Below are 71,744 nucleotides of genomic sequence, written 5' to 3'. Positions count from 1 at the left end.
ACTGGACCACACAGAGGCCTTCAAACCGGACCAACAAGTTCACCGACTCCCCGACTCGTGGGTCTGAGGACGCCGCCGAGCCTCGGTCCAGCCGGCCTCCTGTCTGTGGGTGTTTGAGTGCTGAGAGGTTTGTGGATGCATGTGAACGTGTCTGTGTTGAAACAGCAGCTTTGGACTCAGTAACGCCGGGAAAAACCAAGAGCTCCTTTATTTGTGACTTCCACTAAAAAAACTGATGAAAATAAGTTTGCCAGGGTTCTGACTGATAACAGATTATTAAATAATGAAAAGTAATTGTTTAAATATTCCTTTAAACAATCCTTTTAGATCTACATTTCCTTTACACTGACTTCTTGGTATATGTACAAGTATTTTGGGTGGAATATACCATTAAGCCCGATGTTCAAGGGTTCTTCTGGGAATATACCATTAAACCAACCTTTTAGGTAAATGTTCCAGGATGTTGAGTAGAATATACCATCAGATCAACCTTTTAGGCCTACATTGGAAGAAGGATTTTAGAGTAGAATATTACTCCAAACCATCCTTTAGGTCTACATTTAAGGTGGAATATGCCTTTACACCAAGATTTTTTGGTCTACATTGAAGGATTTTAGGTGGAATATTCCTTTGAACGAACCTTTTAAGTTTATGTTCAAGGATGTTGGGTGGAATATACCATCAGACCAACCTCCAAGGTCTACAGTAGTGAATTTTAGGTGGAATATACCATTAAACTCACCTTTTAGGTCTACATTGGAGGATTATAGGTGGAATTTTCTTCCAAACCGTCTTTTAGTCTACATTTAAGGATGTTTAGGATGGTATATTCTTCCGAACCAAATTCTCAGGTCTACATTTCAGGTGGAATATTCCTCCATACTAACTTTTTTGGTCTACATTGAAGGATTTTTTCTAAACCACCCTTTCGGGTCTATATTTGAGGTTTTAGGTGGAATATTCCTTTTAACCAGCCCCTCAGGTCTCTGAGGATTTTGGATGGAATACTCGGTTAAACCAACATTTTAGGTGCATGTCCAAGGATGTTTGGTGGAATGTTCCTTTAAGGTGGATGCGTGAGGACCTTGTAGGTGGAATACTTCCTGAAACCAACCTTTTAGGTCAACATTCAAAGATTTAAGGTGGAATATTCTTTTAAACCAACCTAAATTTCATGTTTTGATCATTATCAAATGAGAAACCTAAATCCAGACTCCTCATAATGATGTTTGAGATTTATGCTGCTGTTATTTGTTTAGTCCAGACTAAATGACAGAAATCCACAAATGTAATTTTATTTCAGGCCTCAGTTATTAAATGTCAAAACAATCTATGTGACTCTAAAAACTCAACAGCTTTACAAACTCTAAGATTAAACTCTCCACAAGGATCCAAAATAAGTTGGACTTCTACATGAGGGCTTTAATTATTCTTCATCTACTTCCTGAAAAGTCTGATCAATAAAAAAGACAAAAACTAATATTTTCAGCTGAACTAAAGACAGACTTTGTGATTTTTCTGCTCACATGTGTTGTTGTAAACTTCCTCTTTCCAATAAATAGCTGCCTAACCCTCTGGAAACCAGCGTTTGTCCTGTTTTTGTGTTGCTCCTCGGCGACCCTAGACAGCCGGGTCCTAATGTTTTTTGAGCAACACACCATACTATGACGTTTTTACAATGATGGTTCTACTATGAAACCAGTTTGACATGTTCAGGCGTTCTTTGTGTGAAAACTCAGAGATTTCAGGTATCAGAAGGTGGTTTTCAACTTTCTTTGTTAACTTTCTGCTTCAACTTTAAACTAAATTTCCTTCACTAACCCAGCCCTCTGGACTTCCAGTAGGCTGTGTTCCTATTGGCTGTCCAGGTGGCTGCTTGGTGTTATCAGGAACACCTGAGCAGCTCAGTGTCTTCCTGCTTTATTTAGCTGCAGACAAACATTTCCTCTGTTTCTCTTCACCACTGAACCGGGTTTGGCTCTGTTGTCTTAGTTTGTTCTTTAGGCGTTGGCTTGCAGCTTCCAGCAGTAAAATAGTCTTTAATGTGTTTCTTGGTGTGTTTTAGGGCTTTGTACTGGATAGTTGTCTTGGTAAATGTGGTTCTTTAGCCACAGTTAGCACATGGTGCTAATGTGTGCAGTGATTAGTGGATTTGGTGCAGCTGAGTTGTGTCTTTATCTTGGCTGTAGTGAGTCTTCAGAGGTTTTTGGTCAGACACATTCTGTATTCTTGTTTGTGAACCAACGTTGGTTGTCCAGAAGGTAAGAGTTCCTGTCCTGATTCTCTGTTCTCAGAGGTTCTCTGGTAGGCTGCAGGAGACTTTAGCGTTTGGGTTGTGCTAGTTTGGTTTTTGTACGGTTTCATTTGGACAACTATCTTGAGGCCCCTCCATGTGGTTTAGTGAGGTTTTCTGGAACAGTTCTACAAAGCAACTTGCAGCAGAAGAGACTTTGAGAGTTTTTAGGAAGTTCTGGAGACCAGACTTTAGAGCAGCAGAAACATTTGTCAGCAGTTTGAGCAGGAGAAGGTGAGCTTCAGAGTAGAAATGAGATGGAAACCTTCTTAACCCATGTGGTGAGGTCCTGTACCAAGAGTTTGAGCAGGTTGTGAAGAGTCTGTAGTTCTTTGGTCTGAAAGCACAGGAAGAGTCGACTCATTAAAGGAGAAAACAGGAGATATTGTTGCTTCTTCTGTCGCTCTTCAGTTTCCTTAGACTGAATATCAAGTTTATGTTTTAAATGATTTACCATGTGAGCCCAAGAAGACTTCAATAAACTCCCTCCCTCCCCTGGACACAACATATTTTATTACGATGTTAAATTTTTTTTTTGTTTGTTTTTGAGTTTTAATCATAGTTTTAGCGTAGTTTTTTCTCTTTGCTTGTTTAGTTTTGTCATCTGTGTGAAAGGTGCTAAACAAATAAAGCTGAATTGATAAACTGAATAATTGACTAACTCATGATTGTGACAACAGAAGTATTTTCATTGTGATTTAAGGGTTTGTTTCATTTTTAAGGTTGGGGTTAAAATCTTGACAGAAAAAAAGATTAAAGAAATAAACTACAGTAAAAAAGCAATTAAATCAAAGGAAAAAAACATTTAATATAATAAAACTTTTAAAAAGAAAATTAAACATTAAATACAATTAAATTATATTAGACAAAATATTTAATTAGATAATTAAACAGAAGATACAAAGCATGTAATTACGAAATTAAAACGAAATTTTAAACAAAAATATTAAACATTAAAGATGAAATATTTTAGATAATTAAGCATTTAAAAAATACAATTAAAGAAGAATATTACACATTTAGAAAAATACAAAACATTTAATTAGATTATTAAACCTTTAAAAGTCAAAACATTCATTTAAAAAATTAAATGTTTAGTTAGAAAATTAAATCTTAAAGACAATAAAACTTTAAATAGGAATTAACCAAAATATAATGAAGCAGTAAAAAAGAAAATTAACCATTAAAAGGCGGTAAAACATTTAAAAAGAAAAACCTTAACAAAGATTTAATCGGAAAATTAAACATTGGGAAAGAAAACGAAATTTTTCAAACAAGCCGATAAAACATTTGAAAAAACAACAATTAAACATTAAAAAGGCAAAACATTTCGAAATCAGATCAGACATTAGAACAGAATAAAAGGTGAGAAAAGAGGAAAAACTAAACATTTAAGAAGAATCAAACTAAAGATAAAACCTTTGAAAGGGCACCAATTAAACTTTAGAAGATCAAATTAAACAGAAGAAACAATAAAAGGATCAAAAAGAGCAAAAACAGATAAAGGCCTTAAAGTGTTTTCTAGTCTGAAATGAAAAGATCAAGTTGTTTCTTCAAACATTTCCTCTTTCTATGTTCTTGGTTTGATCGTGGACAGATTTACTAAGAACTCATTTCAGAAAACTGATTTCCAGATAAAGTCTACTAGAGGTTGAAGGGATTGATCAAACTAATGTTACCTTCTGATCTCCACAAACTTTACTGTTCAGTGAAGAGAATCAAAGTTTGTTCAGGATTTCTAAAAAACCCACAGGTGAAAGTCTGAGAAGAACTCAGATGGATGGTCTAAATGTGAAATCAAGACTCATGGTCACAAGTTTTAAGGCTTCTGTTAACCATAAAGTTCAAACTAACAGAGAAGTACTGAGAAACTTCTAAGATTTCAGTCCTCAGACTGTCTGAAGGTTCAAACTAACAGAGAACTACTCAAGAACTTCTAGGTTTTCAGTCCTCAGACTGTGGAAAGGTTCAAACTAACAGAGAACTACTCAGGAACTTAGAAGATATCAGTCCTTGGACTGTCTGAAAGTTCAATCTAACAGAGAACTACTGTGGGACTTAGAAAATTTCAGCCCTCAGACTGTGTGAAAGCTCAGGTCCTGAGGACTCGGGAGGTCTGGAGGCTTGGAAAGTCTTGGAACTGAGGGTTCAACCCTCCAGCACAAAGGCTGAAGTCCAACCTCCTGAGAAAAATGGTCGAGTCGAGACCCGAATTAAAAAAAAAACTCGAAAACAAAAAAAAATAGATGATAAATGCGCAAAAAAAAGAAGAATTAGTATCTGAGCGTATAGCTCAGGGGATAAGAAGACAGACTACCAACTGGAAGGTAGCCGGTTCAAGACCCACCACCGGTATTTTCTTTCTTTGTCTTTGTCAGGATTTTGAGAAAAATTCAAGAAGGGTCTGGTCTTGAACCAGCGACCTGCAGCTCCACAGGCAAATCCTTAACTCACTGAGCTACAGATCAGATGAAAAGAAATAATTTCGTCGTCCCTTTGGCATCGTAGTGCCTGAAGTGACCACATGGGCAGAGCCAAGGCGGAGTCTGGGTGGAGTCAGGGTGGAGAGTAGGCGGGGAGGTGGGTGGCGGCCTCCCCCCTCTACTCCCCCACCTCCCACCACACCTTCCCCCGCCCGACGAGTTCTCCGAGTCTCAATGAGTGCCTCGAGTCTCGACAGGTTTTCCCAAGTTTCTTGAGTTTCCACGAGGTCGGAGGCAGAACAAGTTGTCATGAAGAGGTGTTGAAGTCGGCCGGGTCGAGTGACTTTTTACAGCGACTACAAGGAAGACAACAAGAAGAGCAGGTCTTTAACTACCATCCATAAAATCCATGGAGTCGGCTCCAGAGAAATGAAAGAAGGTCAACTTTTATCAACCTCCATCCAGATGTTCAACTTGCGAGATTTTTAGCACCACAAACCTTTAGTATCACACTTTATTATCCTTTATTCGGACTTTCATGGAATCCACCAGCAGATTTAGTTTTTGTTGAGACACTTTATTCTTGTCGTCGTGGGGCTGCAGTATTTAAAACTGTTCCTTCTATTTGACCTCATGTTTATTAGTTTTAGTGAAGAAAGTTTGAATTGTCAATTAGTCTCTTAAAAACTAAATAATAAATTGGATTAGTCAAGAGGTTTAAATTTCTTACTTTGTCATATTTTAAATATGACAAAAAAGTATAAAAATAAAGCATCTTGAGACAATTTGACCTGTAATTGGCGTTATATAAATAAAATTGAATTAAAATTGTATGTATTTTGTAACGTTGGAGTAATTCAGCCATATATGTTGGAAAACACATTTTCTTTGTCCATTAATCTGTCGTTTTCTCCAGTAATTCATTTCTTGTTTTGGTTTATAAAATGTCAAGCCCAAATATATTCAGTTTACTGTCATAAAAAACAAAAAGATTTACATTCATGATGCAGGTATCAGGCAGTTTTTCACTTTTTATCTTAGTTGAGTCAGAAAGATAGTTGATAATGTGTGAATTGTTGCAGCTTGTGAGCTGTAGAAGGTTTTAATCTTTGGGGCCGAGTGTCAAAAAACATTTAGAAACCAACATCAACAAAGCACTCAACAAAGGGAAATCCAACTTTTGCATGACAATGTCTAATTAAAGGACATTTATTTCCAACGTAAATGTGTCATATTCATCCTCTGGAGCTTTCTCTTCACATCATCTTCGACCTGGACTGGTTTGGTCGGGAGTATGTGCAAAAACTGCACTTTACCATCAATGAATGACGCTGAAGTTTAATCTCTACATAAATGAGACTGAGTCTGGATGTGCTGCTCTGTCATTAACTCCTAAGTTTAGGGAAAGTTCAAACAAAAGAGGACAGTTCAGACAAGACTTGAGAATGAGCTTATTTTGAACAAACATCTCAGACTTTCTGAGCTTCAGCACCTACAGCAAGATATTTTAACAAGCAACTCAAGAGATCCAGAAGTTGGAGAGAGTTAGCTTTCGCTGAGCCAAAGAACATGTGGGACGCTAACCTAGCAAACATTTCAGACTTTCCTCTGTGAATTCTGAGAAATAATTTCCTATTTAATGACAGAGCTACACATCTTAACTCAGTCTCATTAAAACAGACTCTAATTCAGTGTCATCCATCCATATTAAAGTGCAGTTACCCAAAATGTTTGTTGCATGAGCTCCAACAAAACCTGTCCAGGTAGAAGGCCACTTTGACAAACAGGAAGTGGAAGATTCCAAGCAGATTTATAGAAGGGGGAACCGGACTGTACTAAGTGTGGTTGAATATAGAGGTGTGTTCTGTGGGTTTTTGAGGCTGATAATGATTATTAGTGAGACATTTGGAGTAGATACTCATTTGCAGTAAATGAAAGTATTTAAAATCTTGGAGTTAAACTGAGAAGAACACAAACTTTAACAGAAAACTTTGTTGATACGTTTTAGTTTTGCTTAGAGATGTTAAGTTAAAGGAGTTTTATTCGTGACGTATAACCAATCAAATCACTCCAGAAGACAGAGCGACCACAGGTAGATAAAGGTTCAGAGCCAAAGTAGCGCCATTTTTAAATGTATTTATTACCGTAAATCAGTAAAAAATAAAATACTGATAATCAGTAAATCAGTCAGCCCACAATTACTACAATTCTCCAATGTATGTCTCTTTCCTTTGACTTGTTATTTGTACAATATACGATGTATATGATGGCGTTTTTTCATACCAAAGGCTATACTATGATGTTTTCTAAGAAACATACGATGCTACTCTGGTTGTTCTGGCCCTGGGTCGCTGCACTCCTCCTCTGTTGTTTTCTGGATTGTACTCAGCTGCATGCCTTCGTCCACCCGGCCTCCGTTGACTCGTCCCGCCTGCCGTCTCTGGAGCTGAAGCTGGATTGGAACAGACCAAAGTACAGTCCAATCACGATGCCAGCTGCCTCTCAAAAGGCTCCTTCATCTGGCGGAACTTCTTCTGAGGGGAAGCTGAGCTGGCCCGGCAGAACTTTGGAGATGTGTTCCAGTGGTTGGTGGATGTGTGGGGAGATAGAGAGGGACCTTTGAATTATTCAGAAAGGAAAACAGGAAACCCATTGGTAGTTTTAGTTTAGAGTGCTACTGCGGCGTGTTTTTGGGCTTGAAGAGGTGAACAGGAAGAGGTTTGTTTTCGTATTGATTATCTTTTACTTTGTTCCTGGTTGGAATGCCCATCAATGTCAACATGAAGTTCACTTTTAGTTATGTTTATTTATTTTTATTTTACTAAAACACATTTGCTTTTAACCCTCTCACATGTTGTGTTGTTGTAAACTTACTCTTTCAAATAAATACTTGTCTAACCCTCTGGAAACCAGCGTTTGGACTGTTTTGGTGTTGCTCCTCACCTATTTCAGACAGCCGGGACAAAATAATGTTTTGTGGACCAAAGGCAATACTGTGACGTTTTTAGAGCGACATGCTATACTATGATGTTTTTTGGACGACATGCCATACAATAACATTTTTTGGACGACATGCTATACTATGACGTTTTTTGGACGACATGCTAAACTGTGACGTTTTTGGACCAAAAGCTATACTCTGACGTTTTCAGAGCGACACGCTATAATACGACGTTTTTAGAGCGACATGCTATACTATGACGTTTTTTGAGCAACATGCTATACTATGATGTTTTAAGAGCGACATGTTATACTATGACGTTCTTTGGACGACATGCTAAACTATGACGTTTTTTGAGCGACATGCTATACTATGACGTTTTTAGAGCAACATGCTATAGTATGACGTTGTTAGAGCGACAGGCTATGCTATGACGTTTTTAGAGCGACATGCTATAGTATGACGTTGTTAGAGCGACAGGCTATGCTATGACGTTTTTAGAGCGACATGCTATACTGTGACGTTTCAAGAGCGACATGCTATGCGATAACGTTTTTAGAGCGACATGCTACACTATGACGTTTTTAGACCGAAGGCTATACTCTGACGTTTTTTGGACGACATGCTATACTATGACGTTTTTTGGACCAAAGGCTATACAATGACATTTTTAGAGCGACATGCTATACAATGACATTTTTAGAGCGACATGCTATACAATGACATTTTTTGAGCGACATGCTATACACTGACGTTTTTTGAGCGACATGCTATACTATAATGTTTTTAGAGTAACATGCTATACCATAATGTTTTTTGGATGACATACTATGCTATGACATTTTTTGGACCAAAGGATATACTATGTTTTTAGAGTGACATGCTATACCATGATGTTTTTTGGATGACATGCTATACTATGACATTTGTTGGGCGACACTCTATACTATAGACTTTTTAAATTGACATATTACTATGACTTTTTTTTGTTTTTGTTTTTTTTTGTTTTTTTAGCAACATATTAAGAATTTGAACAGTTTTAGGAATTACTATACTTTTGCTTGTGCAATGAAATATTATTCTATGGTATTTTTTAGATGACATATACTCTGATGTTTTCTTGAAAAACATACTATTTTGACAATATACTGCACTATGACATTTTTTGAACCACATATCATACATGACAATTTTAGGCAACATCCTATCATTTTGCACTTTTTGAACCACATAAAAATCAGTTGGGTTTTTTTGCCGACATGCTATACTATGAACTACAGGCCATACTGTGTTATTCTTGAAAAGTATACTATACTTTGACATTTTCTGAACTACATCCTATACTATGGCATTATACACAGAGTGCTTTGGTTACATGTTGATTTATAATCTAGATGTTTTTCTGTTTTGTTTTTTGACGGGATTACCACAGACCTGACCGTGAACACCGTTGACACCCACCTGAGGGAGATGCTGCCTAAGATCTCAAGGCTGCTTGGTCGTGGTCTTTCTGGTCCTGCTCCAGAACGCCTTCAACAACTACGTCTTCTTTTGAAGAGGCCCTCAGATGCTGCAATCTCTGACCTTAAGGAGGAACTGCTACTTTCACTCTGTAACGAGACGGCGGTTATTTTAAAGACCCAGCTCCTGGCGGCTTTGAGTGAAAGTTTAACACCCATCAAAACGGAACTACAGACAGTTAAATCTGAGCTGTCGGTCAGTATTTCAAACATCAAGTCCTAAAGCACGCTGTGGCTGAAACAGAAACTTCACTCTCCACATCACTGACGACATCGTCACACTCCAAAGCAGAGCACCTGTCTGCTGAACTTTTAAAAGTGGACTATAAATGTGAAGAATGTGAGCAGCAGCAGACTGTGAGCAGCGGAACAGATGTGATCAGAAAGAAGTCATTTTCTTTTTTCTTTTCTTTCTGGTTGACTTGATGCTGTCAGATGCAGATGTTGGAGCTGATTCTGATCTTTCAGGATAAAAAAGCTGCTTTTCCTTCACAGACTTTTCAGGAAATTATTCTCTCAGGTTTTCTCTGCTATTCATATTTTTATTATCTGTGATTATTTCATTATTTCTTCATTGTAAAAATAAAGTTTGAGGCATAAAGACTCATTTAGTTATTTTAATCCTGAAATTTTTGATGTAGCAGAACTAAACTTCCATTTTCCTTCTTGTACTTCTGATACTAGAACTAAACGTATCTTCAACATGGATCATCTGCTTTTAATGAATCAGCAGCAACATCACAACAAATGAGACAATTTTCAACAAATTAATGAAACTGATGTCATTTAAAACTATCAGAGTCTGTTTTAGTGTCAAATTAAAGCTGATTACTGACAATTAGAACATTAACGTTACTGTTTTAATCACATTTAAGTTTCCTGAACGTTACATTAATGTCAACCAGCCACAGTTTTATGAACTTAATGAACCACATTACAGGAACACAACACACTTCAGCTGTTTACATGAAACTCAACATATTAGCTTGATGCTACGTTAGCTTTAATCAGGCTACGACTGACCAGCTAGCTCGGTTAGCATCGCTAACATTAAAGCTAATATTTACTATGCTAACTTTCTTCTCTGGTCAACACACACTGAAACAAACTCCACCAACATCTGGAGTGCATGGCACACATTACATCTGACACTAAAGCTGCATATAAAGTGCATTAAAAGCGGCACCGATACGAAAGTAAACATTTACTTACCGAACTATCAGAGTCCTTTCAGTGTCTGCTGGTAGAATCAGCTGAAGGTAGAAAACTGGTTAAAACAAGCCAACGGGCAGGAAAAATGTCTGTGGAAAATGTTCTGCTGCTCCACCGATAAATAAACCAACAGTTATTATATCAGAATTGATCCAAACGAGGAGAGCAGAGTCTCTGCTGCTTCCTCCATAGGACCTGTCAATCATTCCAGACCGGACTGTCAATCAAGTAGTCCCGCCCCCTGGCTTCGCAAAACTTTAACGCTCTATAAAGAAATCAATATTGATTTATTTTAAGATTGGCCACCTGATCTCTCATTTTGACCATGAAAACTCACGAAAAAAAAAATCTATGTACAGTCTATGCACCGTACTCTGTTTGGCTCCACACTTGCTGATGACCACTTCCGGTCTCAGAAAATGAAAAAACGGACCTTTTTTCGTTTCTGTCTCTTACTGATTTTACTTTCTTGTTATTCTAAATATAAAACGAAAATCAAAGCATTTTTAGAAAAAATCGTATATCCCCTTTTCATCATGAAAAGGAAAAACGCCTTGTATTTCAATTTAAATTTTTGTATTTTAAAACGAAAATCAAATAACCACTCGTTTTTTGTTTTTTAATACCCGTTTCAGAACGGAAAATCCAATTACCAGATCCGTACACGGACCGTGGTGGATGTCTGGTGTGTGTGTGGGCTGTGTGTCTGAATGTTTTTGTAAGAAAAAAAAAAAGTGGGACTGAGTGACGAGTGAGAGCTCGTATATGTGCAGGCTACAGCCGAAAACTACAGTTGTAGTTGTCGGCTGAAAAACTACAACTCCCGGCAACAACGTCACTTCCTGTTGATGGGGACGGGAGCCTCTCGGGTATGGACACATAAGAATCATGTGACAGGTCATGGCCACAACGTGATCACGCTTATTTCAACGTAAGAAGTCCTCCAAATACCGGTGGTCTGGTTTGTAAAGAGTTTTGTTGTGTGCGCTTTATTGTGTATTTTTACAAACCCATCACTGCAACGAAAAAGCACCCTGAGATCTGGTGAATGTGTGAAATGTTAGTGTAACTCCCCAGATTTTATATGCAAAAAGAATCATCAAACTATCTTATCTGGTTTAAAATCTACAGCCAATCAAAAATCAATATGCAAAACGTAGCGCCGGCGCTACGCTGGGTTCTAAAGGGTTAACGCACTGGTCTGCCCAGGTACAAAAGAACTCCCTGATTATTGTGCTGTATTCTCTGTTTTATCTAGTTACTTATTTTATGTTGCTGTGAATTGTACCTTGGACCCACTATGACTGGATTATGTAAAGTAAAAAAAACAACAACAACAAAAGAATTAGCGCTGTCTTATGTTGAAGGCTCATCAGGTGAGTTCAAGCACATCCAAGAGACTAAACCTTTGGTAGGAAATATACAGTTTCACTTTCAGGAAAACCTTTAGGCTGTTTCAAGAAAGAGAAACTAATATTGTAAATTTTTATTGCTGCAAACACCACAAAAATACAATCCACCTCATTTTTATTGCTACCAATAAACTTTAATCTGCAATTGAAATGAAAAAAATGCACTTTCAGTATTATAGCGACTGCATACTAGAGTTTTTAACCCCTCATTCACATATATCCCTTTTGGCACAGGAGGAACAGGGAATCTAACAACCAACCCAGTGTTAGTTAATAAGTCACTCTACTACCTGAGCCACAGCCTCTTTCAAGTTTTCTTTTCCATACCAGTGTCAATATGATACCAAATTTTATATTAGCATCAAAGTTTCACTTAACATTTCTGCCAAACGATTGAATTTAAAACAATACAGAAGCAGCTGTATCATACTTTAAGTGGATACATACAGCAAAACTAGTATTTAAAGCAGCAGTACTGAACATACTAAACCCAATAAAAACACAAAAGCACAAAAGAAATGCCAAAAAAAAAAAAATGAAAATAAAACCAAAAGCTGAAAATTAACGGCATGCTGGAAAACAAACCTGAATGCTGAAATTATAAATAAAAGCAGAAAACAAAACCAAATGGTGAAAATGCAAATATTAAAAACACAAATGCTGAAAATACAGGTTATCCCTAAAGTCTGGACACATAGGAAAAGTCATTAACTATAATTTTTTTTTCTTTGCAGATTAAATATGGCTTTGTCAAAAGAAGAAAGAGTTGAACTGGTACTTCTCAGTGGACGTGATGGATGGACATATCGAAAGATAGCAGATGAGCTTCATTTCATTTCTTGAAAATATGTGATTTTGGCTGTGGGTCCACACTTTAGAGACACCCTGTAGAAAGAAAAGCTGAAAACACACCTTTCGTTAAGGGCAGACTAGAACGGACATATTTAAAGGGGACATCGGGAAGTGAAAACAGGCGGGACAGCTTTTTGTTGTCACCCACAGTAACTGAAATCGACCATTTAATGACGTTTTTTCTTAAAATTAGGCTCACATACACTACCAGTCAAAAGTTTGGACACACCTTCTCGTTTTATAGTTTTTCTTTATTTTCTGAACTATTTACATTGTAGATTCTTTCTGAAGGCATCACAACTATGAATGAACACATATGGAATTATGTAGTAAACAAAAAAGTGTGAAATAAGTCAAAACGTTTTATATTTTAGATTCTTCAAAGTAGCCACCCTTTGCTTTGATTACTCCTTAGCAAACCCTTGGCATTCTCTCGATGAGCTTCATGAGGTAGTCTTCTGAAATGGTTTTCACTTCACGGGTGTATTCTGTCAGGGTCAATTTATGGAATTTCTTGCCTTCTGAATGCGGTTGGGACCATCAGTTGTGTTGTGCAGAAGTCAGGGTACAACTGTTATTTGACAACTGTTAGAATCCATATTATGGCAAGAACCAATCAGTTGAGTAAAGAGAAACAACAGTCCATCATTACTTTAAGAACTGAAGGTGTAAATAGTAATGAAAATAAAGAAAAAAACATTAAATGAGAAGATGTGTCTCCAAACTTTTGACTGGTAGTGTATAAGTTAGTTTAGACACTTTGATCACACATTTCAAATATTCTCTTTAGTTGCAGCACACTAGGCAGTGAAAAGGAACAAATCTTCTTCTGTAATATATAATACAGCATCCACCAACCAGCAGTCCACTCTAGTGGGCTACATCTCTGGCAGCCCATCTGTCAAAATGACTATCTCTACCACACACGAGAAATCTGACCATCTGACTGCACATTCACCGCCACAACACATATTCTGAGGTTTCCACACTCGTGAACAGCCAGCAACCTCCAGTAAATTCTTCCTCCGGCTCGGCTCATTGGGATGACATGCAATGACAGCAAAATTGGATTTTTTTTCTCTAGAAAGCCATTAAACAATTTGATCTCTGAGCAGGAAGAGACCCGTAGCCACACACTTGTGCTTAACATGCCACAGAAAACTCCTAACCTCCCCACATGTGGAGTTCAGAGAGTGCAATGTTAGACTGAGCTGTAGATTAACTCAAATCTTGTTGAAATCGGGCGCTATATAGTCTATTAGTCCAATCCTGTTGCTGCAGTATCGCTGCTTCCTGGTACACGTGATCTGTAAACTGTGGTTAATGCAGCTAAAGCACAACTCGTCATGAATTTGGCCTTTGATGAAGTTCTACATTACGCTGTCAACCCCACTATAATTACTCATAGTTTATGGATTTATTTTGATTCCTGTCAGGTTCGAAGAATTTGGTTTCTGTAGTCTATTGGAAGGCAAACAGGGTGATTGTGTAATCAATCATCAGCACAGAGCATCAGTGTGTCCCCCTCTGGTTTCACAGCGCTGTTGCGTGTCTTGTTTGGTCTAATTGTCTCTGTCAGCAGGTTCCCAACCTTTGACTCATAAATTCATCACTCAGGCTTCGGTTTCAGGTCTGAGAGCGGTGGCACGCAACCAAAAGTCTGAGGAGAGAGTGAACCCGAACACATTCACACCTACCCTGTTGTCGTCCCTCCCTTTCTCCTGCCGCCTCGGGCTGTTCCTGTCTTCTCGTGCTCGCTGGCATGTCAGACAGTAGAAGTACAATGCAGATCTCTTAATCATTCAGGTGGCTTAGTCCCCTTAGGGACGACACGCCGGCTGTTTATCACTCAGATTGTGACTAAAGGTGTTTGGTATGTCTCATCTGAAGGAAAAACCCAAGTGAGATAACAACAACAACAACAATAACAAAGACACTGAAGCACAGCAGCTGTAGAAAACATGCACACCGGTATGACTAAATGCAACCATTCACAGAGGAGGTGGTAAGTTTAAAAAATAATAATGATAGGGGGGCAAAAATTGGTTTGGAAATAGTCTAATAAATTACTTTTACTTACACAAATTGCTACAGATAGCGACAGCATCATTTATGTTTTAAACAGTTAGTTAATTTAAACACTAGACACTTGTGCTCCAAACAAGAAAGATGCGTACTCAATGAAGGACCTAGGATCCCTGACCCGTCACTATACACACCAGTGAGCAGTGATTCCTGAAACATCTCTGGGGGTCATCAGGTGGCGTTTCGCCTGTTTAGTCCCACAACACCTCCAGGAGGCTAGGCGGTGAACTCTGGCATCCCAGATTCAACTCATCTAGTTCCAGTTCACACTGCTCCACCACAACCCAATCAGCACTGCCACGTTCAACTGACTCAGGCCCGTTTAGGAGACGTTCCAGGTAGTGACCAGTGCTGATGCTACCAGTTAGCTGGTGCAAGATGCTGAATACCTAGTGCCAACTGCTAAAAAGTGACAAAGAAACTATACATATAGACTCTCCAAACCTGCTAATGCTAATTCTAAATGCTAATACTAGCTGCAAGACGACTACACAGTCCAAAGCAAACTTACCACTGACAACGAAACCATACAAGTCAGCTCACCAAACTTGCTAGTAGTAGATTAGTTCTACTATCTGAGCCACAGCCACCTTCAATTTTTCTTTTCCATACCAGCATCAATATGATATCAAATTTTATATTAGCAGAAATACGTTATTTGATCCCTTGTGGCCAATTGATTGAACTTGAAATGATGCCTATACATATGCAGCTGTATGAGAAGCACGCCTAGTTAAATACACCAAAACAAGCATAAAAAGCTGCATTAAATAAGTCAGAAAAATACAACTAAACACCGATGATAAAACCAAATAACACAAAAGCACAACAGACATGTCAAAAATGCAAAGAACTACTGAAAATTTATGGTTTAAATATTCAAAAATAAAAGCCTCCAACATGATGTTAGCAATACTTTATAAGCACAAAGTCTCTGTGTTCAGGTTTCACAGACTTGCATTTTAAATTAGATGATAACAATGTAATTAAGTGACAACAAGTTATGCACTAGAGAAGTTTGGTTCTTCACTGAATTTTCAAACACAACTCTGTCTAATTAAATGGCAATAAGGGCTTTTTAAAGGACTGGGAGGGCTAATGGTGAACACAGACTACTCATCTACACCTGCACTGCAGTGCCATCTTCTGACTGTAAACTACCTACCTGGGCTTTTCTGATTTTCACAGGACCCTGAACATCACATTTCCTTCAGTACAGGCCATATGAGGAGCGTTATTTTGAACCAGCTGCAGATTAAGACTATGGCAGTCCAAATAAGTGACAACAAAGCCGTGAAAAACTTTTTCAGTATTTGGGAGAGACAGAGGCCTTCGCCTCAAAGGTCTTATTTTTAATAAGCTGGATTTTCAATGCTCAGCTCAACTACATAAGTATTTAAAGGAAAGCTATGGTTTAACACTGTCTCCATCCTCATGCATCTGTTCCTACATGCTGCATCTTAATGCAGTCCCTCTTTCAGTATTTCTTTCCTTGTCCGATCTCAAATTAATCTATTTCTATACTGAGACAAACCAGCACCAATACAGCAATTACTATTCACTCACTTCTTCCCCAAATTCACAGGATAAAGACTCGACAGTCATTGATGTTTTTGCACAACCTAAATGTACATGCTACCAAGAATGCATAACTGTACTTTAAAAAATAAATATTAGTTGTTTAGGGATTACCCTGGAACAAAACCAAAAATGCCTTTTGATATCTTGTATCAATGAAAAATAATCAGGTTAAGAAAGACTACCTTTAATTGGAACATCAAATAATTAGTGATAAGAGTGTTTGTTTGTAGCGGTTTTCACAAAGAGAAACACTTATTTTTGCAAGCACAGAAAAAAACTGCAGGTTGCACGAGAAGTGTCCTATAGGCCTCTCTGTGCTGCCGTTATGAATGTTACGTCTAAAGTCTTCTGTCAAGCTATGATGTTTAAGATGCAAATATCCAGATCTTATGGGAAGGCAACTAAGAAGGCACCTAAATAATTAATAAACAATAACATTTGTTCATTTATTGGAACAGAACTTGAATGCTCTTGCTTCAGGTCTCCATCAGCAACAAACCAAAGGAGTCACATGATCAAGGCAAGTTTTAAATTCAAAAGTTAGCAAAACTTATTGTAAGAGACAACAAATGTAATGTGAGCAGTAAAATTACAAACTGTCTGACAAACTCTACACTTCATCTTTCACCTACTATAGATTTACTGACATTATGGGTGCACGTGATCTTCTGTTCAATAGTGCTTGTTGCCCTATTAGATGTTCACATTCATTCCCAGAGCTCAGTAATGGTGAGTACAATGTCACTATAACTGATTTAAAAAATGACAAAAGGAGCTTAAAACTAGACTGATGAAGTAATTTTATTTACACAAACTGCTATAGATACCCTGGAATACAAAACTGACTGTTAAGTGGAGGCCTACAGCTACAGAGCACAATATCAACAGCATCATTTATGGCCTAAAAATTCAAAAACAAAAGGCTTGAATGTAACATTACAGCGTCTGTGCTCAGACACAGTTTTCACAGATGCAGGTTTGCACCATCTCTGCTTGGATGCTGCTTGAAAACATCAAGATAGCGGAATAGTATTGCCATTAAAGTGGGAAATATACAAACCAACATATAACACTCACGTGTTTACCATTACAGGCATTGGCCTGTCTGTTACACAGTCCCTTTTAATATTACTGGCTTCATTAGAAAAACAAATTCAGTGCTCTATGTATGATTTATGTTTTAATATCTTGAGGATATTTGCTTAAATCGCCCATCTGGAAACCATCCACAGAAACAGGTTTCGCTCGCTACAATCATCCCTCCAGTATGTATTTGTTGATAAAATATGCTGTTCCACTGCGCTTTCAGCATACATCATAGAGGATTAACCATGCAGTCTTCCCTCCTGTGCAGCAATGTATTCAGAAGCTGTCTCAGTGGGATAGTCGAAGTGTTTATCTTATAAAGTTACTGTGTAAAATTCTGACTTTTTGTCTCCAGGGTGGACTATAGGGGAAAGAGAGTAACTAAACAAGGGAATTAAATGGTAAAAAGATTAAAACTCACATAAAATCAAATTAATCTGTCAAATTCAGACAGCTGAAGCCATCTATTGAAAGAAGGACGGCTGTGGATTTTGTCCCCCACCACCTATGAAGGGTTGCTTTAGAACTACAGTAAGCAAAACCTGACTACTGTTTGAAAAAAAGGCCTCAAAAACTGAAAACTTAACTTTTAAAAAGGTTGTGGGTAATAAAGTAGAGCTCTTGTTTGAGCGGACATTCAGCAAACAACTTACAGATGTCAGCCACAAAGACACTGTTCAATGTTATGATGCTAATTCACGATGTCCTCACACCATCCTGAGGTCAGCACATCTGCAAATCTGAGCGCTGCAGGTGAGGCTCTTTAGCAACTTGTGCCGTTTGCCCTTAATGTCCTCCAGAGTATTTTGCAGACATCATGTCACCTCTTCAAAAGGCTGTTAATAGCTCTGACTTCATCAGTGGACAGTGGGGAAAGATTGTAGCCTCTCAGCTCTGGTTTTCCTGCAAATCAACAGAAAGACATACATCATGGTCACCCTTCATCAAAACTTCATGCATGATATTTGATTATCATGAAGCACTAAACAGACATTAATAAACTTAACTGCCTCAAAATTTACATTGGATGTTATTGTGACTGAAGTATTTCCTCAAAAATAACATTTCAACTTTTCAACTGCTTTACCGGATGTATGTATTGAGGCGTAACCCTTCCCTGTTAATTCTACAGCTTTATGACTGAATGCAGGCTGGACTCAGTTTCCATGATGGCTTCCAACAACCAAACCACTGGGAGACATTCAGTTTGACAACACATCAGCGGCAATTGGAGCACCATTAGAAACCGCTCGCTTCCTATACATGCATACATTACTGGAGACCAGCCATTCCTCCTATACGGACTGCATACACATTTGCAGATGTGATGTAAATATTTTTCCTCTGAGCTTTCATGAATCCAGCAAGCAGTGGTAAAAGTTCAAAAGATGAAAAAAACACAGGTCCAAATGGCAGAAACGTTAAGTTCAGAATGAATCCAAAGCACTTCAGCAGGGACTCTAAAGATACATGTCATTTATTAAAAATGCTTCTGCTAATTACACACTTCAGTTATGAGCATTTTCCAAACCTTATAAGAGTGGAGTCTGCACCACCAGCATCAATGGAAGTCTAGCGTACATACGAAAGATCAATTTAAATATTGCAAATTACCACTGAGGTTAAGAGCTGGATAAAGAACAAAAACCTAAATGTTTAAAATGATCACTGTACTTCCACACATACAATAATTCTAATGTAACAAATTCAACAATGTTGGGCAAATAGAACAATCCCAAAAATGCCAATAAACAAAAAAACGCCTTTTGCTGAAGTACTTTCAACACAGCACAGTGTCTTTTATGCAATTCTTGCAATATTTTGTTTATCTGTGGGAAAAAGAGGGATTTTCACCACATAACTACAAAAACTATTAGTAGAGAATTAGCTTATAGATAGACACCACAATTTATCAATGCTCCCTTAATATGTCACATACAGGTGAGAGTAGATACTAGTTGGGCAGCTGTGCACAGAGAAACTTCTAGTCTCCACTCAGTTACTGCAGTGAAGCGACTCAGATATGTGTACGACCAACAATTAGGTTGAAAAGACTTAAATGAGGTGTTATGATGTCAGATTTACTCAAGTTAGAATCTAATGATTTTATCTTTTCTGTTTCTGCCACAGTTTTCTTGAAGCAAAGCATTTTACATGTCAATAGTGTAATTAATCGCGCCACTTTAATCGTGGGAAACCAAAATGGTGATCAGGATTAATACTCCATTAACTGTGTAGCCTCACAACTGACATTGTATCACTATACTGAAACCAAATTCTACTTTTAAGTGTTTCTCTCCTTTTGCTGTGTGCATGTGGAGCCTGCATGTAAACAACTGTCACTTTGAAAAGTATGTGTGTATTCAAGAAATTTTCAAAGGGAAAAAATTGTTTGAAATGAAAAAAAAATCAAAACCTCCTGGACACTGCTGAACACTTTAATCTGTTTATGATGTCATGGCCCTGAGGCTTTCATTACTGTGCTGGGTTTTTTTTTTTTTTTTTACTTACATTGCAAGAAATGTGTAGTTAAAAGAATTTTGTGGAACTTTGTTTTAGGTACTAAATTAGGGTGTAAAAATACCAGATTTGTAGTTGGCACAAAAACACTGAAATTCTATGATTCTCAAGAGCACATGTCACAAAAAAATGTGAAATGAGTGTAATTCAATATAAACACCTACACAAAAACACAACATTATGTTTTGACAGAGTGAGCGGTATTGACAGTAGCCTTCTCACATTCTGACCAGCACCCAGCTCATAATATGAGCGACATCAGCCAAAACAACTTAGACTTTGTCAACATTGTGTGTGCAGCGTTGAGCCAGCAGATGTAGGTTTGCATTGCCAGACCTACATCCTTGAATAAAAGTTTCAACATACTTGCATAGACCTTATAAATCACGTCAGTCATGACTTTCTAATGATTCTTTTACCTCAGAATTTTCTATGATGGAATCACCGAGACCCATGCATCTTTGTCACAAAAAACAATCATGTATTTTGGTTCTGTCATAGATATACCAAAGGTCTTCTGGAAATATGACAAAATCCACATATGGTCTTTACTAGTGTATGGAAACTTTTGTTCATGGCTGTATCCTCCCAGCACTGAGGGATTGTCTGTCTGAACCACATAATTATTCTGCTATGGGAGGAAAAATGCTCAAGCATGTCTGTATTTTTTGTAAACCAATCAAAATCGTTTCAGGTGGTGCTGAGCCCTAAGCAGCAACTACGCCGGCAAAATAGTGTCACAGGAAACAACAAACAGATCATTCTTTGTACCTTGCATCTCATTGAGACGATTGACTTTTGCTTTCAGCCCTTGGCGAAGGTCATTTATCTCCTTGTCCAGCTGCTCTTGGTCTACAGATGAGAAACAAAGATCACAAGTGTTCAAATTGATTTGTAAAACAATTCTATTCTTATTCACAGCTAAAATGAAAATCTATTCTGTATATGCAGATTGTTTAATTTAGAAAACATTTACCTTTCTGAATCATCTCTTTTGTCTTGGATTTGGGAAATTTGATGAACATGCTCCCAAAGCAAACCTTCACTTTCTCTGCAAATGTCAGCAGTGTTAAATCAATCAGACATTATTTATATACTACTTTCCATACAAATGAAATGTAACACAAAGTGCTTTACAGATGAAAGTAATAAAAATGCAATAAAACAACACAAACAACCCCCAGCCCCATCATCATGTTATAAATTAAACACTGAAAATAAAAATATTTTAAAAAAAATAAAAATAAAACATGATATCTATTACTACCATACAGATAGATAGAAGGGCAAAACAGAAGACAAAATTCATAAAAACACAATAAGAAAATATTAAAAATGAAGTAATAAATGGCACATTGAAGAGATTACAATAAAAAAAGTGAATAAATGGAGAAATCAATCAATAAAATAAGTTCTAGAAGAGTAATAAATCAAATCTATGAAACCAATCAAAAGCATATCTAAAAAGGTAGATATTGAGTTTACTTTCATGTAATTACAATTACAGTGACATATACAACCAATATTCCAACTATACACCTAACTCATATCAGGATACTGAAGTATATTTCCACAGTGACATTTTGCAATTGTTTTTTGAAATTAGGCAATGAGTGTTCATAGTGAGTGTCTGAAGCAATGCTTTGCAGTGAGGGGTCACTTACCTGAATCTGACATTTCATGTTTCAGTGCGTTCAGTGCCTCCCTGTTCCTGTTTCTTTTTGTGTCCAGGTCCACAATCTAAAAAAAAATACAAGAGAACCTTAGTTCCTGACAATACTATGTAGGGAATGTTCAAAAAATAAATGACTAGCTCATTATGAAAGCTAAAAAGTGAACACATGTTTCCGTATTCCCTAAAATTACAACCAGTAGTCAGTTAAAAGCCAGTTCTTTAATAACAGCTAAGCAGCAAATACAGGTCAGTCCCTATATACAAGCCAGGAAAAAACATGGGTGGATAAACTCCTGCTGCTTGTAAAATAATCACAGACACAGAGAGAGTCTTCTTCCTGAAGTGGGTGTGTACAGCAGCAGCTTAGATCCATTTACACACAGTTTGGTACCTTTAAATATTGACAGAAAACCCACTAGAGTAGAATAGAATGACTTATTACCATTGCACAATGTACAACAAAATCATGCATTTACAAAATCAGACAAATATTTTTTAAGTACAGTATGAGATGTACAAATATCTATATAACATAAAAAACTGAAAAATCATATATGCAATTGTATCTATGAAAAGTTTGTTTCAAAAATAACTTGTTTATTAAGTGTACTAAGAACAATAAAAACAGTACTGTAACTGGATACTGCACAATGCTTAACATATAAGACAAAGTGTGGCTAATATTTAAGATTTTAAAAGTCCTGATTACAAAAAACTTTTTTGGAAATTATATACATTATCACTGGTGGAACACAGACTAGCACCAAGCCTCAAAATAAGCTAATGTTTATGGAAAACGTATCAAGTTCAGTAATTTACTAGCTTTCTTGGTGACAGATTTTTAAAATCTTAACCAGTTTAATGCCGTGGTACCAAACCATTTCCCGCGCGAGGATTGTTTATGCCACCAGAAAGACTATAAACCGAAAATACAGTTCAACTATAATAACTTGACTGAAAACGAAGAGCTCACAACCTCACTAGTTAGCTTAGCTGCTAACATTGGCCATTAGTTACAGTTCGGTTAGCAGTTAGCTCCATAGATCCTCCCAGTTGTCCGTGTTCTGCTTGTTACTAAACATGCATTGGTACCAAGTCAGTATTCAATCAAGACAGAACGATAATAAACTGAAAACATATTTAAGCTATAACAAGCTGACTGTTAGAAACGAGGACTACAACTACTAGTTAGCGTAGCTGCTAACATTAGCCGTTAATTACAGATCAGTTAGCAGCTAGCTACACGTGCTACGAACCGGTTATTGTTAGAGAGCCAGTAGTTAATTACCTGCTGTTTATTGGTGAGAACATCCTCTGCTGCCTCCTCAACTTCTGTCAAATATTCCAACACACGCTGGGATTCAGCGTCCATGCCGCTTGTGTAGCTACAAAAATACGTCCGGTGTGAAACAACGACTGGAAACCGGAAGTACCCACTGCAAAACCGCCGTCTTCTTCGTCTTCTTCTGGTAAGATATTTGTGGCAGACTACACTGCCCTCTATAGGTCATTAGTAGAGCTGCACAGATACTTGAAATCCTTGTATGGAACCCAGCCATGTGGACTCAGTCACAGATGTTCCACATTAATTATTGATTTCAGTGTTTTGTTAACCATCACATTGGGAAGTACCACAATTTCCTGATTGACTTGAGTCTGTATATATATGTCTGTATCACCTTTATCACCAAATCTCCTCAGGCTCAGTCTCTGTAAAGTAGCGCAGAGACTGCAAGTGAACAGCAATATTCAAGTACAATCACTAAATTTAAAGTGTAATTAGACTCATGCACTGAATTGGCAACTCAAGGACATTTATTCTGTTTGTTGTTTTTTGATTTGTTCTCGTGAAGATTCATTCTTGTAGTTCTTGTCTCATAGTTGCGTTGGCTTACAGGATGCAGCAGGTTTTTCCTTCAGGGATTTCTGTTTCTAACTTCATTGAACTGGACTGAAGTGAGCTTCCTGTCATGTCCTGCTGCAGAGTAACTCCAACAGTAGTTGTTGTCATGATCTTGGCAGTGAATAACTCCTTTCCTTGAGTTTTACTTGCTAAAAATGAAATTTAAAAAAAAGCAGCCTATGCCTTATGAGGTTAATCTGAAGAATTACACCTGTCAGTTACAACAGTTTGGTATCCTTTAATAACTGTTTTGATGATTTTTTGACAGACCCAGTAGTGTGAGCTACTGTTTACATCACTAGTAAACCTGCAGTGGTGGAAAATCTTTCATACAAATATATACATAGTGTGTTGTGCTGACAAAGGCTTACTGGGTTTATATAACTGAAAAACAAATAGAAGTCTTCATATATAATTATCCACAGGCTCTTTCACTTATGATCGATCCTGTAAACATCCACCGGAGCTTATGAGTGCAATCACAGCATTGGAGTAAACATCGAATAAATTAGGCAAACAATGTTTTATATAATATTAATACATTGACAATCTTGTTATACTTGTTGTCAACCCGTACCAGAAAGAAAGAATTACTGAAAACATACATTCATGTTCAGATTTTAAAAGTGGTGACTGTAGCTGTGGCCTTCAGATTACATACAGTTTCTAAATTTGGTGTTATGTAACAAACTCAACCTGTTTCGTCCTGCTTGGCCTCCGTATAGGAGAATATTTGGACCCAGGTAAATTGTCCATTATTGCTGTGACAGCGTCTGGTTTTATTTCCCGTCCTTTAAACTCAGCTGCCCGTCTACGCTCAGCTCTGGCTTTTCTGCTCTCAGAGCCGCTTCGTCTTTTCTCTGATCCGTTCTGGTGCCTTTCTACTCCACCTCTCCTCTGCTCTGAGCCACTCCTCCTCCTGAACCCACCCGTCCAGTAGTCCAACGCGTCTCCCTTAACCTCGCCAGAGTCCCTGGCGGTGGAGTGAGGCCTGCTGGAAGCACCTAGGACGGGGTTGCGGATGTTTCCTGAAGCTTGCATCCTCCTCAGATGGCTGTTGGTCCTCACGGGGCTGCTGAACCTCTGAGCTCTGAGGTCTCTCTCTGAAGACTGAACCCGACTCTCGCTGTAGCTCCTCTTGGGCAGCGACACCGGTAACCTGGTCCGCTCCAGCATCGGGCTCAGTCTGGTCTGACAGGCGTGGCTGTGGGCTGAGCGGCTGCACGGCGTGATGCAGGTGGAGAGGCGGATCCGGCAGAGAGTGCAGGCGCAGCCGGATAGCAGGGCGGAGTGATTGGCCATCGAGGAGAGGAAGGTGAGGGGGAAGGCACGCTGACACTGGAGGATGCACTTTGGAGAGCTGAGGCGTGATGAGGCGGCAGCCGGTGACCTCCGACAGGTGGATAGAACTTCTGACACCGCCAGCTTCCCTCTCTCCTCCTGGACAGTCTGGATCTGACACCACTCCAGCTGCAGCAGCCTCTCCAGATACCTTTCTAAAGGGCCCACAGGCCTCGGCCGGGGAGCCCCTCGGCCCTCCATGTTATAGAAAACAGCCAGCTGACTGAGGCTCCACGAATTAAAAGGTGGAGGGAGGAAGTCTGGGAAGTCAAACCCACCTGAGCTCCGTTCTCTGGCTCTGTGGCTGCGAGATGAGCAGAGTTCGGCCTCGATGACCTCCGGCCTGAGATCAAGCTGTGGAGGAACCCGGCTGCAGGGCGACACCGGGAGTCTTTCTGACTCCGACAGGTCGCTGTCACTGTCCTCATCTCCGTGGCCCCTCAGACCTCCCACCTCCAGCTCTGGTGAGCATCTCTCCAGCAGATCAGAGCTTGAATCGTACAGACGTTGGCAGGAAGAGGCTGCAGTCTGTCTGCTGCCTCTGAATCCGGTGTGTTTGTGTTCTCTGTGGCTGCGGCGCTGAGCAGGAAGCTGCACCTTTGACTCCATCCTGTCGTCCGCAGGAGACACTGGATGAGACTTGGACTCTGAGGTTCCCTGAGCGCTGCAAGGAAAAGTAAATGTCGTTAAATTAGGACAAATGCAGCACAGAATAACAACAAATCTGCTCAGTGACGTCACCTGTTTTGAGGAGTATTGCGTCTGATCGAGGAGATGTTTGATTTGTGCTTTCTTCTTGGCAGCAGCCTCTGCGATGACAAACGGATACAACATTAAATGACACGTTTTTCTCCTCACTAACAGATATTCAAGCTGTGAACACACTTGAAACTAATGCTAAACCTACTGATTGTTTTCACTAGTAAACAATGCAACTTAATGACATTTCATCTCTCGTATAAACATTGAGATGCCATAGAAATGTGTGGTATTTGTAAAAAAGCAAAAAAATAAATAAAAGCAGTGACTCCACACTGGATAGTTAGAGCTGGCTGAGTTAGCCTCAGCTAAAGCTAATTACCCAACTTTTTCTTCTTTTTTGTTTAAAAAAAAAAAAAAAAAGCCTTGATGTTCCTACATGTTAGCATGTTTCTCCCTGAGCGCTTCTGCTTAAAAAACAGTCTTTGAATCATCTTTTAGATTTAGTACTAATACCAATTCCAAAAAGATTCTTCAAACATCTAATGCTTTTTCTCTCTACTTCACTGTTTCTCTAGTTAGTTACTGCTACTGCCATGAATTAAGTTAGAAATTAGATATTGAACGGACATTCTGTTAAAAATAATTATGAGAAAATGGCATTAATACAAAAATATCCAATATAAATGGAAAGCATGGAAGCTACTGAAACAAAATGAATATTTATGAAGAAAAGTGTAATATACTATTAGTCATGTATTGACAGATGACTGATTTTTGACTTATTATTTATGTAAATTAACAAGATGATAAACTCAGAATTTAATGAATTTGCAATATTGTTTTATGCAAATGGACAAAACACAAGCTAATAAAAAGAATCTTCAAAATTTTGGCCTCACAAGTGCAGCTTTTAGATATAAAACAAATGTTGTAATCGCAAGGAGTTACCAAAAACGCATCCAAACCAAATGCAGCTTGTTTATTTTTTGTGTGTGTTTGGTTGTGGTCTCGGTATTTGCAGCATTTTTCTTATTACTTATAGAATTACTGAGGATTTGTTCTCTTCTGGTTATTGCAGTGTTTTTTCCAAGTTGCAGTGGATTCATCTCTAAAGACCACCACAGAATTCTCATGCAAATCACTCTACAGATTAAAAAAAAAACAATGTCTGTTAGATGGCATCTGAAGTTAGTTATGTACTCATGCTGATAAACCTATCTCCACTGTCCTGTTAAATATCCTACTACAAACTGTTTTCACGGCTCTCTGCGTTTGTAGATGTCTGAAAATAGTGACGATAGCTGTGTTTTGTCTGATGAAAACTAAAAATAGAAAATAGAATAGAAATACTTCACTGATGTCTTACAATAGCAAGCAGAAAGAGTGAAGTGATGACCACCAGAGATACAAATAAATAAGCAGGAATATCTGGTAAGTAAGGTATAAAAAAATAAGAAAAATGTACCAAAGTAGAAAACTATTTAGTTTGCAGTGATATTAAAGGGCTATTGCACGTTTTGGTGCCATATTAACACATTTAAATCAGTGAACTGTGAATATTTCGAACATGTAAAAACTCAATGTCAACATAAATATCTTTACATATACAAGAATCTGTGCAAATGAGTGTCTTCCTACTTAAGGACGAATCTGTGCAATATTAATACTTCTCCATCCACTCATGAAACAATCTGTGTAACGCCATTGAAATGTGTAATATTTTTATTTCCACATCCAGAGGACTTTGGACAACCTGAACTATGTATATTTTTGGTTTATTTTTATTTTTGTACTGATATTTCTTAAATGTTTGCACTATCCCATTTGCTGTTGTAACAATGTAATTTTCCCGACTGTAAGAATAATAAATAAATTATCGTATGTTATTATTTTTTAAAAAAATTTTGTCAGTTACATCAAATTGAGAAAAGCAACAAATCCCCACATTTGAAAAACAGCATATTATTTTGAAATATTTTATTTTATTTTTTGAAACTAATTTGCAATCGTTATTTTTCTGTCTGACAGAAATGCCAGTTAATCAACACTTACTTTCTCATGATTATTTTCCTGGCTGGGCAGCGGGTATTGCGGCTGCGGGGTTCTCCTTTGTGACTGCCGCCTTCCCATCTTGTTGCTTGAGGAAAAATGCAGAAAGAAAACAGCAGTTAATGCAGGCAGCAGCGCGTAAAAATGCATAGATGTAAATGGCAACAAAAACATAAAGCGGTGCTCTGCGGGGCGAACATGGCGGAGCTCTTTGTAATGTTTTCACATCTCACAGCCACAACCGCAGTCTCCCCGCCGAGGCGACAGCAGCTGAGAACACCGACAAACACCGTCCTGTCTGCACCGTTTATTACCGTGTCGGAATAATAACGTGATGGTGAGGCTACCTGGCCACATTGGGCCTATTGTTGCTCCACGCAGCCTTCTTCTTCCACTCCCTCTCCCTGCTGGAGACCCTCTCCACGCACCGCGGTGCCACCCTCTCCTGCAGAATGCTGCCCATCCCAGCCGAAAGCAGCACCAATGAAATGGGCGAGTGGGCTGTTCACGGGAGACACGGAGCTGTGATCATAATGAGTGGAGACCCCAAATCCACCAGATGCATCCTCTTCATCTGTGCTCACGGATTTGTTTTTTTTTTTTTTTGCGTGATGAACAATTCAGCCGACGTCCAGCAGAGCGCAGTAGCACCTGTTCACCTCATAGGGATGGTTTATAGGAATATATACATATATACCTGTTCAACTGCATGTCAACGCAAATCCCTGATCAGTCAATCACATGGCAGCAACTCAATGAATTTTGACATGTAGAAATGGTCAAGACAACCTGCTGAAATTTGAACTGAGCATCAGAATGGAGAAAAAAGGTGATTTAAGTGACTGAATGTGGCAGGGATGTTGGTGTCTGCTGTTCTACTGGGATTTTCACCTATAATCATCTTTAGGGTTTACAGAGAATGGTCCAAAAAAGAGAAAATATCCTGTGAGCAGCAATTCTCTGGGTGAAAATGTCTTGATGCCAGAGGGCAGAGGAGAACGGTCACACTGGTTTGAGATGATACAAGGGCAACAGTAACTCAACCAAAGCATGCAGACGACCATCTCTGAACACACGTCAAACCTTGAAGCACATGAACTACAGCACCAGAGGACCACACTGAGTGCCTCTCCTGTCAGCAAAGAATGGGAGCTGAAGCTGAAGCTATAGTTTCTCTAAAAATGGAAAATAGGCGCAGTAGCTCAACTGGTTGAGCAGGTGACCCACAAACCCCCACACAGCGGTTATGGGTTCCAGTCCAACCATAGCCATTTGCTACATGTCCTTCCTCCACTCTTGTCCCCACGTTTCCTGTCTCTCTCTCGCTCTCTCTCCAATGTCCTGTAGAATAAAGGCCAAAAAAAGGACAATAGAAGATTGGAAAAACATTGTCTGGTCTGATGAGTTTCGATTTCAGCTGTGACATTAAGATGGTCAGAATTTGGAGTAAACGACATGAAAACATGGATCCATCCTTCCTCGTATCAACTATTCAGGTTGCTGGTGGTGTAATGGTGTAGGGGATATTTTCTTGGTGCACTTTGGGCTCCTTAGTACCAACTGAGCATCATTTCAACTCCACAGCCTACCTGAGTATTGTTGCTAACCATGTCCATCCCTTTATGACATTGTACCATCTTCTGATGGCTACTCCCAGCAGGACAACGCTCCATGTCACTTAGCTCAAATAACCTCAAACTGATTTCTTGAACATAACATTGAGTTCACTGTACTCCAATGGCCTCCACAGTCACTAGATCTCAATCCTGTAGAGCACATTTGGGACATAGTGGAATGGGAGATTGGCAACATGGATGTGAAGCTGACAAATCTGTATCAACTGAGTGAAGTAAATATGTCAATGTGGACCAAAATCTGTGAGGAATGTGTCCAGAACCATGTTGAATATATGTCAGGAAGAATCAAGACAGTTCTGAAAGCATTAGGAGGTCCAACTCAGTACAAGTAAAGTGTACCTAGTAAAGTGAAGGTGAGTGTATTTATGAAATAGTTTTGTCTTTGTTTAGGGTCTAGTGAGAGTTAGGGAATCAAAGGGATAAATGACACCCTTAGTCCTTTTTGTATATCCAAGGAATTATTATGTTCCTATATTAATGAACATAACACATCATTTTTGTCTCATATCGAATAAACTTATAAAAAGGCAGTGCCCCTTAAAGCAGTTTTACACTGCTTTAAGGGGCACTGCCTTTTTATAAGTTTATAAGTTTTTATAAGTTTTTATAAGTAAGGCAATTTTTGAAAATAATCCCAAACCTGCACATCTGTCAACCAATCTTGGGCCAATGATCCAACATTTACAATCACTTCACACCTTAACTGTCCATCTGTTTGAAAGTTTGAGGAGCATAGAGTCACTTCTCTTACTCACCTAATTGTGTCACTTTTCATGTGAACAACCCAAAACAACACTATCAACCTTGAAGAGATTATGAGAAAATGTGTACCACAACCCTTTTTATTAATTGATAATAGACTTTTTTGGGGACAATTTCCAAGTCATGTACACTGAAAATGCACCACTTTAAAGAATATTGTTGCAAATATAAGAACCAAAGCTAAGCTGCTGTGCTATGCAAATCACTATAATGGGAAGCAAAGTAATTCTACTGATTAAAATCTCCACTTTCATATCAGCATCCTGTTGGCATTGCCATCTGTTCAACCAGTGCTGTTGCAACATGAAGACAAAGATGGAAATTTATCTTTCTTTGGTGGTGTTCTCTAGCCTCTAATATCTGCATTATGTTTAATATCATTCAACAGTTATAATGCTTGTTGTAAACTCCACTCACATTAGAATAAGTTTACCTATTAGAGTATTCCAGTCTCTTAGTGTTGCTTGTTAAAAAACTCCACATTCATGCTCAGTCTTGTTGACATGCTTGAAAAGAAATGTGTTCTGTAGACAATCATGTTGATAATCATTCAAACAGGATGATGAAATAGTAGTGACACAACTACATTATGTCATGTTTTGGAATCTAGAGGTTATATGAATAGTTTTTTAAATGCATGATAAAAAAGACGTCGAACACAACAGGAATAAAGAGGTCTGCAGCCATGGGGTTGCTCAGCAGTTTTCATTGATTACCACAAACTGATACTGAAAATGTTACATTTCTCAAGACTTTTCTGACCTAATGTAAGTCATATTAGAAATTTTAAAATCCTGTCTTGTAACTAAATCACAGTTGAGTCACTTGGCTGCCTGGAAACATTTCTTATTTGCATAGTTTATGATGATATTTACTTACAACATGGCTCATGGCTCTGTTACTGAGGAATAAACAGGGACGTGTTGGACAAATTTAAAATGCTAATGTGATCGGTTAGCATGTTAAGGCACATACACTATCACGATAGTCAGGATGGCTTCGTCTGAATGCAGTGCATCCGAACACATCAGTGCCTTCTGTCTCATAGCTTTAATACTCGATGGTCACTGCCTTTGTCTTCAGGTATTCATTGAGAGCCTCTTGTCCTGTTAGAATGACACAGACACCGACAGTTAATGTGAAGTCATCAGAGGCCTGTTGAACATTCTCTTAATGCTGTTAACCTTTCTTCTGGTACCACAGCTGGGTTTGTTACTGGGTATGTGATAGCCTGATGTTTAAAAGTCAGAACAACTGTTAACGGACGTAATATGTGAACGACAGTTGGGAATTTGAAATGGTATAACAGCTAGACCTGTTTTATTTTCATTATTGACTGCTCTGCTTTTAATTTTATCAATTAACCGCTTGATTGTTTGGTGTATAAAATGCAAGAAGAGAGAATAATATCCATCACTGGATAACATGATGCAGTTTTTCTTACCCAGGTCTTTGCCAAATCCAGACTGTTTGAAGCCTCCAAAAGGTGAGGCCACATCAGTCTTGTTGTAGGTGTTGACAAAAACAGTGCCAGCATTGAGCCTTTCGCTGACGTACAGGGCTTTGCTGATGTCTCGTGTGAAAACACCCGACGCCAGGCCGTACTCTGTAGCGTTTGCCCTCCTCAGTACATCATCCACTTCACTGTGGGCCAAGAAATGGAGAGCATGCAGAACCAGCACAACAGTGAAGAAGAGACACAATGTTAGTGTTGTGGTTTGGTGATGTGAGCATTTTGAAGCTTAAAGCAATCTTGCATTATTACTTACCCGCTCTTGAACTTGGAAATGATCATTACGGGGCCGAATGATTCCTCTATGGCGATGTGCATGTGGTCCTGCACATCAGTAAACACCGTAGGTTCAAAGAAGAAACCTGGAAGCAGATGTACAAGACCACACATTATTAGACCTACATGAAACATTCATATGGACTACTGATTTGTGTCTTCAACCATCTGCTGCCTCACCTGGTCTCTGAACCTGTTTACCACCACAAATCAGGGTGGCTCCCTCCTTGACACCAGTCTGACAATACTCCACCAGTTTGTCCAGGTGGGCTTTGTGGTTCTGAGGTCCATGGTCTGTGGAGCGGTCCAGAGGATCGCCAATCTTCATCTTCTTGATTTCCTCAACCTGACATAAAGGATAGTCCAGAAGGTATTTAGAGAAGTCCGGTAATTTGTAGGTTCACATTTCCAATTTTTTTATTCCTTCCATGGGTCGGAGTTGATCAGTGGCCACAGCATCGGAGAATTTCAGCCCCTATTCATGGGTCACCTGCTCAAACGGTTGGGCTACAGGGGTTTACCATTCTTTACCTTATGAGGCTCAGTCTTTGTCTGATATGGGCTGTTTTAGGTCTTGTCCATTGGCCAACAAAACTCTGAAACAGCACCGGGTTTCTACTACAACTTCTAACACTGGCCCAAAAAGCATTTTTCTGTTGGACAATGAGCTGATGTAAAAAGGTGAATACAATTACATACAATACAACCAGAATTTGAGTGATTGGGCTCAAAAACAAATGGATATCCAAGAAGAGTTGTGCGATTTAAAAAAAAAAACTGTATCCCATTCATGTGTGTAGGAAGCCAACAGGAAGTCAGCTGACTTAGTGTCATCATGGATGCATTTAGAGAGCTAGATACTGTTTACATAGTTAGAGAAAATCCAAATCAGGAGACAGCTTTTTGCTGTTTGGAGGTCTGATATTGACAGTCATAAACAGTGTGTTATAAAAAAGACACGTACCACTTTTTTCACAAACTGGTCATGAATGGAGTCTTCCACAAACAGTCTACCAGCTGCAATGCAGTTCTCGCCTTTGTTGAAGAACACTGAGCTCATGCCCTGAAAAACACAGACGAGACACAGCGGTTTCACATCTACAACTATTTAGATGTATGAAAAATGACAAAAACAAATCCCTTTAACGTACACACCATGCGCACAGCCTTGTCCATGTCGCAGTCGCTGAAGATGATGAGCGGGGATTTTCCTCCGAGCTCCAGAGAGACTTTCTTCACGTTACTGACCGCACAGCTGTAGATGAAGGAGAACACACACGCACAAAGGTGAGCAATAATTTGTCTTTTGCATAGATGACATTTTGTAATGGTGCTTTATGTCTCACCTCTTCATGATGTGTTTTCCGATTTCTGTGGAACCCGTGAAACCCAGTTTACGAACGTCAGGATGGTCGGACAGACGCTGACCCACGAGAGCACCTAGAGGAAGAGAAAGACTTTCATAGCAACTCAAAGCGCTTCATTAGTCAACATCTGGCTTATACTATGAATTCACTGTTGGACCGGGTTGGATGTGTGTTCCTACCTGAACCAGGCAGAATGTTAACCACTCCTTTGGGCAGTCCTGCTCTTGCTGCCAATTCTGCAAACTTCAGTGCTGTCAGTGGAGTCACCTGGAAACAAATAGAAAGAATGACGTATATATGACTTAATGATTTCAGTCTTTTATGACTAATGTCTGTCAAATGTGAGTCTCACCTGTGCTGGTTTGAGGACGACTGTGTTTCCTGCTGCCAGGCAAGCTGCAGTCTTCCAGGCCAGCATCATCAGAGGATAGTTCCAAGGAATCACAATAGCACACACTCTGACGAGAAGGAAAAGGAGACAGTTTTGGGTGCCAGTGACACAACTGTCTGTTTGCAACTGTCATATAACATTGAACAAAAGTCCACAATCCACAGACATGCTAATGGCATTGTGTGGCTGTACTTTGGCAATGCATGGCTGTGAGCTAAATGCTAACATCAGCATCCTAACATGCTCACAATGAAAACGCTGACATGCTGAGTAATTACGGGAAAGATTCTTAAGTGTTCACATTATTGGACAACTTAAGATAACCGCTGTCAGTGTGTGAAAAAAAGTGATTGAAGGTCATTATACAGGAGCCCCACTTAAAAAGTGCAATCACAATGATTACCTCAACTAGGCACTTTTAGTAGCCATCCACAAGCTTCTGGCAAGCATAGTGGTGCAGGTTAGCTAAACTTGTTAGCTCTCTGACACAAACTTGTTTCTTCAGCACAGTCCACAGGCTCTTGATGGGGTTTAAGTCAGGATTTTGGGGAGGCCATTCTAAAACCTTAATTCTAATTTCTTTACCATTTCTGTCTTGTGGAACTGTGTCCAAGACCTTCTGGCTGATGATTTTAGGTTTTCCTGATGAATGTGGGATAATCCTCCTTCTACATTATTCCATTTCCTTTGTGTAAAGCAACAGTTCTACTGGCATCAGCACAACCCCAGAGCATGATACTACCACCACCATGCTTGTCTGTAGGTACTTTCTTCTAGAGTTAAAGGCCTCACCTTCTTTCCTCCAAACATATTTTTGCTTATTGTGGCCAAATAGCTCAACAAAAAGCATACAGTCACTGGAAAAGGAGTGGTTGTAAAACAGTGACTACATTTTTCTGAAGCATCACAAACATCTGAAATTATCAGAAATTGATCCATTCTATCCAATTACATTTCAAAACTCTAGACAAGTCGTGTGATTATATTATTTGAGTCCAATAATGTGTACAGGAAGGCAACACTAACCTAGTCCTACCTGCTCTCAATGGGCTTGACATAAATAAGGACATAAATAAGCATGCTTTGAGGGGACAAGATTGTTAAAGCGCATAGAACATGCAGATACCTTATGAAAGATGCTTGGAATCTTTTTTCAGCTTATGTGCCACTGAGCAACTTTCATTTGAATGAATGAGGCACCATCTTGTAATCTTGTACCCAGTGCTCCATATTACATCAGTGGTCCTGCAGGTATGTGATCATGAACCAAAGCAGTATTCTATCCAGTTCTTGCTGAAATACTGAATTTCAAAATATCCAAAAACTGGCCATTGTCTTGTCCTAGATGTGCTGTCATGCTCATAACGTGTCAGACTCGTTTAAAATCCACCCCTTCATTACTTACCCGATTGGTTCCTTCTTGGTGAAAGTCAGGTTACGATTGGGCCTGGCCTGGTTGATGGGGATGGTGCTGCCCTGTAAAAGAAGGTTATCATATTATTTATGTGTTTTTACATATCTGTAACTGTGATGTGTCAAACTCTCATCCAACTGCACAAGCGACTTCTTTAAAATCAACTGTCTTACCTGAATCTTGTCACACCAGCCAGCAAAGTATCGAAAGGTCTGGATGGACATGCCCACATGAGTTTTGAGGGCTAGAGTGTAAACAGCTCCAGAGTCAATAGATTCAATGGTGGCTAGCTCCTCTTGGTGCTGCTCCATCAGATCAGCCAGCCTGGCGGCAGATGAGACACAAGGTCAGTTATGTCATGAAACATGCTTGATAATGCAATAATGTATTGGGTAGAATTTATAACATATGCAATACTTTTGCTTTATTGGAGTATATTTCTGATTGAAGCACAACAGGAGGTGCCTAGTGAAGTGTCCTTGTAAACAGTCAAAGTTATGTTTGCATTCATTGGGTCACACCAAAATTGTGCATCCTTAAAGAGTCAACAGTCTTGTTAAATGCATTTGCTTCTTCCTTGTGAACTAATAATGTTATTTGTAACACAGGGAGTCTGAAGCAGGTGCTTCTGTACATACATAAGAGTTTCTGCTAAAGTTTTGTATTGATACTTGCACCATTTTCAGGAGATTCAATTCAATTTAGTTCAGTTCAATTTAATTCAACACAAAGCTCCTGAAAGCTCCTGGTTATTTCATGCTAGCTGGGCCATATACCGCAGCAGGCAGGCAGCTAAAAGCTAAATCTGACAGCATTTTCTTGGCCACAACCACAAAGAAATGTAGTTTGTGTCTAATGTTCTTATGGCACATGCTTTTTTTCCTGGTACACCTCCATGCAGATAGGATTTGCACAATCTCCTCCTGATTGTAGATGCAGTACTTTAACACCAACAAGTTTTAGGGTTCCTGGATACTTCTGTTTGCATCAGATGTTCTGCTTTTGGGGAAATTTGCTGGCACGGTCAGTCCTGGATAATTTGGCAGCTGTTTTAAATCTGAGCTACTTGTACACTATTTTCCTCATAGTTCAATGATCAATTCCTATTATTTTGAAATCCCTTGTTAGACTCATGAACATCAAAGACCTTTTTTTCTGAGAGCCTTAACGAGCTCTTTAGACCTTGGCATGATGACACCACACACTTCAACTGCACAGAGAATGTTACGTCATCTTATCACACACTGTTTCATTGCAGTACTACTGGAAAACATCTCTATGAAGAATGGATAAGCAAAATATCTCAGGTCTCAAAGGTGGATTTTATGCAGGGCGCACGTAAATTATGTATGAAAAACTGACATATAGAACGTGGGGATGGCAGGCCCCCTGGGAGAGTTAGCTGTATTGACCGGTGGGCAAGACACTCTGGGTCAGGGACCTAAATCAGAGCATCTTTTTATCTCTGGTGAGCAGCTGTGGTATCCTTTGCTATAGTATTTCCTGAAGATGCCAAATAAGCCACATTCCGAGTCACACTGCTGCATTCTAAAGCATCCTGTTAACTGACACTAAAAGCACAGATGTTGTGTGTTGTGTGCTGCCGCTGTGTTTGTGCACTGACTTGTAGATGAGTCTGCCTCTGTCTCTTGGGTTCATCTTGCCCCACTCTCCCTCCTCAAAAGCCTCCTTAGCAGCAGCCACCGCCTTGTTCACATCACTTATCTGGGCCAGAGAGACGTCACAGATGGCCTGCAGGACAGATGCAGGACAAATAAATCCTATGAGTTTAGCTATGCAGTGTTACACTGGCATACTGCATTAGGAAGGCAGACCTCAACCATAGAGGACATGTGACCTCCACAGCTCAAATAATTGGCTTCAAGAGTGAAACTTCCCGCTGGTTTTGTGGCCAAAACTTAAACAGACAAATGATTAAGTTCTTCTCTATTTAAAATGCCAACCAACAGTCTTTATTCCCTTTTAATTTCTGCATAGGACATTCAGAACCAATGGATGTTGACACCAGCATTTCCAACCAACACAGACGGGCGAGTTGTATGCTGCTATTATAATGCTATATTTATATCTTAAATCTTGCATATTGCACGTTTAACATTATTTTATTACAGCTATTGAAACAGTCATTATTATCCAACACTGTGCATTTCAGTCATTTTAACACAATTATATCTATGTAGAGTTTCACCTCTCCATTTATTCATGAAGATAACAGAGTGTGAATTTTACAAATTTAAAATTATAGTGTATTGAAATGGCCAGTTAATGATTTTTTCTTCTGTAGCTCATCAAGGTCAACCTTTGACTAAAAAAAAACCCAGTAACCTATGAAATAAAATTAGAAAGCAGTTGAATGTTTGCATGAAATAATTTTTAAAAAATATGACAGTAGATGAAATTCCTTTCACTTCTTCCTGCACAATGATCCTGTAGTGAATATTAAATATAAAATGTTCCTGTCATTGAATATCTTAAATCTGCTTTAGTTCAACCATTGCTCAAAAAGCCAAATCTTGACCTGTCCATTTGAAATACCTTCAGCCCAATATGTAAGCACCTCTATTTGGACAAAGGTCTTGGAAAGTTCTGTTTCCTTTTTGAATACCTGTGAAGAGATGTGCTTTTGAACAATTTTATTGTTTAACTGGTTTGATTTAGTACACATATGTTCAAATTTGAAAGTTTTTTTTCTTTACTATGTCTATTATGCCTCTACTGTTATCCCTTATGTCTATTTTATTTAATGTTATGGTGGTTTATTTTGCTTGATTCTTGAAATGTATTTTTGAAAGATGCCACATAAATATATTATTATTGTAAGGAGTAGCAACATTAAATATAAAGATTGTATATAATGAAGGACAGAATTCATGGTATAGGCACGAAGCCTACAGAAGAGTGTGTTTAGTCTTTTTTGTGATTGTCTTTGCATGTCTCACCGTTCCATCAGTGGGGTTGATGGTCTTGTAGGTTTTCCCTCCTTCTGCATCCACAAACTCTCCGTTGATGAACAGCTGATGAGGCATCTTTATGGTCATGTTGTTGACATTCTTCTCCACCTGAGGAGTTAAACAGTGCATGAGAAAAACAGTCCACATGTTGTCGTCTTAACTACGCTTGATCAGAAACACTCCGCTGCTTACATAGTCGACCACCAGCTCCTCTTCATCGTCCTCCCCTCTGAGCTTCCTGACGCACATCTGGATGAAATCCTGGAAGGTGGTGTTCATGTAGACGTCCTCGTTCTGCAGCTGGCAGCTGCTGGCTCGAAGCTTCACCTCCTCCACCAACCTGAAGGCAGCGATGGGGAGAAGAAGGAGGAGTATTTTAAATGATTACATTCTGAATCCTCCTGCAGTAATCTAAGCAGCTCTTTACTGTTGTACCTGGTTGAAGTGGATTTATGCAGGTTTGCAAGTTACATTTTTATGAAGAATTCATCTCCTGATTCTTTTTTCTCAATGAACTGACTGCATAGTTTACAAATATGCAGAAAATAATGAAAAATATATGTAACCTTAAAATTATTACAAATAAATTCAAATTAATAAAGAAATCAAGAAAAATATCATCACATTTGACATGCTGGTACCATAAAATAGTTTTTTTTTGCATGAAAAATAACTTAAACATTGATAAAATTGTCTGTCAACAATTTTTTTTAATTTGATTAATTGTCTAATGGCGTCAGCTGTTGTTGTATTTCCTGTTAGGCCATCATAATTAACATTCATATCTTATCTAACTTGTCATATGTTTTGTATGCAAAATGCTCACGTGGAAGTCATCCAGTGACTAACAGCTGTCAAATAAATGTGGCTGTGTAAATGTATAAAGTACAATACTCCCCCTCTTAATTGTAGCCAAGTAAAAACATAAAGTACCTCAAATGTGTACTTGCACTACAGTTGCACGTTGTTGTTGATGCAGTGTTCCAAACCATATTTTGGCCAAAAAATTACAAAAATTAATAGTGTTTGAAGATAAATATAGTGGATATGGAGATGTGGAATATGCTGTAGAGGATGTTCTCAGGGAGTTTTAAAGTCATTTTCTGTTGTTACTTGGAACTAAATGGTACATAAAAAAGGACATGGAAGTAGTTCTGGAGTTGTTTTATTACCTGACCACATCCATGGAAGCAGCACCGGACTTGAAGAAATCCGTGGAATCGTCAATCTGACTGACATTAGTCAGGATGCTCTGCCACACCGCCTGGAGGACGCGTCATCAAAGATAAGCGGAGCTACAAAAGCTAGACATTAAGACTTTCTGCTTCATAATTTGTTTATTATTTGTCCTGAATTAGTATCTACCCTCATCTGCTCAGCGAAGGTCTTCTCCTCCTCATTCAGCTCCACGGCAGCACTGCTCCCAGCTTTAAAGTACTGTGCTGCAGCGATCATCTTCCCATCCTCAAACTGCAGATTCTTCACCATCAGCTGCAGAGAAATGTAAAACCATCGTCACACACAAATAAGATGAAGAACAATATAGTTTTGTAGTTTCAGTTGCAGTGGGCATACACCATGTCTACTGCAGGAAAAATGTCTCAAATGAACAGAAGAAAATAGATCCAGTTGTTGAACACTACACTACATAGAGAATTTCTTCTTGTTGCAACCAGCGATCCTAAAAAACCTTAAGTCACTCCAGTGTTCTGTGCTGGCTAAACCATTGCTCCAGTCTCTCGTCTCTGTATTGTGGTGCAAGTTTTTTTCATACTACTCTGTATATTTGTCTGCATTCATCTGTTCCTCAGTTGTGATCAGTCTCCCTGTCCCTGCTGGTGAGAAACAGTATGGCATGATGCTGCCACCTCCATGCTTCACTGTAGAGATGGAATTAACGGGTTGCATGATGTTCAACAGACAAGACGAGCATAACTTTTAGTACTCTTAATCCTGGATGCACCTTCAGTTTTTGGCTCATGAAATCAGAGAATTCGATCCCTGAATTGGGAGATCTTACTTGTTCATTGTTAATCTTTGTCCAGTCTTTTCAGTTTGCCGCACGAGGACACCAAGCAAGTTCTAGACACGTTGTATGGATGAAACAGACCACAATGAATGGTCTAAAAGAATTTATTTTTTCATTCAGAATAAATTTTCACTGCAAAATATGCCTCCAAAAATGCCATAACAGCTGCTGGTGTTTTAAAATATATATGTCATTCATTGCTATGAGCCTTACCGTTGATAATAACCTATCAAATCAGAACTGTTTCAGTATTTCAGATTTAATTCTAACAGTGACATGGGATGTAATGCTAAAATTACTAAACTATTCCTATTTTCATTTGTAGTTTTATTGCGATTATAAAACTCCATTGAGACATTAATATGAAACTGATTTGTTGCATGTCTGCTGCTCCTTCAGTGCTCCTTCTTTTGACATAGAAAGAGTGCAAAAAGCTTGAAAAGGTGGAATAAAAAATTTTAAAGTTAGTTAGGAGGACTGTTTGGATAAAATAAACCTTTCAAATTATAAGTGCATGGACATGTAGTAATACTTTGTCCTGATTATGAATCCATAACTTTTTAGAAAGTTGTTGCGTGCATGTGTGTGCATGTGTGCGTGTGCGTGTAATACTTCTTGAGTGAACCCTGTAAATTGTAACAGTATTTAAGGTGGAATCAGCCTTTAAAAAAACATAAGTGGTTTACATTGGCGATCAGTTATTGCAGTAGGTGGCGCTGTCTCGAAATAAAAAACGTGCATACCAAGAATTGCGGTCCTGAAAGTGCTGCAGATACATCAAAATAAACAAAATCCAAGATATCGAGCAGGAAGAAGTGAAACTTCCTGCAGCTTCACTTTCTGCACAAACCAACGCGTGACGTCACGGCGGCTCCGTCCATCTTCCCCATACATACATCCAGTCTATTTACTACCATAGCAACACACGTAGAGGCTGTGATCTGGAGGTAACCGGGCAGCGGCAGGATGGCTACAGCTACACTGCAGTCATTCAACGTGTTCCTGACGGAGAGACTGACCGCGGCCGCCGTGGACATCTACGGCTTCGTGGAGCGGACGGTGGTGGAGTACCAGGAGGATCTGTACCGAGCCCAGCTGGAGAACCAGAGGCTGCAGAGGCTGCTGGACCTGGTCTACAAGCCGCACATCAGGCTGCACAGGGCAGGTAGGCTGCTCAGGGAGCCCCCCCGCTCAATGCACGGTTCATTTCACTGACGAAACAGGTTTGGATTTCGCTCCATCCATCCAGCTGCGTTAGCAAAACACGTTAGCTGGTGATGGCAGCGGATGCACAAGCTTAATTTTTTTTTTTTTTTTTTTTGCACTAATAAATGCAGTTTGTGCAAATCAGATCAGGTGTTGCAAAAAAGCTGATTCTCTTCTACACATCTGCAGCTGCTGTCATCAGTCTTAACATGCAAACACACTTTAGAGGACTTTAGCTCTATCTATGTGAAACTTTTCTTATGATTTAATATTATATATAATATATGTCTAATATGAATTGAATATTTGTGACCTAAGAAATGTGCAGTTTACATTTCAGATTATACCAGAGCTGCAATGATTAACTGATCAGTTTTCAGCTTTTAAATGAACTGCGAACTATTCTGATAATTAATTAGTTTGAGTCATTTTTATGGAGAAAAGTCTCAATTTTCTGACTGATTCCTTAGTTTATTTTAATAAATAGATTTTTAACTTGATAAACTTTTCTCTCTGTGCTGTGTTGGACACATGAAAAACCAGTGGGCTGTACTGCACTGCAAGATTAGTACGTTTTTTTCTTTTTTCTTTTTTTTTTTTTTAGGTACGTTGAGTCTAAAGTCAGTTTTAAATGTCAAGAAGATGCCTCTTTTTTTAACCTGCTAGATCACCATAGTAACTGATGCTGCACAGTTAACCAGAGTTGCGTGCAGAGTTTGGGATTTAAATCAGCTGTAAGAAGCGTCTCCCTTTCACCCATCTTTTCCTGATGATTCTTGATGAGCGATACAGATTCTCAGCTAACATTATATCTGCAAACCTGCTGAGCTGTATGTTACTAAAACCAATGCATGAAGCCGTAATGTTACAGCATCACACACTGTATGAGTTGCATTGCCATGGCAACATGCATGCATTTGGTTGGTGATGCAGGAAATGGATAAATATATTTTTATGGTTGGTCCACATCAGATTACAGAGAATTATTAACATTAATATCACTTTCATTTGGTGAAAAATGAAAGAGATAGCCTTAATTATGGGACAGTGTCAGACCTAAATGTACTGTAAATAAAAACTATGAATGCCTAAATGCAATATTACATTTAAGTGAATGAGGAAAATAAGCTTAAGGCGTTTAGGTGTTGTTGAGCAGCTCACAATTAAAGCATGGCTATGTCAAAATTGCTATGTAGTACAAGCCTCTAGAGGCCTTAAGTTTATTACTATTATTGTTGTTTAAAAGACTAATGATAAGAATGAGGACTTACGGGAGCATTTCAGAGGACTGATTGCAACAAGATCCTAATATTGATACAAACGATTCTGCCTTCAAACACGAACCACTGCCAATATCTTTTTAACGTATTTTCCACCTTTTCAAAAAGTCATTTTATTGTATTCATTATTGAGGAAGTCCTTGTGAAACAATAACAAAGAACTCGCATTTGTGTGCCATGCAGAAAATCACCTGTGTCCAAAATCATCTGTTACACAGTTAGCGCAGGTCTTAATACATGTACCTCTGGACATACTGTATGTCTGGACAAAAAGTGCCGCCATAGCAGTTTCCTTAATATGGATATCTATGGCATTGACAGGACTTCTCACAGCCAAGTATGTCAGCATTTTTATGTTATATAGTTAGAAAAGTTACTGAAAATGTGTCTTTTTGGAAAAAATGAGAGTTGGCAACCCTACTTGGAAGTGGACTAGCCTCAAATTTAACGGATATATTTCAGTCTGACCAGTAGTTGCTAATGAAGGTTTGTCTTACCTGAACAACACATTGCTAATATACCAAATAAAGGTGTGTTCAAACTGGAGACGCAGCAGATTTTAGATGCAGTGTAAATGCTGTCTGAGCAGATTTTTTCTGTTTCTGTCCTTACAGATGCCAAACAGTCGACTGTTGCGCCGACGTCCACGGAGGACGTTCCCCCTAAGCAGCAGGACTGGAGCCCGAGTGTGATCCAGGACGAGCCAGGACCGTCGCTGGTTAAAGAGGAGGACAGGGAGGAACTGTGGATCAACGGGGAAGACCGGCAGTCGGCGGAGGACAGCGACGACGGCGACGCCTTGACCAAAGAACTCATCAAAACAGTGCAGCAATTAGAGGACTGTAGAGCAGCCGAGGAGAGCAGAGAGTCAAAGCAAACTGCCGCCGACGATCCGATGCTCTCCGAAGAGAAGACGAGCACCACCTTGTACCGCTGCCATATATGCAACTACATCTTCACCAAAAAGACGGTGCTGACGTGGCACCTCAAGACACACGAAAGCAAGTCGCAGGACAGCAAAAGCAACTTTGACTGTCACGTCTGCGGGAAACACATCCCCTGCCAGAGCAACCTGCAGAACCACATGAGAGTTCACACAGGAGAGAGACCATACAGCTGCCATTTCTGCGGCAAGTGTTTCAAGCTGAAAGGACACATGACAGAACACATAAGGACTCACACAGGAGAGAAGCCTTTCAGCTGCCACATCTGTGACAAATCCTTCAACAGGGGCTCCACGCTGAGGAAACATGTTTTAGCCAAACATAAAGAGGAGCGGCCTTATAAATGCAGTAACTGTGATGAGTTGTTTACTGAGAGGCTGCTGATGAAGAGGCACATGAGGAAAGTTCATGGTGTCAAACTGTCCACAAGTCAAAGTCCAGTCTGAGAGCACTTTAGAACAGATGTCATGAATCATGAATGAAGCATATGGTCTAAAATCTTTGAGGTTTTTATGTAAAAAATTTAATTGACTATAAAATCCTATTCATGTGAAACAAACTGCCAAATATTGTTTAAAAGCAAGTAAGCATAGAATAACTTAAAAAATGTATTAGAATTGATAGACTTATCCTTTAAATGTTTGACATTATGGGAAATACGCTTAATTTTGAGTGATATAAGTGTAAAATTGGGGATTAGCCTAGCTTAGCTCCATTCAGTAATGCAGGGTGGGCCAAAAGTAGGCTTACGCTTGGTAGATATGCACCTTACATTTGCGATAAATTGCCTGGCTTGAAGGTGGAGGACTGTTAAAGACTCCTTGCCATGATGTGTGCACCTATTCTGCATTTTCACATTTCCAGTACTGCTTTAGTATCCACTTTCTTTGCTCTTGATTTAATTTGTTTGCCACTGCTCACAATCTCTGTAAAAAATGTTTTAAAAATAAAAAATTTAAAAAGGTCACATAAAAATTTAAACCAAAATTGGAAGAAATAGCTTAATGACATTTTCGAAATGTGAAGAAAGGATATGGAATACTGGTTTGGAAGTATGGTTTGGATAAATTAGATCTAAACCGTGAAACAACTGTAAGCCTACTTTTGGCCCACCCTGTATACCTCTTCAGATCAATAATTAACATTTTGTACCATATTTGCAGTGACTTCCAGCAGTGATGTGAAAACAAAAATTGTTGTTCATCAAGTTCTATTATTGGTAAACAGATAATTGCGTTACAGTAATTAGCTATTTAATTGGTTTTAGGAGTGTCAAACAAGGTTTTGATCTGAGTCAATTAATATTTAGCATCTGCCAATACCCGTCACCATTTTCCAAGATAAAACACACCTGTGCTGTAGATTAGCTGTTGTACCTGGGTGCACCACCAGGTGGAGCCATTGCATGGGTTTAGCTTGCAACGGGTCACCATGACAAAGACTTCTGTGACCCTTAAAGACTTCATGTTTCGGAGCTGTTTGAGACTAATCAGGATCAACTTATGCAGTGCTTTAATAACTTAGTAACACATGTAACACAGCTTCTTTACAACCCAATCCTAAACTTTGAGATCAGCTTGGGACATCCATGCTTTTATGGGACTTCAGACAGAATTATCTTAGCTGTTTTCTCTGCTTTCAGGGAAGCTAAGCTAATCACCTCTAGACTATTTCAAAAGACATGAAAATGATTCATATTTTTGTATAAATTGCATATAAGCATATTTCCCACAATGCCATACTGTTTCTTCTTGCTCTGCGAGGCCAAAAGCCTACGGCTCTAAAGCTTTTAACAAGAAACTGACGAAACGAAACAAATTTCCCAAAATTTGAATTGAGTTGACCAGAGATTCTGTATCAACTTTTAGCACTTAACTGTTTTTTTGTTTTTTTTTTTTTTTTTACACTTTGTGAATTAAACGCTACAGACATATTATGATCACTTACTTATGGTCAAAGCCAGCTCTTGTAGAGACGAGACACAAACATGGCAAGCATACAAAAATACTATCAGTACTCTACAAATGCACAATACTGTACTGTAATTCTTATGACTGTCTCTCTGAAATTGTGGACCACTTAGTCAACTCCACATGCAATCTGGTATGAAATACCAGATTATTTCTGTGCAGCATAAAACGCACTACTTTAAAGAGATTACATAGATATCTACAGTATGTTTATTTATTCACTATGAATTCAATATGTTGAACTTTTTAAAAATCTCAATAATTTGAAATATAAGATACACAGCTGTGTCTGTAAATTAATGATACATATATTTCTCTGTAAGATAGTTTTATATATTTAGATATATTATACATAACTTGTATAAATTGGTTGTAATTATTTACCTTTGCCAAAGTTCAGTCATATGATGAACCTGTTATGTGAACATGAAAATATAAAGCTTGAAAATTCCCACACATTTAAGTGTGAAAATATGGGAAGAAAGCATCCATGTCTTCTTTTGCCTTTTCTTTGTCACTTATTTTGTCTCTTCAGCTGCAACCTGAAAGTAGAGATTTTGTCTTCGCCACAGTAGTGAAAACAGAACAAGGGTTGTGGGTCACATTCCAAGATCGTGAACTATTGTGTGAGCTGGAGAAAAAGCAGTTAAAGTGCTTCGGCTGCCACTGTTAATTCAGTCACTTTAGAAAACATCCACTTCGTTTTTTTGACCACTATATTTGTGTTGATCATTTTCTGTCGATGCCACTGAGAAGCGACCCCTTAGCATGATGCTGCCACCACCACGCTTCACTGAAGGGATGATGATGCCACATGAGTATCACAAAAACTATGTCCAACTCATGTCCCTGTCATTCAATTTACCAAAGGTGGACTCCAAACAAATTCTAGACACACCTGCAGAGATATTAGCGACTGTAGGTCCAGGTTTCTTTGAGGTAGTCACTAAAGCTTGTTACAGACCCATTTAACATGATCATCCATTTGCTTAGGTATGTCCCCAGGAAAATGAAAACTGGCTTACCGTCTTGCCATCATTGCCAAACAGCACCAGTCCGGCCTTGGTGACAATGCCGGGTTTGCTGGCTCCAGGAATCTCCAGGGGCTGACCATTAGCTGCGGTGCCATTATCTACCAGAGTGGAGCCATAGAAAGTCACTTTCTGCAGCAAGAGAGACATAAAAAAGCACTCAGTGGTGAAGACAGTCTTTCATCACATTTTACAGCCAACAGCTAATGACCTGATGAGATAACACTGTTTTTTCCTGCAGTGTAAAATTCATAATTAACATCATTTATCTAGCTGTGAAGGAAACCAATAGAAAATAGGAATTCTGAATATTTGAAGCTCTTCTCTTACTTGTCCATCGACCTCTGCCCAAGCACCAGGAACTTTGTCGTTTCCTCTGATCCAGTTGTGGATAGCCTCAGCAGACTGGTTCCAGTCAATCTGTCAAAAAACAGACAAAACTGTCATCTTCACATCTTCAAATGGAACATACAAAAATCTGATTTTATTCCTTTTGCTTGGATAAAATAAATCTTTATTCATCCCAAAGGAAATGTTTATGTCAGATATGCATAAGAAAAAAGATGTAGTATAATACATTACTGACATAACTGAAATAAGTAAGCTAAAATAAGTCTTGACTACAACAGCAAAAAGTAATGCTGACAATTATACGAGTGTAATAAGTAATGTCACACATAATGAAAAATAATGTAATGAAATATTACATTGTACAATTTAAATGAAGATTAAATATTGTATATGTTGACAATGTCGTACATGAAAGTGAAATATTACAAATATAATCAAGAGGTTGCAAATGAAACAGAAACATTACACCTGAAAAATGAAAATATGAAATATTGCACATAAAATAAAATGCTACACATGATGCAGAATAATTATTGCATAAATTATTGAGAAGTAATATTAAATTGATATTGATAGCACTGTTTAGATCTAAGTCTAAAGGTCTTCAGAAAACAGACACCAACATCATTTTATGTAAAGACAAGTAATAAATATTCTCTAAATGTTTTATATCAGGATAACCTGATATAGTATTTTCATTTCATAACACTTACACACTGAAATATTGTACTTTTGACTTAATTTATACATGCTTCGTCTTCTTACTCTTATTAGCTTCTATTCTGGAAGTGAGGTGTCATTTGTGTTTCACCTTAGAGTTGTCTTTCTTCTGGATGCACTCGTACGTGGCGCCCTCTTGTGGCTGTGTGATCCTCGGTGCCTTCCCCTCTGCAATCAGCCTCACTGCATCCACCTGGAACCAGAACAATGCAGTTCCAGGTAAATGAAGCAAAAATGCTATTATCTTTCTGGACTTTGCCATCACAGTGTTTGTCATGTTGGGAAACTGACTGTAGGCAGCTGAAGGTAAATATGCAGGAGGATCCAAAGCATGAAACACTGATGTACTTGTGTGCTTTTCTTTACATACATGCAGTAATGTTGACTGGTACAGATTTTACAAGGTAATTGGTGACAGATTTTGCATATTATTTTACTGTACTACATACTTTACAAACCTCTTTAACAAACCGTGACTTTGTGTTTTAGAAATGTGTATTTTTTCTTCACTTACATACAAACTTACATACATTTAGACTGCATTAATACTTGCAGAATAGACTGCACTGCGACTGCACCCTTCTAATAATTTCACTGTAATTAGCTGCACAACTCAGGCAAGTTTTAAGAATCTGTTAATCAGAAAAATAAAGATAAAAGTAAAACTGTGCATAATGCCGACTCATTTGTTGCCAATGAGAATGAATCTTTAAAGCTGCACTAATCAGATTTTTTTGCACAATGAAAATCAGAAAAACATCTCATGACATTTGGTGACAACAAATCTGAACAGCACTTACTGTTAATATAATTCAAATATTATATGTTAATTGAATCTAATATTTTAAAGCTGCACTAAGCAATATTTCATATCAATTTGCCACTTTTTAGTGAGTACTTAACTGCTAATTGTTTTGACTTAGTCTAATTAGCTCCAGCAGCACATATAGATGTTCTCAGTAAAAAAAAAAAAAAAAAAAAAAACACCATTAAACCCATTTTATGTTACAAGTCAACCAATAAACTGTAGACGGACAAAGTTACCAAGTAGCCTGTTAACAGCGAAAACACAACTCATCTAATATGCAGAAAAATTGCATGATTGCAATACTGGAACAAGGCAATGTGTCAACTTTGTACTTCTGCAATAATATAAAATGTGTTCTTCAACCAACAGACAAAACAACAACAAAAAGACAAAAAGCTTTAAACACGCATAAGATCAGAAAGCCTGAGGTCAACTTTATATCATTTGGTGGTCAATGCGATAGCTGCAGACAGACTAAACACCTGATTTAAAAATACCATGTGCCACGTGCCAGATGACTGACTTTAACCTCTGAGGCAAAACAAAATCATGTTAAAATTTAACTGTGACAGATGAGAGCTGAGACAAAGGTTTGGTTTGTTTTCCTGTCTTTCCCACGAGAAGACCTCTGAGGAGGGTTCACATTTGAGAGAGTTTTGTGGTCACACCGCACTTAACACACACCCTCAAGTATAATTTATACTGAGTTTATAAAATGTGTTTACGACATTTCTTCATACCACTGTGTCTGTAGCAGCTCGCTCCGTCTACCACACTTGTTGTCTCCACCCACAAACCCACACTTACTGTGCCTTTGACTCCCTCTGGAAACAGAAATCTCTTGTAGATTGTGTTGACGGTGTCATTGGGTTCAACATTGCACTCCCTCTGCAGCAGGATTGGTCCGGTATCCAGTCCGTCATCAGCCCAGAACACGGTGAACCCGCCCTTCTTGTCACCGTGGATCAAAGTCCTGTGAAGTCAAAGGCAGCAGATGAAAGACCAGGAACCAGGGACAAGTAACCGACCTGATGAACATAGATGTCACTCACCAGTTGATGGCAGAAGCTCCGCGGTGGCGAGGCAGCAGGGAGGGGTGGTAGATGATGGAACCGTGCTTGGGGTGGTCGATGACCTCCATGGGGATGAACTGGGAGCAGAAGGGCAGGACGTTGAGTTCTGCACCCGTAGCTTTGTACTGAGCCACCACCTCAGGGATGGCCTGGCCCTTCACACGCCAGCGGGGGAACTTGAAGACGGGAACACCGTCCTTCTCTGCCTCCGTGGCTGCAGGAAAGGAGGACAAAACAGTTGAAAGTGAAATTAAAAAGAAAAAAGCTGCAAATCCTACAGCAAAATCTTACATAATTGACCAGAGATCAGTACTGGTTTCCATAAATACTGTTGCTGTAACTCAAGGTTGTACATATAGAGATACCAGTATGTAATGTTGCACCTTCTTGTAAGTTTGTACTGTTCTGATGTACTGTTTCAAAATTGTGTTGCAAAACTTAGAATTAAATTTGGAAAGTTTTAAGCTTTTGTGTAGATTCTATGTTGACTTGTGAGACCAGGTGGTTGTATCAAAGGATTGAGGCCATACAGAAGGAATATATAACACCATTAAACAAAATTACTGTAAGCACAAGGGGCCACTAAGGCATAGTTTGGATTAACATCTACAGGCATCACTGCTGCAGCAAAACCTATTTTGTGAAACTTGAAGAACTCAGGATCTTTTTGCCTGATGAAGGTCTGGCTTCTAAATGTTAGCTAATAAATATGTTTGCAAGTTAGTTGGTTCTCATTGTAACTTTTGGATGTGCTCGTTCTTCTGCTAAACAACTGAGTCATGACATAGATGTGCAAAGAGTTTCTTGTTTGAAGAAAAAACTCATTGAATGGTGTTGGTGGTGGCCATGTGGTTGTTCCTTTTGGGGTGGACTCTTTGCAGCCTCTGTGTGGTTTAAATCCCGGTCAGGGCACAGTTGTCCAGTGAGGACCCTTAGGCAAGGGGTGTTGTATCTACTCTCAGATGTACGTCGCTTTGGATAAAAGCATCTGCTAAATGAAAATGTAGAGTACCAATAAGGTAGAAAGGTGCTATAAGTGTAGACCATTTACCATTATCATTTTTTTTTCACTGGCACTTATTTGATAATCACCTTTTGTTCATCATCATGTCTTCAAGTTTAGCTAGGGAGTTTAGTTTTCTTATTTTGTTCTAGCTAGTTTTGTACAACTCTCTTGGCCTTCGTTTGGTTTTATTTACTTGTTTGAGTTAGCAACACCCAACGCTAAGCAACAAATTCATTTACCTAACTAATAACACCTGGTTTTGTTGTTACTCCTAGCTGACCCTAGCTAGTTGGGTCGTGCTATATGGTTAAAATCATGACAAAATCTACCTTCTTTGAATGCTTGGTAGACAAAATTAACAACACAAGAGATGTTTAAATCTGATCTGGGATCAATTCCTCCTATATAGTGAGAGCTCACAGATACTTTTCATCTTGACCTTCTCTCAGATTGACAGAAGGTCAAGATGAAAAGTATTGCGGATGCAGAGATGGGTGCGATGGGTTATTCAGGTACATACTGCCTTGTTAATACTGTTTGTTAATTGGGTAGTAGTTGCATTTTTGTTGGGTTGTTATCAGCGATAGTGAAGCTACAGGGACTACACACTGAGCCACTGTAGGTGTAGATATAGTTAAACTTCTACCTCAAGGAGAATATTGAAATTTGTCATAGTAACTCTCAGCCAATCCAAACGACATTAATTTTCAACCCTTTCACAATGCTGTGAATCTCATATATCCTATTGCTGTTTGCTGTTTTTATACTACCAGGTTATCATCTGATGCTGCCCCCTATAAAGAGCCCATGACACACTGCGCTTGGATGCCAGTACTCATGACAATGCAACTTTAACAGGAGAGCTACATTGATTACTTTGTGAGTTCAGAGGCCCACAGTGATAAAACTAGTGGTGTTAAGAGTCCAAGTTTCATCTGGCAACATTGTGAGTGTGTGTCCATGACAAGTATGCAAAAATATTTCTTAGTTTGCATGTAACACCACACTCAATGTTGCTTTAGTGGCACAGAACAGGTAGTATTTTCATTAAGAATAACTGGTGTTCTAGCAGTCCTCACCCAGCGGGTCAGCCTTGCCGTCCTTGTCAGGGATGGTAAAGACTCCTACAATGTTGTGGCCGTCTTTCCTCAGCTCCTTGTAAACCTCCTGGCCAAACAGGCTCTGACCAATCACTGCGATCTTCATCTTGACACCTCACTGTGTTCTGGAGGAAAATCACAAAATATGTTTGGAATCAGTAAAGCAAGGGCTTCTGGGATGACGGCTGATAGAATTTGATCAAATCTGACTTCAGCCTCTCAATTCTAAAGCTCTTGAATTCCTTAGGGAACCATTAAAAGTTTGTTTGGTGTTTTGGTGGTGCTTGTTTGGTTTCACTCAGCTAAGATTTTTTAAGTTAAAACACGGTGTATGGTAGTTGTTTAAACAACTTGTTTTGTGGGATTCTTCCATGAGCACAATGGGATCATTTTGCTGATATTTTGTTGACTTCAGAATATTTCAGCCGATTCCTGTTTTGCCTGTTCTTTGGATGGCACAATCAGAGAAGGAGAAAACACAGAATGTAAATGAATGGATGTAAAACATATTCACTGGCTGCTTATCGTAACTGATCTGGGTATTATACCAACAAAATGAAGCCAGTCATCAGAAGTCATCCAAGTGCACTCAAAGTTCCAACAGATCCTGATCATCTTTCCATTAACAGAATGAAGTGAAGTTCAGACAAGACAAATGTAAATGAACTTCTGGTTTCTGAGGCTGATGAAGCCTTGATGGGTTTGAGTTGTTTCAAGAAGACTTGAAGGGTGAAAAAGTAAAGTTGTAGCTGCCTAACACAAAGTTAATCTGCAACTATTTTGTAACTGAATGTTGCTGGTTTCAGTCTACTAACTGTGAGGACTTGTAAAATAAGTAAACTTAATATATCCAGAGTTTCAGTTCTTGGTCAAGAAGGACAAGCCATTACACTGTGCTGTAAATAAATTTTAAAAAAATTGTTAGTTACCACTCGAATAACAAAACATTCTCATGCAAACAGACAGTTGCAACTAAAGAGCAAAATGAGCTCGACTTCCTGTGACATAACAAATTCATGAATAAAAAGAGTGCAGATTAGTGACATATACACTCAGTTGGCAGATTATTAAATGTTCCATGTAAAAACTAATGCAATAAATCTTAATGAAGGTCACAATGATCTGCTTTCGCTGCAGTTTGTTTTGCTCTTTGACACTTGTCTTGTGTCATTGTCATTTGTAAAGTTGGGGCAGACAGAAAGGAATAGAAAAAAACATCAGTATAATGTAGTTTGGTTTACCAGCAAAGAGAACTGTAGCCTCAAAAACAACTATAGATGTCATTTCTGTAGGACAGAACAAAAACTTAAGATTGCATAAAGGTTGGATTTGCAGGATTGTTGAATCAGACTGTGTTAGTTTTAGATTGGTGTATCTAATAAATCAGCGCCAGGGGGTTTGTTTGTGTGATGTTTGTAGAAACATTCCATATAGAGTATAATAGAATACATTATTGATCCCCAAGGACACGTTTTGTTTGTACAGTAGGAAGCAGAAAGCCTAAAGTGACCAACCACCACGAATACAAATAAATCAGAAATGAGAAAAATATACCAAAGTACAAAATGCACAAAAAGGTATAAAATATAATATGACTGAAATGTACTAAAGTGAAAAATGCTGCATAAAGTGTCAAATTCACAAATACACTATAGAAAAAAGTTTTTTAAAAATTCCAGTGAAAGTTTTTAAAAACACGTTTCTTAAATAAATAATGCATGCAGCTTGTTTGCTCACAGTAAACTGTAACTGTAAAAGTGCTCAGTAATCGTGATTCTGTGACAGTTTATTGAACCTGAACTGAGCAGGGGGCGGGACTTCATTGCCTGCCAGCCTGCTCTAACCAATCACAGCCCTCGTTCCTGCACATGCCTCCAAAGTCGACCAAGCAGGTGCGTGGAGGAGTTGGAAGAAGTTTGACAGGAGCAACGTGCAGACTGAGCGGTTCAAAATGAGAGCTCAAAGTTTCATAGAGAACCAGCATTCCTTAGAATAATCACCCACACCAAACACACCGCTTTATGAAGTCATCTGCAGCCACAATGTGGAATTACAACATTAAAATCCTGCAACAGTTGCTGCAAAAATCCCTCACTGCAACCAGTAACTCTCATTTCCTATTAGTGTGCATTATGCAAGGAAATCTGTCAGAAACTCAGGTCTGATTCTTACCCCCTCCTGCAGACCGGCGCTCCTCTGCTTGGTTGGAAAGAGAGCTCGGACGGAGGGAGCAGCGTTTAATTTGCTGTCCTCGGACACACAAGCAGGCGGCCCAATTACATAACATGCAAAGGGAGCGCTGTGATTGGACAGGACCGGCCATGAGGCTGCAGCTTCGACCAATCAGCTGCTGCTGTCTAAGAACGAACCCAATCACATGGGAACTGAGAAACTTAGGTAAATGTTTACAATCTGGACAAAGTGTTTCCTCTGCAAAGCGTTGACTTAATATGACTGTTATTGGCAGAATTAGTCCATAAATTCTGCAGGTTTGTTGTTGCAATTAATTAAAACAGAAATATAGCCAAGTCAAACTTTTTAAATGATTTCATGTCAGGTATTTGTCCATTTTTTTGCATATTATTATCATTATTCATGCCTGACATTTTAAAAAAGCAACCAATTACCAATAGAGAAATACAAGAAATGCAGTATAAAGTGCAAACAAACCATCAAATACCAACCTACAGTGTGTTTACAGAGAGGAATTTAAAAGAAGATCATGGGAGAATAGATAAATATATTTTTATTCTTTTGCTACACAAGGATCAGAATCAGAAAGGTTTTACAGTCAAGTAGGTTTTTCTCATAGAAGGAATTTTCCTTGGTGTTTTAGTGCATAACAGTAAACATTAACATACAGAATAAAAAGAAAATGTTGCCAGTCAGTAGGAAGGAAGTGTTGTAAGACAAATAAGTGTAATCAAAGGTTTATAAATCACAAAAAGTAATAGAAATTACAATTCTACAATTTCATTTAGCAGATGCTTTTATTCAAAGCGACGTACATCTGAGAGTAGATACAACATTCTGCACACTGAAACACATTCAGTGTGCAGGAATGTGCAAATTAATCACCTGAGAATGTGAAAGATTACATCATATGCAATGTAAAGAACCTGAAATGTGCAACAGGATCATAATAATCCTATTTAAAGCTGCGTGTTTTTTCTGATAGTGCCCAGAAAACTAACAAAATGGCATAGCATAAGAAATGCAGTGCCTAAAAAATATTAATACAGTAAGGTATTACTTAAATAAAATAAGACTAGAACAGAACAGTAAAAATAATGCTGGAAATTATACTAGATAATTAATATTGCACATGAAAATGAAATCTTGCACCTCAAAATGAGATGATAAACACTATAAAATATTATCCATTACATTAACAATGCTGTATATGAGAGAGAAATATTGCACATATAATGAAAATGTTGCAAATAATAATGAAATATTTCAAATATGACCATTGCACATGAAATAAAATGCTACACATGATACGGAAACTAAAAAGTAATATTGTAAATGATATTGAAATTATTGTTTAACCCTAAGCATCACTTTAAAACTCATCTGTAAAGCACTTTGGGTCACCTTCTTCTGTTTTTATACGAATTACATAAGTAAACACTAAACAGTGACTTGATTTGGCATAAGAAACTAACGACAATCTTCCAAGGTCGAACTGAGCAGCATTTCCATGTCTATTTTTTTATTCATTAATCTATTAATGCTCTCACATTACTGGATGGAAGAACAGCAGCACATCTTTGCACCAATATTGGTCCAAAAATATCCCATAGACCAAAAGCCACCTTACTCATTCACTTTTTATTACAAAATGTCCATTAAAGAAATTTTATTGTGATGAACACTGGGATGAATGTTTTCACAAAATGTTACCAGGAGCTGAAATGTAGTTTGTTGCTTCCAGTTATTTAGGATTATTTCCTCTGAGACCAGTGATGCAGAGTAAACTAAGTACAGTTTCTTAAGTACTAGGTTCAAGTACAGTTTCGATGTTTTATGCTACTTTATAGTTTTACTTCATCACATTTAAGAATGAACTTTCTGCCCCACTGCATTTATTGTATCTGGCAGCTTGAGTTACTTTCAAGATGAAGATTTTACAGAATGGAAAATAAAACAAGCTTTAAAAAAGCAACACATAGTTCCAGATTAAACTCGTGATTTCCAGCCTTTTTGGTTTCAGTCAGACAGGAAGCTGCTGATACTCAATGATGGAACATACAGTAATATATCAATCAGAAGGAATAAAATACTACTTTAATTTTAATGCTTAAATTCCATTTTGCTACTAATACTCATGTCCTTTTATCTCAGTAGGATTTCGTCATGCAGGACTTTCCCTTGTAATGAAGTACTTTTACATTACAGTAGTGGTACTTTCATTTAAGTAAAGGACCTGAATACTTCTCCCACTGCTGTCCAGCACACATTTTCTTCTGCATAGAAAAAGGCTAACGTTAAGCCTTTTTCTGTGCAGCGATTCAAGCATTTACATGCTTCTAGGTTTTTTGTTGTAAGCTGTTGCATTGTTAAGGTGATTTCTACAGATTCACATCAGGCAGAGATCGACGAAATAAAGAGAATAATCTGATGGTGAAGTAATTAAGATGTAAAACTTTCAAAAATTAACAACATTTACATATATATGCCACACATATTACATTCTCTATTGTTGAAAAGTTTGGGATCACTTAGAAATGTCCTTAGAAATCCAGTGTAGACATTGTTAATGTGGTAAATGACTATTCTAGCTGGAAACGTCTGATTTTTAATGGAATATCTCCATAGGTGTACAGAGGAACATTTCCAGCAACCATCACTCCTGTGTTCTAATGCTACATTGTGTTAGCTAATGGTGTTGAAAGGCTAATTGATGATTAGAAAACCCTTGTGCAACTATATTAGCACATGAATAAAAGTGTGAGTTTTCATGGAAAACATGAAATTGTCTGGGTGACCCCAAACTTTTGAAACATAGTGTATATACAGTTTTTTTTCCCAGGAGTATTTTAAAAAACTTTTAACAAGAGAAATTAATGTTTTTACTTTATGTATAACCAGCTTGTTATCAAATTACACTGTAGCTCCCTAGAAACCTTCAAGAAAATTACTGTAAAACTATCTTAAGGGACCTATAAAATAAAGTTTTAGCAAATACAGCAAATAAATTCCCATTTATAAGACATTCTATAAAAATTTGCTGATAAAAATAGGTGTTAATGGTCTTTTTCTTGATTTGCACACTAACAGCGGTGCCTCTGTGCTTGTTTTGTCTGTTTTGCACTTACGCCGTTTCATCAAGATCAATCTACATATAAAAGCAGATTTTACAATTAGGCAGAGATAAGGCAGCAGGAGACTGGAAATGCTTCAGCATATATAACATCCATTACACAAGATGTTGGCAAGCAATCAATCACACAGGAGGACTGGAAAATTTGAGCTTATTTGATACAGATTTTACGTGAGTTATTGGGCTACAAGTTTGAAAGAAACCTACTTAGTTTTTGTGTGTTTGCAGAGTGATATCTTGTCCGTAACTGCAATTAATTTATACACTTTTTATACAGTAAGACATCTGGACCAGCAGTGAAATAAAACCCGTGAGACTGATCGGTAGGAAGCAGCAGGTTCTAAATTCTGTTGTTAAGTAATTCACAGATAAAGCTAACGAGAGACAATAAAAACACACTGACGTAGGAGCTGATAAGCTGTTTTTGTCGCTCCCGTTAACAAAGGTCAAAGGCCGATAAGCTCAAAGTGTGTGAGTCAATATAAAACAATGTATATTCATCCTACAGTCAGTTTAACAAAGAAAAGTGGGTTAGTGAGCGTGACAGAGAGTAATACTATATCGTGTTTGCTTATCGGTTGGATTCAGCCGTTTTCTGAGTGAAGTAAAGCAGCAGCATCACTTTAACTGGACAGATTTACGACTTTAAAGCTTTGCGAGGCGCTGATTAGACTTGAGCACAGCCATTTTTTACGTATTGTGTTTGTGGGTATTTTTGTGTGTGTCACTCCTGTTTGTTTTTTATGTCTTTAAACAGATTCATTTCATGTTGTGGTGACCTTTTGTAGCATGCAGGGCCAGAGGTTGGTGGTCTGGTAGGAGAAAGCTCACTGATAGCTGCATGGACGCTAATTAACATAGTGTAGTGACAACGCAACTTTCCATCAACCATCCAATAATACTCATATTCCATCAGCTGTCCCACATTAAGTAAATAAACTTGTGATTTACAGGATCTGGCCTCTGAATGGGAAGCTATTAACCTGCACTAAGTATAAAACTTCATTATTAACCTAAACAGACAGCATGAAAACGTTATTTTAACCTGAACTGCTGTCACTTGTGTGTGTGTGTGTGTGTGGATGTGTATAGGTGTGTAAGTGTGTGTGTGCTTTAGTTTCTGAACTGCTTCATTCTGGTCCTCAGCAATCGTTCAAGTTAATGATCCACTCAGCATGTAGTAACCTGGACATCAGACCAGCTCTGCAGTGTGTGTGTGTGTGTGTGTGTGTGTGTGTGTGTGTGTGTGTGTGTGTGTGTGTGTGTGTGTGTGTGTGTGTGTTATGGTTTATGTGATGTTCTCAGTCAGGGTGCAAACTACAGGCTAGTCAGGATGGAATTTAATAAGACATGAGCTGTCCTGAAAACATGACTAAATGTATTTATGAAGTGGACCAAATGATTTTCAGAAAATTTGTGTAAGAGAAACATGTTCCATCCATCCATCATCTATACACTGCTAAACCCTCATTAGAGTCACGAGGGGCTGGAGTCTATCCCAGCTGACTTCAAGCCAAGGCAGGGAACACCTGGACAGGTCACCAGTCTATCACAGGGCTACACATAGAGACAAACAAGCACACTCACATTCACACCTTTGGACAGCTTAGAATCACCATTTAATTTCAGCATGTTTTTGGACTGTAGGAGGAAGCTGGAGAACCTGGAGAAAACCCACATATGTACAGGGAGAACATGCAAACTCCATGCAGACAGATCCCAGGCCCAGGCCGGGATGCAAACCAGGGATCTTCTAGCTGCAAGGCAACAGTGCTGACCACCAAGACACTGCACAGACCAAGAGATACGTCTGAATGTTAAAAACTTTACATGTAAAGAACCAGTTCAGTTTGTGTTAATACACATAGTTCCATTGCAGGCTATGGAGGTTCCCGATTTCATAATGATACTGATAGAAATCGAATGGACTTTCTGGTCTCCTCTTGGCTTTAAAAAAATAAATAAATAAATTAAAAAAAAAAAAAAATAATAATAATAATGCATGTTTGCAGTTATCTTGTGAAAAAAAATTTAAAATTCTATTTGATTTTTGTTTCCTCAAAATAACCAGAAACATTCCCCTGAAAACACGTTTTCAAATTTTGGGGTCTCTAAAAGTACATTTTTACTACCATGCATGTCTGTTTTCTTATTTCTTCACCACCACGAATCATATGAAAAATGAGGCTATTGTTGATGTTTTATTTATCTGTGGGGGCATTTCATCACTAATTTACTTTAATAAAGATACCGTCATGCATGTTATGCTAATACCACTGAAGTGTGCTGCTGCCATATCATAAACTTCACAAACTTTCTTGATGTGGAAGCAAACAGACAAACAACACTAACTAACCCTCTGTGGCGCTGACAGCAGACAGCAGAAGCTATTGATAATCTCTGTTCTTGTTATTTGTATTTATATTTTATAGGTATAATGATAAAGATCTGTCATGTCTGACAACATAACTGTGAACGAAGTGAGCTCGGCTTCCCGAAAAGCTAAAGCATGATGCGGCTCATACACTGTTCTAAGAAGTGATGGAACAACTGTGACCATGAATGTTAAAACTTAACTCAGTTGATATAATACAACAACAAATGCACATTTTGTTCTTTTTGAAGTCGGTTTCATCTTGTAATTTCCTGTCATTCAAGCCAGTGTCTGCAGGCTGGACCTGATGTAGAGACAGAAAGTTATTCTTCAAACACAAGGGGGCAGCACTCAACCACAGAATAAGAGCCACTGTAGCTCCAGAGGTAAATGACTTTATATGTTTTTGGCAGGGCTGTACAGTTGCTTGGTGATCAGCACTTTTGCCTTGCAGCAAGAAGATCCCTGGTTCGTGTCCCGGCCTTCCCTTTCTGCATGAGGTTTGCATGTTCTCCATGTGCATGTGTTGGTTTTCTCCAGGTTCTCCATCTTCCTCCCACAGTCCAGAAACATGCTGAGGTTAACTGGTGATTCTAAATTGTCGGTAGGTGTGAGTGTTTGTCTGTTTATGTATCCCTGTGATAGACTGGTGACCTGTCCAGGGTGTCCCCTGCCTTCACCCTAAATCAGCTGGGATAGACTCCAGCAACCCCAGCTGTAGAACCACAAACTGCAATTTATGGTGATATTTGGGACCAGGACTCTTTCAAAAGTCAGACAGAAATATAACAATAAAAGGTGCCAAACATTATTTACTGTTAATAATATGAACAATTCCCACCTGAGCAGAGCTGAGATCCCATCACTAAGTGGGTAGTGAAGAGAATGTAGGTGATTTTTTTTTATCTTATCATGCAGAATCCCAAACTGAAAAGCATATTATGCAAACTATAATAATAACCAGAATCAGAAATACTTTATTGATCACTAAGGTGAAGTTGCTTATGTTATAGTCGCTCCCATTCAAAGTCTTAGAAATATAGATAAAATGTATAGATTAACATAAGTAGAAAAATATGTAAATAATCACACAATAAAGTTAAATACGAAGCTAAAAGTAAGAAAAAAAGAGCAGGAGCGACCACAACAGGCTGCATGGTGAAGTGAAGCATGCACACATAATAATAATAATAATAATAATAATAATAATAATAATAATAATAATAATAATAATAATAATAATAATAATAATAATAATAATAATAACAATAAAAGTTACACATCCTCTTGAATGAGACTGAAAAAAGATTCAGGCTAAAGTCCAAACTTTTTACATCAACCAAGAGGCTTTTATAATATTTACCATTTTATATTCAAAATGAATGAATCAATGAATGAAAAAATAAATGAATAAATAGAAAAATCTAAAGAAAAAGATAAGACTGCTTCAATGAACGATGAAATGTCCGTAAACCCCAACGACCATGTTTATTGTACTTATGTTCTTATTCAATACAGTCAGAACTGAATATTGTAACAGAATTATTTACACTTTTTTAATCCACCCTCAAGTATTATCATCTGCTTTAAAAGAAATGTATGCAATAAAAGTGCAAGCTGAAAGCAATGATGTCCAAAATTTGTGAGAAATTCTATTTTGCTAATAGTATCATGAATCTCCAGCATGAAGGGGATCGATATCAAGATCAACTTTTTGTGCGACTCCTTGTTTTACCAAATCTGTGCAAAGTTAGTGACCCATAGAGCCAAAACAGCCACATCAATGGGCAACACACCAGGTGAAAATAAACCAGTTTGACAGTAAATATTTAAATACATAAAAGTAGTTCTACAAATATTTAGAGGATCTTGATTTTAAAAAGTCACTTCTTTTGAAGCTAAACTGTCCAAACACGTCTCGGATGTCGAGATCTGCAGCTCCATCTCTTCAAAGCTGAATACATACATCTAAGTGTGTTTGCTGTGTATACAGAGTGTCGGCAGTGAGGAGGATGCTCTGTAGTCTGCAGTGTGACAGCAGTTCCACATATCCATCATGCAGATTATAATTATAACTCGTGTGTGTGTGTGTGTGTGTCTGTGTGTGTCCTGATTGGCTGACAGCTCTATGGTCAGGTTGTGTCCAGAGTGTATTTTCACACCAAACTCTGCTGGAGATAAAAATATCCTCCATCGACTTTCCTGGAATAAACTGAAACACCTGCCCTCCTGTCCGACAAACACACACACGCTCCTAATGAAGAGTAATGAGGTGTCTCCGGCTTCAAACACAGTCTTTCAGCGCCTCTTTTTAGGTTTCTGTCTCATTTGAAACGGGACAAAGAGGACATCTAGACTTGCTGGTTTGTCACATTTAGCTTAACAGCAGAAAGAAAGGTCTGAAGACTGCATTATTGTGTGTGTTTATGGGTTGGATCTCATGACTTTCTGCCTCATCCGTCAGGCTGCTGGCATGGCAGGACTGGCAGCACCACGAGGTATGAAAGTAATACACAGCCCAGTTAATATAAAACCGCAGGACACTGCCAGAGGTTCATGCCGGTGTCTTACATAATCCCATCCAGTCGGAGAGCCAAGGGGAACGGAGACATGGCTGGAGTTAGAGCTGAGGGGGGAACTTCATGAAGCAAAACTGCTGAGCAAAACTCTGCAGCTTAAAGGAAAACAGCTGCAATTTTAAATCATTTTAAAGACGCTAAAAGGAAACTTCAGAGTCCTTATTTTTAGTAGATTTCTTACTGTGAACTCCAGCTTTCACATCGCACGTAGTATTGTGATTCATTCTTTTGTAAAAGTCCAGCTTATTGTCTGCCAGAGTTACTAGTAAATCAGAGAAATAGTGTTTAATCATTCTGCCATCTGCTGCTGAAATCAGCTCAGGATTTAGATTTGTACCAAATATTGCCACTTTTAATTTGTAAGATAAAGAGTTTTATTTTCCCGCACTGGTTTTAATGAATCAATTTTATTTTGATTACGTCTGATCTGAACTGCCTGCACTTTTATTGTGCACCTTTAATCACTTAAATTCAGTTTATTTCCTTTTTTTATTGCATTCTTTATTTATGTTTCTGTTTTTCTCATTTTTTCACATTTCACTGCCGTTTTAGTCAATCGCTTTTATTTATTCTATAACGTTTGGGCCCTTTATTCAACATGCTAGTACCATTTTCTGCATTTATTTCATTAAATAAATTACACTTTGCTCTGCTTTAGGCTGCATTTTATCTCTTACACATTTTAAAATTGCCTGTATAGCACTTTGAAAACCCTCTGTGTGTGTGTTTGTGATAATGGACAATATAAATAAACTTGGTTGGTTGATAAATTACTTAGTTAAATTAACAGTTGCCATTGCAGAGAGTTTTCTGCAGCGTTAATGCCACCTTGACCTCCGTGTTCTTTTGCTTTTCCTTAAGCTTTGCAGTACAGATGTCATACTGAATGTTGCTAGTGAACATAAATTACTAATGCACATTTGCAGACAATGTGTGTCAAAATGAGACTATAATGCAGCGTTTTTTTGATACATCTTCTCCAGATGTAACTCTCTGTCACTGCTTTTCTGCTGCAATCAACCATCTGCCACCATGAGAAGCTCCCTGAGAGTGTAAAGAACAGAGCAGAAGCTTCTCTTTCTATTTGCACAGTCTTAATGCAGGTGTACACACAGGTAGAAAAATTATGTATTTTTTATTGGTAGCAGTGTTGTGGATGAAGTTCAAGAAAAACCCTTCAAGAAAAAAAGAGTCGTTATCAAAGCCTGTTGTTAAAACATGCAAAATACACACATGTAGCTGGACTTTTCCAACACATAATTCCACCATACGAGACCAGAACGTTTCGATCACCTGCTCTGTTAGAACCATACTACATGTGTAGTTCACAAAAACATATATTCAAAACAAATTATATGTAAAACATAACTGTTGCCTGGTATGCATTAAATCCATACTTCAATCTGATTACACACAGTATAACTTACATTTTTATGGTACTATTCATTTATTTTATTCATTTATTTTTGTACAATTAAAAGTAATTGCACCCGAGTTAGTTAGCAGTTAGTTAGGATCTGTTGTGCCTGGACAGGTACAGAAAAAGAGAACAAGCACAGAGCAATAAGATAGATAGATAGATAGATAGATAGATAGATAGATAGATAGATAGATAGATAGATAGATAGATAGATAGATAGATAGATAGATAGATAGATAGATAGATAGATAGATAGATAGATAGATAGATAGATAGATGCAAACAAACAACTAAATAAATACATGAATAACAACAAAGGACTCAGAGAGTACTCCTCCAGGCTGTTCATTCCCTCATATGGCATTGTCAGAAATGCAGCATTTGTTTATTAGTTACTGCTGATCAGAAATCACGGCAACATAGAATGTGGCCATTTAATATAGATGTAATCACAAACAAAATGACCTTGCACTGAGCACAGGCGTGTGTTATGCATGTTTACATTATGTACGGATCCCGAATCACGTGACCTAAATATGTAGCAGGTGGTGGAATTGATGGGACTCAGTAACACCCCCACAATTTAATCAATTGTTCCTTGTATCATTTCTGACTGATAAGTCCCAATAAGTCCGCAACAGTCGATTTGTAGTAGGATCACAATCATGTGTGTCAGCAGGCAGCTGACGTAGCGTTCACTTGTTGTCATAGTTACTGTGCTGCTATCTCGCAATGATGCAGAAATCTTTATCAAATCCATGGATCCAGACTATAAGAAGCATCAATGCCAAAATCTAATGAGGTGGTCATGGTGTCATTTCTGACCTTCCCTGAAAACTTCATCAAAATCCGTTTGTCCATTTTTGAGTAATGTTGCTAACAGACAGACAAACAGATGGACAAACGCATGCCGATCGTCCCATAACTCCGCCGCGTTCCTTGGCGGCGTAATAAATACATCAATAAAAGGTAATGGTGGTAACAATTTTGTGCTGACTTCAGCCAGATCTTGAGGCTGATTTTTAAAGACTATAAGTATGATAATGTGAAAACAGGTGAGTAAATCAAAATCACATCACCGGATTAAGCTGACAAATATGCTAATATGCTCGTTGCCTTTCTGGGAAATGTGGACAGCAGTGTGTTTAGAACGCTGAATTCGTCTAATCTAATATGAAACCAGTCTGTCTGTTTGGAAACATATTCATCTAACTGCATTAAAGATTCATACTACTACTGCTTTTACCACTCATAAATGAATGCAAGCGATGAGAAATTAAACAAATGTTCATAAAACCTGCAAAATACTTACATGTAGCTGGAATTTTCCACCACAACAACTTCTTCCTCATTCACCCCCCACACTGTGGTACTTTAATAATTGGTATTTTATTCAACCAGTTACCAAAGATGATAGATTCTGACATACAATACACATTCAGCCACCTTTTTGGCAGCCTGGATTCAACATGACTGATGCTACCTCCCCCCTCCATTACTGAGCAGGTGTTTCCCTTCCCACTGCTCCAAAAGTGTCCCAGTAAAAAGCCTTTCCAGCTGTTCGGTGCTGCACCATAAATCCCTTCTTTGTCACACCACACAGGTGCTTAGGATTAAGTTTGCCATGCATGTTCTGCATTCATCTGTCAGAAGGGGAGATCTCACCTTCATGGTTACCTGGTGAAAAAAGCCGCTCTTACATAACCTAAAGTTAGCCTGTCCAGAGGCATTCAAAGAGGACAAGGTTACCCAAAGTCTCCCGGGCAGCAGTACTTATTTTAGAGTGGAGTATAAATCAGAAACATCTTTCGTCGGCTGTTTTAGGGAAGGATAGTCGTGCCAGAGACAATTCACTTATCGCTACAGGACCGAGCCAAGGAAAACCATTAGTTGCTGATTGTGATGTGGAAAAATGTATTGGAGGAACGTCTCCTGCATGCAGAACAGCTTTAAGATGAGCAGAACACCATTAAACCAGACGCACACTCTCCTGTATCCATAGTTGTTCGATAAAAAGCAGACACGAGGTAATTCCCTTCAAAGTAATTCACTGTTTATATCATTTTGAGGGCATGTTACATAAATTAGACTCCTCCGTGTCTCCGATCTGTGAGAAAATGTAAATCAAATGATGGTAAATTGTTGCCTTTATTATGGAACTGTCCTCTAATTTATTCATTGAGGTCAAGATTCTCCTGTTTTTCTGGGGTTTTGCCACCAGACTCTCTCTCCCGACAGAGACTTGGCTCTCTTTGGAAGCTCAGAGGACTCTTTAACTTGCCCTTCGAATATTCAGACAATTCTATCGATGGACATTAAATGGGTAAAAAAAAAAAAAAAAAAGCCCAAAGACCAGAAAACAGCAACTCCCCTGTGCTTCACAAAATGGTTGCATGAGCTTCTTCTAGTTATTTATACAGAGAAACTGTCATCTAATCAGTTAAAATAACCTAAATGGGAAGAATCTTGAGGTTACATTTTTCAATATAATAATAATAATAATATTATAAGACTAAATTTGTCTGGATTTGAATATATAGGTTGACTGGTTTGTTGTTGTTTTTTTTTGTCTTTTTTGTCCCTCTTCTGCTATTAGCTTCTGTGTCGTCTGCAATTGCATGCATCTTCATGTTGGGTTTGGGTTAGAAAAAAGCAGACACAGCATAGTCTAAGACCAATGACCAATCAGTTCATTTTCTATGTGTAAGTAGTTTATTGAAACCATATTTTGGAATTAACTCATTTAAATAACATGTGTAACCCCCCACTGCGAGCTCTTCTGGGCTGCACATGAATGTTTTTTTTTTCTCGTTTAACAGCTCAAAACAGAAAAAACTAAATGGAAATGATCCATGTGACCTGAGGCCAGCTTCACTCTCAGAGCCGAATGATCAGGTTAATTATGAATACAGTACAAAATGTTTTATAGTTGCTTGGAATTTCCATGATAGGTGACAAATTTGAAATCCATGTGTTTTTTTGTCACCGTGCTGTCTGATGGGAACAGATATGAGATGATTAGCTTTTCTTGGAAGAAAAAACAAAGACAGCGTATCAATATCATGTTTTATGGGGTCTTGCAGCAGAAGTGTTACGGAAAGCAGTGCTAGGCTCAAAACTGGAATAATTTATAGCATGTTTTGGGATCCAAAAATCTGAAAGCACATGGAAAATGTCTCATACATGAAATATTTCAGATTGTGCTCTGTTTCTTGGTTTGTCATCAAACTGAAGCAGACAAGTGGCAGTGACCATGTTAACTCCTTTGTATGAATGGTCACATATCCTTGAGTTGTCCCTTAAAGTAGCATTCAGATGGAACTCAGCTGGATTTGATCGACTCATCAATGGCTTGTTCGACTAAACCAGCCTGCAGCCATTGTTTATGTGTTAAACTAGATCTACACCTCAAGTTTCCAGCAGAACGTTGCTCACCAAGCAGCACTGTGACAGAAGGACACTTGGATTCAGAGCCAGGTGAAAGTGTCAGAGGTCAGATTGTTTTGTTGAGCAAAGAGTGTTTGTCAGTGTCACATTATAGATGGACTAAAGGTTTCTAAGGGGTCAGGAGCTCTGAAAGACTTACTGGAAACTGGATTAATTGAATCCAAAGCAGGATCAGCTGTTAAAGTAAAAGTGAGCACACTATCATCAGATCAATACATCAAACTCTGTTCACTGAGAGATTCATTAAAGAGACTAAATTGACTAAATAAAGAACACAACTATTTGTCAAATCAAGGCTGTCTAGCTGTCGTCTCAGAGGACAATTAGCCATATGTTGGGATGTTTAATCCACTGATAGTACTCCCACAAGCCTTGCTGACTCAGTTGTCTGGCCTGATAGTTCAGCTCTTGTCTTTAAAGCTGCTCATATCTCCCACTTCCAACATGGTGACTCTGAGAACCAACTGTTAACTTATAATGCTATTAATCGCAGTGTGGAAGTTTTCATGGTTCCAAAATACGTGCCGGATCCAAAAGCAGCCCAAAACCAACATACATGAATTAGATTTTCAAAAATAGAGATCCCATCCTAGGGGGGGTCTAGCAGAGCCGGGCCGGATATGAACAGATTTGATTCAAAATTTTATAAACCTGGAGACTAATGAAATAAAAGTCACTCATTGCCACTCAGACTACACTGTTGTGATCATGTGCAGTGGTAGCACAATGGTTAAGTCTCTGGGCTATTGATCAGACCCCCCAATACTGCCATTGTTGGGCTCTTGAGCAAGACCCTTAACGCATCCTGCTCTGGGGGGCTGTACCATGGCAGATCCTGCACTCTGACCCCAATTGGGATATGCAGAAACAACATTTCACAATGCTGTAAAAATATGTGACAAATAAAGGCTTCTTCTTCTAATGTGATCAGAGGTGACAGCAGTTGGATTCCTTCTGATCCACTGATCACTGTTTTTAATACAGGGGCTGTTGGACAGTGCTGTGAAGGCAGAACCATAAGTAACAACAAATTTTAGCTGCTATGGAGTAATTCATGCAATCTTCTTAAGCTTGCACCACTTGTGAGAGGACAGAAGGACGAGTTTTCATTTAGGACATTTTTGCACTATTTTCTTGTAGGCCACTGAGGCAAAGGTGTTCTCTAATGTGGGCTCTTTGCATTTCAGGAATGGGATTTTGTGTTAGAGAGATGAATAATGGCCCGACAGTACTTTTTAGGTACACAAATTTTGTCTCAAATTCGTATGCTTCGTTAAAGTCTAACAGTGACTATATGATTTGTTACTGGTACCCCAACAGTCCTAAAAGTAAACTGCAGTAAAAGAACCTTCCCAACTGGATTAGTAGAATTTGGACACTGAACTTCTGGGTCAAGTCTCAGTTTTGCAAAACTGAGTGGACCTGCGAGGACCTCTTTCCCACACCTTTATGAGACCTGGCTTACTGGGCAACTTCCCATGATGCACTGAGCACCTCTCTTTATACACCACTATTGCATATCAGCAACTTTGTGTACTCTCTCACCCTTTCTGCAGGCATCAGAGCAGTTTCTGCTGGCAATCAGTTGAGATTGATTGCTGCTGTCTCTCACTCTGGTTCTGTCAAAGAGTATCTTCCCATCGTCACCAGCAACTACTGACTGTGGAATTGTTGGTTTTCCCTATTTAACAATGTAAGGCCTTGACCTAATTACGAAAAGTTTCCTGAGATGACTTGCGCTTTGATCTAGTGCCATATTAATAAAACAGAATTGGACTGAATTGCCCTTTTTTATGATCTTCATTTAAGAGTTGCAAAGTTTTGGCTAGTTTTATTGGACTTTAAAGCATTTGAAACATGCTGAACATTAAGGATCGCGGCAGAGAGGCTCAGTTTTTATCATTCTGGGTTGATGTATTACAGCCTCTGTGCATCCGAGCTGACTGCAGCTGTTGGCCTCCACAAAGGAGCAAACTCAAAACTTTATGAGAGTTTGCAGGAGGTGAGTGTTTAATATTAAAAACACAAGTTAGCGATGATGAAATCTTCAACTTTTTTTGTTTCCTAGTAAAGGATAGTCCCAGATCCAATTGTTTCTCTGAAATCTTTTCAGTTGGGTGCATGTTTCCTCAGTGTATGCTCTCTATAATGTCTCATCCTTTCTGCAGAGAATATGTGGAGGACATTGAGCTGTCAGCCTCAGTCTGACTCTCAAGAGGCCTGCTGGGGAAACAACAACCAAGCATTCCTGGCTTACATGATAACTGCTGATGAAATGCTTGGCCTTTGTGCTGCATGGGGACAGCGATAAAAATACTTCCTATCCTATCGCTGCACGCTTTTTCCTCCTCTGTGCATGTTGTAATACCGCTTGTTCTTGACTGAAAGAGTAGCTCTAACCGTCACCATGTCAAGAATCAGAGAACAAGGTTGCTCAAGCAATGGGGCGAGTTGATGGAACTAAATTTACTGTACAAATGATGTGTTTCTATTTACGACTTGTGCAAAGCCGCGCTGTATGAGTGAGCAAATATACGTTCACCACTGCATGCAAACCAAGCATGATTAGTCGAACTGAAAAACAAATCCATTGCATTTTGGAGGTTTTGTGTGGGGGATGCTGAATGTAGTCATTCCTGCTAATTTGCAGGTGAAAATCTCAACACTACCTTGTAAAGAAGTGGAGATATTCCAGAATACGTCCAAGCTCTCTTTGTAGTGGTGAGGACTACCTGTATTCTCCTCCTTTTTGAAACCATAGTGCACACTTTCAAAAGAGATTCACTCTTAATGTAGGGGTTCTATTAGTACTCCAACATACAGTGGGCTGAACAACACAGAGCATGAGTCTGTGAAGGTAAACTGACACTGATCATTTGCAGAGAACAACATTTTATACAGATGGCAGGGTGGGGAAAATAAGTAAATACAGACGTGAACAGTGGCTGGTTTTCATATAGTTTGCAATCAGTGACAAAGGTGAGTGAACAAGGGGTGAAAAAATGTGATGGAGTCAAGGTTTCTGGCAAACAACAAAAGGTAAAGAGATTAAAAGGTCTGGCAGAAAGTTATCAATAACAAAAGGTCAAAGAGGGAATCTCCAGACATTTCCTGCTTATTGGAATTGTACATAACAACAGCATGTGGTATTTCCTTCATCAGCAGAAACAGTGTCTAAGCCCCAAAGCTCTGTATGTATATATATATATATATATATATATATATATATATATATATATATATATATATATATATATATATATATATATATATATATATATATATATATATATATATTCAGAGGCTTCACATAGTTAACAAACATTAGCGGTCTGAACTTCAGGTGCAGCTTTGAGAGAACCAAAGTCAGTGCCACAGATTGTACATTAAAGATGGACGTAGCCTCCAGTTCTGAAAAGTGAAGTCAATAGAAAATTACTTTAAAATTGTATTCTTTCTAACAGCCAGTGGGGGGCGACTCATCTGGTTGCACAAAGAAGTCTGTGTATTGCATAGAAAAGTATAGATTGTATAGAAGTCTATAAAAAAATCTCACTTGATCTGTTATCAGAGTAAACATTTTAAAAACAGTTTCAACACCTTGTGAATACAGCATGATATTCATGTTTTAAATTAAGGTCCCATTAAGGAAAATTAGATGATAAAGCAGCTTTTAGCTTGTCATGTCCAGTTTCAAGACAGAAAAGCCAATTCAAAAAAAATGCCAAACTCAAGGCTTCAAAACGGTAATCTATAAACCAGTGGATGGTGTAATAATCACTGCATCCATCTTTTAGATATTTTCTATCTTGCCAGCCTCTCTTATCTGTTCCATGGATAAAACATATTGCAGTCACACATCTTGTTTTCTAGTTTTTCTACAAGTTATTTTTTTGTTGTTGTACTAAACGGATCAAACTCTACTGGAACATAGAGTTTCCAATATATGTTGGCCTCTCTAAGAACAGAACATTAAATAATCTGTAAATGTAAGTTAAAGCAAACGCCAAGAGCACATTAACCTTCTCAGCAAAACCTGATTTTGATTTCATTTCAGATTTATGGCAGCCGGAACAAGAGTGCGTACCCACAGTGTGTCGCCAGCCATTCAGGGTTTTACCCCAGACAAGCTGCTGACTTGTTTCTGTGCTGCAGTCAAGTGTAGTAACAGTCTGGACAAAGTGTTCTTGGCTTTTTTTTCCCCTGCTCCTCTCACAGGAGGCTGGCAGGAGACCGTGATGTTTTGGTGGAAAATGAAGCCCTCTGGGAGGTGCAGAACATGTGTGCATATGGGTGAGTGTGTATGTTTGGACTCTGCAGTGACATCGACTTGGCAGGGGGTCTCTATAGATAGATAGATGGATAGTTCAGCTTTGCCTGCATTCCTACAAATTGACAGCAAACAGTTAATTTTAGTGTCTTGTCCACAGATTGCTGTTCTCCATGTTGTTCTTAATAGCACTCTTCTGGCAATTCTGTCACTCTTGATGTGATGTTATTCTGTGTGATTTGGCTCTAATTTACAAAAGCTTCTTTGTGTTCAGACTTTTGGAAATCAATCTGAATGAAATCTGGATATTGCAAAACAGAGTAACAGTATTCACGTGTCTTTCTGTCCCCCTTCTGTTATCTGTGTCATGGAAAACAGCAACAACCTCTGTGCAGCCACACCAAAAATGATAAGATTTGCCAAAGATTTGGACAATGCAGTAAAGCAATCCAGCTACTTTTTCCCCCCGTCTCCCTGCCTGCAAATGTTCCACCAAATCCATTCCCCTGTCTCTATTTTAGTGGGACACCATTGCTGCATCCTTGGCTAAGCTCCAAGATGATTTATAGAAATGCAAACAAGTTAGAGCTTTATTTACTTTACAACAAAATGATGATAATAAGGTGAAGTCAGACCATTCTGCAGCACGCAGTACTACTGTCTGGCTGTTTTTGACTTTTATTTTACTTAAAGCTGGAAATGCTATTAACATCTCATTCTGAGCCAAAAGGAGTTGCGCTAAGTTGTAAACGATATAGTAGCTTAATTGTTTTATTATATTGTGGCAGAAAAGGACGAGATACATCTCATGTATGCAGACTTTACTGTCACAGCATTGACATTCCAAGACGACCACAGTTAGCCCTTTTGCTTTGTGGTACTA

At 38.5% G+C, this 71,744-nt stretch overlaps 4 protein-coding genes and 1 long non-coding RNA gene across 6 annotated transcripts; 1 reads left to right on the top strand and 4 right to left on the bottom strand.

Annotated features, from left to right (window-relative positions):
* Positions 1 to 6,837: 6,837 nt before the first annotated feature.
* Positions 6,838 to 9,257, bottom strand: LOC129348909 (uncharacterized). Its single transcript, XR_008601657.1, has 2 exons — positions 9,119 to 9,257; positions 6,838 to 7,333 (listed from the first exon to the last, which is right to left on the bottom strand). It is a non-coding gene; the product is annotated as an uncharacterized LOC129348909 (long non-coding RNA).
* Positions 9,258 to 17,102: 7,845 nt separating this feature from the next.
* Positions 17,103 to 23,043, bottom strand: pdrg1 (p53 and DNA-damage regulated 1). Its single transcript, XM_023288040.3, has 5 exons — positions 22,889 to 23,043; positions 21,590 to 21,665; positions 20,902 to 20,976; positions 20,697 to 20,777; positions 17,103 to 18,308 (listed from the first exon to the last, which is right to left on the bottom strand). Exons 1-5 carry the CDS (start codon positions 22,970 to 22,972, stop codon positions 18,226 to 18,228), a joined length of 399 nt encoding a protein of 132 aa, XP_023143808.1. The 5' UTR covers positions 22,973 to 23,043; the 3' UTR covers positions 17,103 to 18,225.
* A 678-nt stretch (positions 23,044 to 23,721) lies between these two features.
* fam217bb (family with sequence similarity 217 member Bb) lies at positions 23,722 to 28,210 on the bottom strand. Of its 2 annotated transcripts, none has more exons than XM_023288038.3 (4): positions 27,943 to 28,210; positions 27,599 to 27,683; positions 25,586 to 25,653; positions 23,722 to 25,508 (listed from the first exon to the last, which is right to left on the bottom strand). In XM_023288038.3, exons 1-4 carry the CDS (start codon positions 28,056 to 28,058, stop codon positions 24,182 to 24,184), a joined length of 1,596 nt encoding a protein of 531 aa, XP_023143806.2. In that variant the 5' UTR covers positions 28,059 to 28,210; the 3' UTR covers positions 23,722 to 24,181. The 2 variants fall into 2 exon arrangements, with proteins under 2 accessions (XP_023143806.2, XP_023143807.2); XM_023288039.2 differs by having other exon boundaries at positions 27,910 to 28,041.
* Positions 28,211 to 30,684: 2,474 nt separating this feature from the next.
* Positions 30,685 to 53,720, bottom strand: aldh1l1 (aldehyde dehydrogenase 1 family, member L1). The gene is made up of 23 exons (XM_023288037.3): positions 53,618 to 53,720; positions 51,425 to 51,570; positions 49,319 to 49,553; positions 49,074 to 49,239; positions 47,550 to 47,651; positions 46,718 to 46,807; positions 46,382 to 46,519; positions 39,293 to 39,418; positions 39,100 to 39,191; positions 38,120 to 38,267; positions 37,916 to 38,035; positions 36,580 to 36,707; positions 35,129 to 35,279; positions 34,947 to 35,017; positions 33,503 to 33,608; positions 33,330 to 33,417; positions 33,130 to 33,223; positions 32,939 to 33,038; positions 32,748 to 32,846; positions 31,964 to 32,129; positions 31,764 to 31,869; positions 31,439 to 31,638; positions 30,685 to 31,100 (listed from the first exon to the last, which is right to left on the bottom strand). The coding sequence occupies exons 2-23, from the start codon at positions 51,549 to 51,551 to the stop codon at positions 31,045 to 31,047; spliced, it is 2,709 nt and encodes a 902-aa protein (XP_023143805.1). The 5' UTR covers positions 51,552 to 51,570; positions 53,618 to 53,720; the 3' UTR covers positions 30,685 to 31,044.
* Positions 40,883 to 45,825, top strand: LOC118471461 (zinc finger protein ZFP2-like). Its single transcript, XM_035956250.2, has 2 exons — positions 40,883 to 41,121; positions 43,057 to 45,825. Exons 1-2 carry the CDS (start codon positions 40,923 to 40,925, stop codon positions 43,830 to 43,832), a joined length of 975 nt encoding a protein of 324 aa, XP_035812143.2. The 5' UTR covers positions 40,883 to 40,922; the 3' UTR covers positions 43,833 to 45,825.
* Positions 53,721 to 71,744: the final 18,024 nt, after the last annotated feature.

The sequence above is a fragment of the Amphiprion ocellaris genome, chromosome 5 (assembly GCF_022539595.1).
Source record: "Amphiprion ocellaris isolate individual 3 ecotype Okinawa chromosome 5, ASM2253959v1, whole genome shotgun sequence".
NCBI lineage: Eukaryota > Metazoa > Chordata > Actinopteri > Pomacentridae > Amphiprion > Amphiprion ocellaris.
The sequence above is the reverse complement of the archived record's forward strand: the minus strand, read 5'-3'. Positions and strand labels throughout refer to the sequence as shown.

Coding starts and splice junctions, on each gene's coding strand:
- fam217bb (XM_023288038.3), bottom strand. CDS start 28,058: ATGGGCAGCATTCTGCAGGAGAGGGTGGCACCGCGGTGCGTGGAGAGG. Junction 27,684..27,942: donor AATAGGCCCAATGTGGCCAG/GTAGCCTCACCA, acceptor TTTTTCCTCAAG/CAACAAGATGGGAAGGCGGC. Junction 25,509..25,585: donor CGCAATACTCCTCAAAACAG/GTGACGTCACTG, acceptor TTTTCCTTGCAG/CGCTCAGGGAACCTCAGAGT.
- pdrg1 (XM_023288040.3), bottom strand. CDS start 22,972: ATGGACGCTGAATCCCAGCGTGTGTTGGAATATTTGACAGAAGTTGAG. Junction 21,666..22,888: donor TTCTCACCAATAAACAGCAG/GTAATTAACTAC, acceptor ATTTTTTTTTAG/ATTGTGGACCTGGACACAAA. Junction 20,778..20,901: donor AAAAGAGATGATTCAGAAAG/GTAAATGTTTTC, acceptor TCTCATCTGTAG/ACCAAGAGCAGCTGGACAAG.
- LOC118471461 (XM_035956250.2), top strand. CDS start 40,923: ATGGCTACAGCTACACTGCAGTCATTCAACGTGTTCCTGACGGAGAGA. Junction 41,122..43,056: donor CATCAGGCTGCACAGGGCAG/GTAGGCTGCTCA, acceptor CTGTCCTTACAG/ATGCCAAACAGTCGACTGTT.
- aldh1l1 (XM_023288037.3), bottom strand. CDS start 51,551: ATGAAGATCGCAGTGATTGGTCAGAGCCTGTTTGGCCAGGAGGTTTAC. Junction 38,268..39,099: donor GCTTCCATGGATGTGGTCAG/GTAATAAAACAA, acceptor CGCTGCCTTCAG/GTTGGTGGAGGAGGTGAAGC. Junction 33,039..33,129: donor GGAAAACACATCATGAAGAG/GTGAGACATAAA, acceptor CTTCATCTACAG/CTGTGCGGTCAGTAACGTGA.